Raw genomic sequence first — 72,089 nt, forward strand, 5'->3', positions numbered from 1 at the left:
TGTTTAAAGCATAAATATTAAATCCCAGTTTTAAAATGAAAGAAACATACAACTTCCAAACTCAGACATGAGTTTGGGAAAAACAGAACCACTGATAAAAACATCACATTCTTTCAAGGGCATGGGCTAAATCCCATGGGCTGTAAAGTGGAATTATTAAAGGCTCCATTGTTCTGATTTCTGGCCACTTGTGATAACAGCCTGAACCACATTCCATAACGTATGCAAGCCGAAACATTTTAGACTGTGTCAAAAAAACAGTTTATGATGAGATGACATAACGTCTTAATTGTTGCAGATAAGCAACAATTGGAAGTGGCGTTGCATTGTGAGGATGGACGGCTTGTTATCAAATCAAATGTGTTTTGAATATAGCTTAAACCAATTAGGATTATATTGGGGTGTGATCGGATTGCTTAAGACAGAAAGACAGAAAGATAGAAAGAGACAGAAAGACAGAAAGACAGAAAGAAAGAGAAAGAGACAGGAAAGAGACAAAGAGAACAAGACAGAAAGAGAGAGAGAGAGAGAGAAAGTAAAGGAAGAGAATTAGAAAAGAGTTCTGTATTCCTATTTCATTTTCATACTTTGACTTCAGCCTTTGACTTTTAAAGTTGTGTTTAGGCTATTGTCTCAGAAGATAATTCCTGTGATTCTTTGAAGAAAATCAAATTGTCTACAAACTACCTTTTAAATGAAATTCAAGTTGTAACCAATGAACTTCAAATAAAAGGTAGTTTGTAGATGGAAGTTGTATGTTTCTTTCATTTTAAAACTGGGATTTAATATTTATGCTTTAAACAGCCTTCTTACCTATAATAAGTGTATTTAAAATACCTGACTTCTACAGTGCTGAAGGATGTTATAGGTTACAGAGGGACATAGATAAGTTGCAGAGCTGGGCTGAGAGGTGGCAGATGGAGTTTAATGTGGAAAAGTGTGAGGTGGTTCACTTTGGAAGGAGTAACAGGAATGCAGAGTACTGGGCTAATGGCAAGATTCTTGGTAGTGTAGATGAACAGAGAGATCTTGGCATCCAGGTACATAAATCCCTGAAAGTTGCCACCCAGGTTAATAGGGCTGTTAACAAGGCATATGGTGTGCTAGCCTTTATCAGTAGGGGGATTGAGTTTCGGAGCCACAAGGTCATGCTGCAGCTGTACATATCTCTGGTGCGGCCGCTCCTGGAGTACTGCGTGCAGTTCTGGTCACCACATTATAGGAAGGATGTGGAAGCATTGGAAAGGATACAGAGGAGATTTACAAGAATGTTGCCTGGTATGGAGGGAAGATCTTATGAGGAAAGGCTGAAGGACTTGAGGCTGTTTTCGTTAGAGAGGAGAAGGCTGAGAGGTGACTTAATAGAGACACATAAGATAGTCAGAGGGTTAGATAGGGTGGACAGTGAGAGTCTTTTTCCTCGGATGGTGATGACCAACACGAGGGGTCACAGCTTTAAATTGAGGGGTGGTAGATATAGGACAGATGTCAGAGGCAGTTTCTTTACTCAGAGAGTAGTAGGGGTGTGGAACGCCCTGCCTGCAACAGTAGTAGACTCGCCAACTTTAAGGGCATTTAAGTGGCCACTGGATAGACATATGGATGAAAATGGAATAGTGTAGGTCAGATAGGCTTCAGATGGTTTCACAGGTCGGCGCAACATCGAGGGCCGAAGGGCCCGTACTGCGCAGTAATGTTCTATGTTCTATGTTCTACAAAACACATGACCAGAGATTAATGTACACACCAGAGATTAATGTACAATAAACGCATGACCAGAGATTAATGCACACAAATCACATGACCAGAGATTAATGTACACAAAACACATGACCACAGGTTAGTGTACAAAAAACACAGGACCAGAGATTAATGTACAATAAAACACATGGCCAGAGGTTAAGGTACAAAAAACACATGACCAGAGGTTAATGTACAATAAACACATGGCCAGAGCTTAATATACAATAAACACAATACCAGAGATTAATGTAGCATAAACGCATGACCAGAGATTAATGCCGAATAAATGCATGACGAGAGATTAATATACACAAAACACTTGACCAGAGATTAAGGTACAATAAACACATGACCAAAGATTAATATACAAAAACACATGACCAGAGATTAATGTAGAATAAACACATGACCAGAGATTAATGTACAATAAACACATGACCAGAGATCAATGAGCAATTAACACATGACCAGAGATTAATGTACAATAAACACATGACCAGAGCTTAATGTAGAATAAACACATGACCAGAGATCAATTTACAATAAACACATGACCAGAGATGAATGTACAATAAACACATGACCAGAGATTAATGTACAATAAACACATGCCCAGAGATCAATGTAGAATAAACACATGACCAGAGATTAATGTCCAATAAAACACATGACCAGAGATTAATGTCCAATAAAACACATGGCCAGAGATCCATGTACAAAACACATGACCAGAGATTAATGTCCAATAAAACACATAACCAGAAAATAACGTACAACAAAACACATAACCAAATATTAACATACAATAAAACACATGACCAGTGTCATGGCAGTGTTCCTTTATGAATTGTTTTTGTCTTGTCACATCACTTCAGTAATATCATTGTGTGGGTGGAGCTGGGCTGTGGCTCTGGTTTTTACTTTTGCTTTGAGTTTGGACTGGTTTGAACTAAACAGGTTAAAATAAGTCTTCTCTATCCTCATTATAAAAGGTGTTTCCAGACGGCTTGATAACTTAAAATAGATAGGTGCTTTCTGGAAGGACTTCAAACCTGCCATTTGAAAACGGGTTCAGAGTATCACTAACAAGACTTATACCAGGAAGAATATTGTGTGCTGGGCCATGCTTTTGAAAAGGCGTTTCTAGCTACTTGGATTTTGTTATTGATTTGGAACAGTTAGGGGGGGAGAATTCATTAAGGGTTACACATAGATTACTGTAGCTATGTGGGATCTTTATGTTTGTAGTTGATAAAATTCTTACTATGTGTGTTTATACAAATGTTAACTAAATTCGTAGAATAAAGCTTGTTTTTTAAATTAAAAACAACCAATACCTCTGTTGAATAACACCCGAAAGACAGGCACTTGTGCTCATTGTAACCAAAATCAATAAAAAGCTATAGGTCGGGTGAACTCCATGAAATACTTTGGAGTTTTCTAAACCCTGGCCCATAACATGGGAGCCTAATGTACAATAAACACATGACCAGATATTGATGAACAATAAACACATGCCAGAAAACTATGTATAATAAACACATGCCCAGAGAACGATGTATAATAAACACATGACCAGAGATGAATGTACAATAAACACATGACCAGACCTTAATGTACAAAAAATACATTACCAGAGATTAATGTAGAATAAACGCATGACCAGAGATTAATGTACAATAAACACATGACCAGAGATGAATGTACAATAAACACATGACCAGACCTTAATATAAAAAAATACATTGCCAGAGATTAATGTAGAATAAACGCATGACCAGAGATTAATGTACACAGAACACATGACCAGAGATTAATGTACAATAAACACATGATCAGAGATAAATGTACAATAAACACATGACCAGACCTTAATATACAAAAAATACATTACCAGAGAGTAATGTAGAATAAACGCATGACCAGAGATTAATGTACACAGAACACATGACCAGAGATTAATGTACAATAAACACATGGCCAGAGATTTATGTACAATAAACACATGACCAGAGATTAATGTACAAAAACCACATGACCAGAGTTTAATGTAGAATAGACGCATAACCAGAGATTAATGTACAAAAAACACATGACCAGAGGTCAATGTACAATCAGCACAGGACCAGCGATTAATGTACAAAAAACACACAACCACAGATTACTGTACAAACACACATGGCCAGAGATTAATGTACAATAAACACATGACCAGAGATTAATGTACAAAAAATACATGACCAGAGGTGAATGTAGAATAAACGCATGACCAGCGATTAATGTACACAAAACACATGACCAGAGATTAATGTAAAAAAACACATGACTAGAGATTAAAGTACAATAAACACATGACCTGAGATTATTGAATATTAATCTATGGTCATGTGTACATAAACAGATGACCACAGATTAATGTACGATAAACACATGACCAGAGATCAATGTACAATAAACACCTGACCAGAGATTAATGTACAATAAACACATGACCAGTGATTAATGTCCAATAAAACACATGACCAGAGATTAATGTCCAGTAAAACACATGTCCAGAGATCAATGTACAAAACATATAACCAGAGAATAATGTCCAATAAAACACATAACCAGAGAATATCGTACAAGAAAACACATAACCAGAGATTAACATACAATAAACACATGGCCAGTGTCGTGGCAGTGTTCCTTTATGAATTGTTTTTGTCTTATCACATGACTTCAGTAATATCATTGTGTGGGTGGATCTGGGCTGTGGCTCTGGGTTTTACTTTTGCTTTGAGTTTGGACTGGTTTGAACTAAACAGGTTAAAATAAGTGTTTCTCTATCCTCATTATAAAAGGTGTTTCCAGACGGCTTGATAACTTAAAATAGATAAGTGCTTTCTGGAAGGATTTCAAACCTGCCATTTGAAAACGGGTTCAGAGTATCACTAACAAGTCTTATACCAGTAAGAATATTGGGTGCTGGGCCATGCTTTTGAAAAAGCGTTTCTAGCTACTTGGGTTTTGTTATTGATTTGGAACAGTTAGGGGGGGGGAATTCATTAAGGGTTATACATAGATTACTGTAGCCATGTGGGGTTTTTATGTTTGTAGTTGATAAAATTCTTACTATGTGTGTTTATACAAATATTAACTAAATTCGTACTATAAAGCTTGTTTTTTTAATTAAAAGCGCCTAAGACCTCGGTTGAATCACACCTGAAAGACAGGCCCTTGTGCTCATTATAACCAAAACCAAGAAAAGTTGTCGGTCAAGTGAATTTTTTTTAAATGGAACGGTTCATGAATTTGCGTGTCATTCTTACGCAGGGGCCATGCTAATCTTCTCTGTATCATTCCAATTTCTAGTATATGTGCAGCTGATGCAAGCACCGGGTCAGGTGAACTTCATGATAGACTTTGGAGTTTCCTAAACCTAGCCCATAACACAGTGGGGGCTCGTTCGGGATTAAAGTCCATATTTCATGATTGGGTTGGCTTAGTGCACTTAAAGACAGCGAGGAGTGAGCATATTTGTGATTGCTTTTCAGGTGTTGTATTCAAGTTTAAATAGGGAGTGTATTGTGGACAACGGCTCTTTTGGGGTCTCAGGAGTTTCTGGGGGGTGGAGAAGCTCACACGCAATACCTTACAAACAGAGACTAAACAAAGGTTTTAAAGCTTGGCAAAAACATTGCAGTTAACATTGCCTGGTAAAATACGAAAAGAAGAGGTAATTGCAGCGGTAGCTGAGCATTTAAAATTGCCTAACGCACAGTCAGCATCATTGGAAATGGCAAGAATTCGATTACAGATGAAGCAGCTTGAACGTGAAAAGAATTAAAGCCGCTTGAATACGAAATGAGGGAAAAAGAAAAGGAGAGCGAAGAAAGGGAAACAGAAAGAGAAAGGGAGGAACAGATCAGGGAAAAAGAAAAGGAGAGAAAAGAAAGGAACAAAGAAAGAATAGCCCTAGCAGAACAAAAAGAAAAGGAGAGTGAGGAAAGAGGAAAAGAACGAATAGCTCTAGCAGAACAAAAGCGAGAGAAAAGAAAAAGAGAGAGAGGAAAAAGAAAAAGAGAAAGACTCTGAACTTGAAATGTGAAAGTCAGTTAAAATTGGCAGAGGTAAAGAGAAACGTACAGTCTGAGAACGGTGCTGAGGACAGTGAGAAAGAGCATCATTGTTGAAGGCTTGGCGGGGATCTATTTAAAAATGTCCAAGCATTGCCAAGGTTTGATGAGAAGGATGTAGAAGCCTTTTTCATTTCATTTGAGAAGGTACCTAAACAAATGAAATGGCCACAGGACATGTGGGTTTTACTGATCCAAATTTGGTAGGTAGAGCTAGTGATGTGTTTGCATCACTATCAGAGGAGGTTTCTGGGAAGTACAAGGAGGTCAAAAAACCCATCTTAGGTGCATATGAACTCGTGCCTGAAGCCTACAAACAAAGGTTTAGAAATTTAAGGAAATAACCTGTTCAAACAAACATAGAGTTTGAAAGGATCAAACAGAGTAATTTTGATAGGTTGATACGGGCTTTGAAAATAAACCAAATGTATGAAGCTCTTAAAGAAATTATAATTTTGGAGAATTTCGATTCCTGATGTAGTGAGAACTCATGTGGAAGAGCAGAGGGTTAAAACAGCGAGATTAGCAGCAAAAATGGCAGATGGTTATGAATTAGTTCATAAATGAAAGTTTGGTTTCTGACATCAGTTACAGCCTGTGAGGGATAAAAACTGGGGGAAAGAGAAATACTCAGATGGTAAAGGTGAAGGGGATCTAATGGGAGAGAATAAAGATAGTGTACCTCAGATTTAAAAATAAATCCAGGAGGGTGGAAGATAAATGAAAATTTTCAGATGTTTTTACTGTAATAAATAAGTCCATGTAAAGTCATAGTTTTGAGGGTTGAGGAAAAGCACTGGAAAGGCTGGTAAAACAGGATAAGCCAATGGGGTTTGTTAAAGTGGTAAGATCCAGCAGGGGGCAGCAGAGCAGAGCTTCTAATTGGCTGTTCTGGCGAGATTTGCATACGTGCAGAGCGGTCAGCGTAAGTTGAAGGTGTACCTGCACAAGTGACCCGAGGAGTTCGACGGAAGGCAAGCATCCAGCAGGGGGCAACAGAGCAGAGCTTCTGATTGGCTGTTCCGGGGAGATTTGCATACGTGCAGAGCCGTCAGCGTAAGTTGAAGGTGGTTTGTGAAGGGGCTGTTCTCGAGTGACAGCTTTACCCGAAACACTACTTACGTAGTGTCTCCCACCCATCCTCCTCCTCTAACCAAAAAAAAAAGTTCTGTCCGTCAGATTGCTAAACTAATACGTTTTTTAAAAAGTTTTCAGTAGTTGGGAAGTTAGTTCAGTGGGAATGGAGGCTAGGGTAGTTGAATGTTCCTCCTCCAGAATGTGGGAGGAAAGGGTCACCTCTAGTGTCCCTGCTGACTACATCTGCGGGAAGTGCACCCAACTCCAGCTCCTCGAGAACCGCTTTAGGGACCTGGAGCTGGAGCTGGATGAACTTCGGATCACTCGGGAGGCAGAGGTGGTTATTGAGAGGAGTTATAGGGAGGTAGTCACACCTCAGGTAAAAGAAGAAGGTAGATGGGTTACCGTCAGGGGAGGGAGAGGGAACCGGCAGGCAGTGCAGGGATCCCCTGTGGTTGTTCCCCTCTATAACAAGTATACCGTTTTGGATACTGTTGCGGGGGACGACTTACCAGGGGTAAGCAATGGGGCACAGGTCTCTGGCACAGAGTCTGTCCCTGTTGCTCAGAAGGGAAGGGAGAAGAGGAACAGAGCACTTGTCATTGGGGACTCCATAGTTAGAGGAACAGACAGGAGGTTCTGTGGGAACGAAAGAGGCTCACGGTTGGTGTGTTGCCTCCCAGGTGCCAGGGTTCGTGATGTCTCTGATCGTGTTTTTGGGATCCTTAAGGGGGAGGGGGAGCAGCCCCAAGTCGTGGTCCACATAGGTACCAACGACATAGGTAGGAAGAGGGATGGGGATGTGAGACAGAAATTCAGGGAGCTAGGGTGGAAGCTGAGAGCTAGAACAAACAGAGTTGTTATCTCTGGGTTGTTACCCGTGCCACGTGCTAGCGAAGTGAGAAATAAGGAGAGAGAGGAGTTGAACACGTGGCTACAGGGATGGTGCAGGAGGGAGGGTTTTGGTTTCCTGGATAATTGGGGCTCATTCTGGGGTAGGTGGGACCTCTACAAACAGGATGGTCTTCACCTGAACCAGAGGGGTACCAATATCCTGGGGGGGAGATTTGCTAGTGCTCTTCGAGGGGGGGTTTAAACTAATTCAGCAGGGGGATGGGAACCTAAATTGTAGTCCTAGTGTACAGGATGTTGAGAGTAGTGAGGTCAGGGATAGGGTTAAAAGTTCGAAAGAGGGCACCGGCAAGCAAGACGCTGGTTTGAAGTGTGTCTACTTCAACGCCAGGAGCATCCGGAATAAGGTGGGTGAGCTTGCAGCATGGGTTGGTACCTGGGATCTCGATGTTGTGGCGATTTCAGAGACATGGGTAGAGCAGGGACAGGAATGGTTGTTGCAGGTTCCAGGATTTAGATGTTTCTGTAAGAACAGAGAAGATGGTAAAAGAGGGGGGGGGGGGGTGGCATTGTTAATCAAGGAAAGTATTACGGCGGTAGAAAGGACGTTTGAGGACTCGTCTACTGAGGCAGTATGGGCCGAGGTTAGGAACAGGAGAGGAGAGGTCACCCTGTTGGGAGTTGTCTATAGACCTCCGAATAGTTCCAGAGGTGTAGAGGAAAGGATTGCAAAGATGATTCTCGACAGGAGCGAGAGTAACAGGGTAGTTGTTATGGGGGACTTTAACTTTCCAAATATTGACTGGAAATACTATAGTTTGAGTACTATAGATGGGTCAGTTTTTGTGCAGTGTGTGCAGGAGGGTTTTCTGACACAGTATGTAGACCGGTCAACAAGGGGCGAGGCCACATTGGATTTGGTACTGGGTAATGAACCTGGCCAGGTGTTAGATTTAGATGTAGGTGAACACTTTGGTGATAATGATCACAACTCGGTTATGTTTACTTTAGCAATGGGCAGGGATAGGTATATACCGCAAGGCAAGAATTATAGCTGGGGGAAAGGCAATTATGATGCTATTCGGCAAGATTTAGGATGTATAGGATGGGGAAGGAAACTGCAGGGGATGGGTACAATCGAAATGTGGAGCTTTTTCAAGGAACAGCTACTGCGTGTCCTTGATAAGTATGTACCTGTCAGGCAGGGAGGAAGTTGTCGAGCAAGGGAACCGTGGTTTACTAAGGAAGTTGAAGCACTTGTCAAGAGGAAGAAGAAGGCTTATGTTAGGATGAGACATGAAGGCTCAGTTAGGGCACTTGAGAGTTACAAGTTAGCCAGGAAGGACCTAAAGGGAGAGTTAAGAAGAGTGAGGAGAGGACACGAAAAGTTGTTGGCGGATAGGATCAAGGAAAACCCTAAGGCTTTCTATAGGTATATCAGGAACAAAAGAATGACTAGAGTAAGATTAGGGCCAATCAAGGATAGTAGTGGAAAGTTGTGTGTGGAATCAGAGGAGATAGGGGAAGCGTTAAATGGATATTTTTCATCAGTGTTTACACTGGAGAAAGACAATGTTGTCGAGGAGAATACTCAGGTTCAGTCGACCAGGCTAGATGGAATTGAGGTTCAAAAGGAGGAGGTGTTATCAATTTTGGAAAATGTCAAAATAGATAAGTCCCCTGGGCCAGATGGGATTTATCCTAGGATTCTCTGGGAAGCCAGGGAGGAGATTGCAGAGCCTTTGTCCTTGATCTTTATGTTGTCTTTGTCGACAGGAATAGTGCCGGAAGACTGGAGGATAGCAAATGTTGTCCCCTTGTTCAAGAAGGGGAGTAGAGACAACCCTGGTAATTATAGACCTGTGAGCCTCACTTCGGTTGTGGGTAAAATGTTGGAAAAGGTTATAAGAGATAGGGTTTATAATCATCTTGAAAAGAACAAGTTGATTAGAGATAGTCAACACGGTTTTGTGAAGGGTAGGTCATGCCTCACAAACCTTATTGAGTTTTTTGAGAAGGTGACCAAACAGGTGGATGAGGGTAAAGTGGTTGATGTGGTGTATATGGATTTCAGCAAGGCGTTTGATGAGGTTCCCCACGGTAGGCTATTGCAGAAAATAAGGAAGTATGGGATTGAAGGTGATTTAGCGGTTTGGATCAGTAATTGGCTAGCTGAAAGAAGACAGAGGGTGGTGGTTGATGGCAAATGTTCATCCTGGAGTTCAGTTACTAGTGGTGTACCGCAAGGATCTGTTTTGGGGCCACTGCTGTTTGTCATTTTTATAAATGACCTGGAAGAGGGTGTAGAAGGATAGGTTAGTAAATTTGCAGATGACGCGAAGGTCGGTGGAGTTGTGGATAGTGTTGAAGGATGTTATAGGATACAGAGGGACATAGATAAGCTGCAGAGCTGGGCTGAGAGGTGGCAGATGGAGTTTAATGCGGAAAAGTGTGAGGTGGTTCACTTTGGAAGGAGTAACAGGAATGCAGAGTACTGGGCTAATGGCAAGATTCTTGGTAGTGTAGATGAACAGAGAGATCTTGGCATCCAGGTACATAAATCCCTGAAAGTTGCCACCCAGGTTAATAGGGCTGTTAACAAGGCATATGGTGTGCTAGCCTTTATCAGTAGGGGGATTGAGTTTCGGAGCCACAAGGTCATGCTGCAGCTGTACATATCTCTGGTGCGGCTGCTCCTGGAGTACTGCGTGCAGTTCTGGTCACCACATTATAGGAAGGATGTGGAAGCTTTGGAAAGGGTTCAGAGGAGATTTACTAGGATGTTTCCTGGTATGGAGGGAAGGTCTTACGAGGAAAGGCTCAGGGACTTGAGGTTGTTTTCGTTAGAGAGGAGAAGGCTGAGAGGTGACTTAATAGAGACATATAAGATAGTCAGAGGGTTAGATAGGGTGGACAGTGAGAATCTTTTTCCTCGGATGGTGATGACCAACACGAGGGGACATAGCTTTAAATTGAGGGGTGGTAGATATAGGACAGATGTCAGAGGCAGTTTCTTTACTCAGAGAGTAGTAGGGGTATGGAACGCCCTGCCTGCAACAGTAGTAGACTCGCCAACTTTAAGGGCATTTAAGTGGTCACTGGATAGACACATGGATGAAAATGGAATAGTGTAAGTCAGATAGGCTTCAGATGGTTTCACAGGTTGGCACAACATCGAGGGCCGAAAGGCCCGTACTGCGCTGTAATGTTCTATGTTCTAAAGGCTAATTGAAGTGTAGGAGGTGCAAAAAAATGTACAACCTGATTAAGAGGTGATTGATAAGAAGGTGCCAGGTCTCTTTAAAGAATTTACTTGTGTGGGTAAAGTTTACTCATGTGTACCAGGAAAAGAAGTCAGAATTTTAAGAGATACGGGAGCTAGTCAATCTTTGATGGTCAGAGATGAGGAGTTATTTAGTTTGGGAGGAACATTGAAGAAAATATGATAATATGTGGAATTCAGGGTGAGAAGAGGAATGTTCCATTATATAAGGTGAGGTTGGAAAGTCGAGTGAAGAGTAGTTAAGTGGTAGTAGGAATAATCGAGAAACTATTTTGTCCAGTAATACAGTTTATTTTGGGTAATAATATAGCTTGATCACAGGTGGGAGTGGCGCCTACTGTGGTTGATAAGCCAGTGGAAAATCAAACAACTGAATTGTTGAAGGATGAATATCCTGGGATTTTCCCTGATTGTGTAGTGACAAGATCGCAAAGTCACAGGTTAAGACAAGAGGAGAAATCACAGAGTGAAGATAAAGTTGAAGTTCAATTATCAGAAACAATTTTTGATCAGATGGCGAATATTTTTAGTTCAGGAAAGCTGGGCGGAGTTACAACAGAAAGATATAGAAATAAAACGGATCTATCATAAAGCATACACGGAAGAGGAATCTGAGTGTATACCAGATGATGTCTTAATGAGAAAATGGAGACCTTTACATATGTAGGTGGATGAAAAGTGGGCAGACGTTCATCAAGTGATATTGCCGGTAGGGTATAGAAAGGAGATGTTGTGAGTAGCACGTGAGGTACAAGTGAAAATGAAATGAAAATGAAAAGGAGGTTATTTGGGAGTAAGGAAAACTGAAGCTAAAATACAAAACATTTTTATTGGCCTGGACTACATAAAGATGTAATTAAATTTTGTCGATCGTGTCATACATGTTAAGTGATAAGGAAATCTCAAGCGGTGATCAAACCAGTGCCGTTAATACCCATTCCAGCATTTGAGGAACCTTTTACAAGGGTCTTAATTGATTGCACAGGACCACTTCCTAAACAAAAAGTGGGAATCAGTATCTTTTGTCTATAATGGATGTGTCTACTAGGTTTCCACATTCCAGTACGCAATATTGCAGCTAAAATGATTGTGGAGGAGTTACTTAAATTGGGTCAATGATAAAGTTTTACCTCAAGGCTATTCAAGGGAGGTATGGATAGGTTAGGAGTAAAACTATTTCAATCAACTGCCATACAGAATCGCATGGAGCGTTAGAATGGTGGCATCAGACATTAAAGACAATGTTGAGGGCTTATTGTCAGATTATCCAGGGGATTGGGATAAAGGAATTCCATTCTTACTGTTTGCAATTAGGGATGCACGTAATGAGTCAACCAAATTCAATCCTTTTGAACTAACTTTTGATCATGAGATAAGAGGGCCACTTAAATTGATTACGGAGAAATTGGTGCGTGAGCAATCTGAAATTACACGATTGGATTACGTGTCAATTTTTAGGGAATGATTAAATAGAGCAGGTGAATTGGCTAGACAACATTTAAAAGTTGCACACCAGGTGATTAAACAGGTAGCGGACAAGAACGTAGTTTTGCCAGTGGAGATAAAGTTTTAGCATTGTTACCAGTGGCAGGTGAGCCTTTAAAAGCAAGGTTTTGTGGACCTTATCAGGTTGAAAGGGAATTGAGTAAGGTGAATTATTTGGTAAGAATGTCAGATGGAAGGAAAACTCACCAAGTGTGACATGTGAATATCTTAAAAGGTACTTTGAAATGGAAGGAGAGCAAAAGGAGGAGGTTTTAGTAATTCTAACTCAAAGTGAAGAACTGAATCCAGATGACTCTGAATTTGACATTCCTCAAATTAAATTACACAATGAGGATATTCTTTAAAAATAGGGTGAATTATTGAGTTATCCGCCAGAGGAAAAACAAACTGACCTGAAAGAGTTATTGATATCACATGGGCAAGTTTGTGGAATTAAGTTAGGAAGTACTAAAATGGTTATACATGATGTAGATGTGGGAAATGCTGTTCCAATTAAACAACATCCATATATACTTAACCCTTTAAAATTGGCATAGGTTCAAAAAGAAATGCTTAAAAATGGCATAATTGAAGTGGGTTGCAGCCAATGGAGATCACCCATAGTGATGGTACCAAAACCAGACAGAATCCAATGATTGTGTGTGGACTATAAAAAGGTTAATGCAGTGACAGGAGCAGACTCTTATCCTATCCCATGGTTGGAGGACTGCATTAAGAAAGTAGAACAATCAGCTTTTGTCTCCAAACTGGATTTACTTAAAGGTTACCGGCAGGTACCTTTATCTGAAAGAGCGAAGGAGATTTCAGCATTTGTGACTCCAAATGTATATACTGTCATGGTAGTGTCCCTTTAAGACATGGCACCAGTGATGTAATTGTGTGGGTGGAGCTGGGCTGTGGCTTTGGGCTTTTACTTTCGTTTTTTGAGTTGGGAGCTGGGCTGTGGCTCTGAGTTTTACTTTCACTTTTGAGTTTGAACTGGTTTTCTTCTGCACAGGTTGAAAGAAGGTTTTTTTTTCTCTATCTATATTTTAAAAGCTGTTTCCAGGTTGCTTGATAACTTGAAAAGCAATAACTGTTTCCTGGGAGAAATTCAAACCTGCTGTTTTGGAAAGGACACAAGAACATCTAAGCCAGGAGTGCTGTGTGCTGGGCCACACCTTTGATAAGGATTTCTGGTTTATGGCATCTTGTTATTAGTTCAGGGGGAATTTATTAAGGGTTATACATAGAGTACTGTAGCTGTGTGGGGTATTTATGTTGGTAGTTGATAAAAATGCTTCCTGTGTGTGTTTATAAAAATGTTAACTAAATTCGTAGAATAAACTTTGTTTTTGATTCAAAGTGCTTAAGGCCTCTGTTCAATAACACTTGAAAGGCAGGCCCTTATGCTCTCCGTAACCAAAATCAATAAACAGTTGTAGGTCAGGTGAACTCCATCATATACTTTGGAGTTTTCGAAACCCTGGCCCTTAACAATACAAATTCAAAGTGACGCCATTTGGCATGAAAAACGTCCCAGCAGCATTTCAACAGTTAACTAACAACGCCATTTCAGGATTATCCGATTGTACGGTATACATAGACGATCTTTAGTCAGGCATGAAAGAACATTTGAGGCATTTGATGGAGTTATTCGATCGACTTCAGGAAGCGGGTTTGGTGGTGAAGCTAGCCAAAAGTGAGTTTGGAAAGTCTCTAGTTACATTCCTTTGGCTATACAATTGGACAAATGGTCCCACGAGATGTGAAAACAAAAGTTATTGGGGCGTTTCAAAAACCCTCAATACGAAGGGAAATAATGCAATTTCTTGGCATGAGTGGTTTTTACCATTAATTTGTGCCACATTTTAGCAGCGTGGTGGCTCCACTGATGGACTTGCTGAAGAGGCGTAGCAAATATCAGTGGACGACAGGCATTTGACGCCTGAAGGCTGTGTTAACCACTGCTCCTGTGTTGGCCATTGCAAATTACACAAAACTATTCAAAGTGGCTGTCGATGCGAGTAATGTGGGTGTAGGTGCTGTGCTCTTACAAGAAGATGACGAAGGAATAGAGCGGCCTCTTGGATACTTTCCAAGAAATTGAATAATCACCAGCGGAAGTATTCAACAATTGAAAAGGAGCTTGGTGCTGGCTTGTCAACATTTTCACATTTATGGCATGTATGGGGGGGGGGATGTTATTGAAACTTACAGGATACTGTGAGGCCTGGATAGAGTGGACGTGGAGAGGATGTTTCCACTTGTAGGAAAAACTAAAAGCAGAGGGCACAATCTCAGACTAAAGGCACGATCCTTTAAAACAGAGATGAGGAGGAATTTTTTTCAGCCAGAGGGTGGGTGAATCTGTGGAACTCTTTGCCGCAGAAGGCTGTGGAGGCCAAATCACTGAGTGTCTTTAAGACAGAGATAGATAGGTTCCTGATTAATAAGGGGATCAGGGGTTATGGGGAGCAGGCAGGAGAATGGGGATGAGAAAAATATCAGCCATGATTGAATCGCAAAGCAGACTCGATGGGCCGAATGGCCTAATTCTGTTCCTATGTCTTATGGCCTTATGGTAAGCGGAAGAAGTGATATAGGGTTTTATTGTGATATAGGGTTTTATTGTGATATAGGGTTTTAGTGGAAAGGGACCCAGAATATATGTACCAATGGGACCTTATACGTTCCTGAGGGGCAGCATATCCAAATAACCTACAACTCCGAAGTGTCTAGGCCCTCAAATAGTTGTGATCCCAGGGAATTACAGGTGTTAACAAAAGTTGGGGGGCCTCAGGAAAGATGACATTGCATTTTAAAATGACAGATCAAAAAACGTTAGATGCCCTGGACGACCCTAACCACACTGTAAAATATAAAGTTAGAGCAGAACGTACCAGGGTCCCAGGTTCGATTCCCCGCTGGGTCACTGTCTGTGCGGAGTCTGCACGTTATCCCCCTGTCTGCGTGGGATTCCTCCGGGTGGTGCAGGTTAGGTGGATTGACCATGCTAAATTGCCCTTAGTGTCCAAAAAGGTTAGGAGGGGTTATTGGGTTCTGGGGATAGGGTGGAAGTGAGGGCTTAATGCGGGTTGGTGCAGATATCGATGGGCCGAATGGCCTCCTTCTGCACTGTATGTTCTATGTTCAGAGATTTATTGTATGGACCCATGCCTTGAGTTTACCCGTACTGAAGACCAAAGGATAATATGTGAAGAGAAACATTTACGCCGAGATGAATGGAGAAAAAACTTAATGCCACAGGAAGCTAAAAATCGAGTTGAGGTATTGTAAAAGCAAGAACCCCACCGGCTAAAGGTAGGAACCAGGCCAAAACCTACCATCGCCACTATACCATGGTATAGCCATGGGCTCAAAGGTGACTCCCAAGCCTCGATGTGATGGGCAGATCAGCAACCATGCCAACGGGCTTGGACGAGTCCTGACCCCCACTGATGAATTGGTGGCAATAGTGCCTGGGTATGAGCATGCAAAAGTTATAATCAAATTCACCAGATTGTATATTCCAGCGTATTGTTATGGCCAGGGATTATTCATGGCCATAGTCCGGCATATTCTGGAGGGGACAGGACTGAAAATGCGCAAGCGACAAAAGAGGGGCTGAGTGTAACTAGCAATTGGAGGATATGGGGCAGTAGTGTTGACAGTAAGCTCCCTTGACATTGCAGAAATAAGAGAAGAGATTGAGGTTCTGAAAGGGCAAATGAGAAGGGTAGTAAAGGACATATACCCAGATGCTGAAACAGCAACAGCTCTTAACCAATATGCCAATTGGCTAGTGTGAAAAGAACTTAAACAGTTACAACCATATCAGGGAACGATTCACGATTTAATTGATAGACAGGGCACAGGACCCGAAGATGGATCTTATTGGCAGAGAGGGACTCAGAACCCCTGAAATCTGGGTATGGGTTAGTGACATGACAGGCTTCAGAAGATCAAGTCGCCCTGAAACGATCGGCGGTAGGGTTCGTCCGGAGGTGGCAGAGTTTATCGACTCCTATAGGGAACATTAAGCTGTCAGCAGACACACAAAGCGGGGGAGGGGGGGGGGGGGGGGGGTGAAGTATCTTGCACTGTCTTCAATGACATTGATGATGAGAGAATTCTAGAGGAACTGAATGTGGATGAGTTTGAAGAAATATTTAAAACAAAAGCCCAAGGGCCAGCCATGGATATTGTTTCTAGTAGACAAAAGGTAATCCAAAAAGGGTCGAACAAAGTGACATTGCTGGATTCCAACAGAGCCAAGAACCTTGCCATCACATTGCGAAAAGCAGGGAAAACGACTGATGAAATATGCAGGGCCATCCAAATGTTTGACCTAAAAACATTACCCGTGGACTTTGTTGAGTGCCTGATGAGGTTTTTGCCAACAGAAAATGAAGTTAAGGTTCTGCGACAGTATGAAAGAGAGAGGAAGCCACTGGAGAATCTAACAGATGAAGACAGATTCATGGTGCAGTTCAGTAAGGTTGAAAGATTGATGCAGAGAATGACCATTATGGCATTCTTTGGAAACTTTACAGAGAGTGTTCAGATGTTGACACCACAACTCCATGCTATAATAGCAGCATCTGTATCAATAAAATCATCTCAAAAATTGAGGTATCTTAAGGATTTGATCCAGTTTTATTTAAATTACGGTTGCCGGTTGTTGGTGAGACATTGCTGAAACTCAGTAGAAAAGCAAGTTAAAAACTTGTCAGGTGCAAATAAGAATTGTTTTATTCAAAGTTCATTGGTTACAACTTGGAAATGATTTAAAAGGTAGTTTGTAGACAATTTGATTTTCTTCAAAAATTCACAGGAATTATCTTCTGAGACAATAGCCTGAACACAACTTTAAAAGTCAAAGGCTGAAAATGAAATAGGAATACAGAACTCTTTTCTAATTCTCTTCCTTTACTTTTTCTCTCTCTTTTGTCTCTTTCCTGTCTCTTTCTTTCTCCACCTGTCTTTTCTCCGCCCCGTTTCTCTCCTCACTGCCCCCGTTTCTCTCCTCTCCTCACTTCTAGTCTTCTGTCTCTAGTCTCTGTCTCTAGTCTTCTTGCCTCTAGTCTTCTTGCCTCTAGTCTTCTTGCCTCTAGTCTTAAAATGGTGGCCAAATTATCCATGGATATACTCTTTGATATCTGTCTTAAGCGATCTGATCACACCTCACTATAATCCTCATTGGTTTAAACTATATTCAAAACACATTTGATTTGATAACAAGCCGTCCATCATGACAATGTAACGCCACTTCTAATTGTTGCTTATTGGTATGTTTCCCATGGGATATTGTGCTTTATCAAAACCAGCAAAAACTGGTCTAATGCTGACCTACCTATTGCCACCATGGAGACCTCATGTTATCTCATCATGCTAGGCTAGGCATAATTCAGAACATACAACTCAAACTGTCTTTTATAAGATTGTTTCACTGAGAATGTTGGAATCAAATATATACATATATATTATATTTGAGTCGATGTTTTAACTGTCCATTTATTAAAAACAAGGCAATATAGTTCAAGATATTTTTTTTAGCTTGTATAATTTATGGGATATGATTCAACCTAATCTCGAGCGGCGTGAGAACCGTACAATCCTTCATCCTTATCCCTCGTTGCTATGGATTCCGCCCTTGCCCTTGGAAAAATGTGATGTTTTTATCAGTGGTTCTGTTTTTCCCAAACACATGTCTGAGTTTGGAAGTTGTATATTTCTTTCATTTTAAAACTGGGATTTAATATTTCTGTCTTAAACAGTCTTCTTACCTATATTAAGTGTATTTAAAATACCTGACTTCTACAGGGAGTTAGGGAGGGAGGGAGGCAGGGGGGATGGTTGAGGCGGGATTAGTAAGTGGAGGAGGGTGACTGGGGAACTGTGTATGTAAGCCATCTTTGGCTGGGTGTGGTTGTTGGTTGGGGGGGGGGGTGGGGGGGGGGGGAGTGCTTTGTTGAGTTTTCTCTTGAAATTGTTGTTAAAAATATACAAATGCTTTACAAAGAACAAAGAAAAGTACAGCACAGGAACAGGCCCTTCAGCCCTCCAAGCCTGTGCTGACCATGCTGCCCGTCTAAACTAAAATCTTCTACACTTCCTGGATCCGTATCCCTCTATTCCCATCCGATTCATGTATTTGTCAAGATGCCCCTTAAATGTCACTATCGTCCCTGCTTCCACCACCTCCTCCGGCAGCGAGTTCCAGGCACCCACTACCCTCTGTGTAAAAAACTTGCCTCATACATCTCCTCTAAACCTTGCCCCTCGCACCTTAAACCGATGCCCTCTAGTAATTGACCCCTCTACCCCGGGAAAAAGCCTCTGACTATCCACTCTGTCTATACCCCTCATAATTTTGTAGACCTCTATCAGGTCGCCCCTCAACCTCCGTCGTTCCAGTGAGAACAAACCGAGTTTATTCAACCTCTCCTCATAGCTAATACCCTCCATACCAGACAACATCCTGGTAAATCCCTTCTGCTCCCTCTCTAAAGCCTCCACATCCTTCTGGTAATGTGGTGACCAGAATTGAACACTATACTCCAAGTGTATATGGGGGCTGGTTTAGCTCACTGAGCTAAATCGCTAGCTTTTAAAGCAGGCCAGCAGCACGGTTCGATTCCCGTACCAGCCTCCCCGGACAGGCGCCGGAATGTGGCGACTAGGGGCTTTTCACAGTAACTTCATTGAAGCCTACTCGTGACAATAAGCAATTTTCATTATTAATTTCAAGTGTGGCCTAACTAAGGTTCTATACAGCTGCAACATGACTTGCCAATTCTTATACTCAATGCCCCGGCCAATGAAGGCAAGCATGCCGTATGCTTTCTTGACTACCTTCTCCACCTGTGTTGCCCCTTTCAGTGACCTGTGGACCTGTATACCCAGATCTCTCTGACTTTCAATACTCTTGAGGGTTCTACCATTCACTGTATATTCCCTACCTGCATTAGACCATCCAAAATGTGTTACCTCACATTTGTCCGGATTAAACTCCAACTGCCATCTCTCCGCCCAAGTCACCAAATGATCTAAATCCTGCTGTATCCTCTGATAGTCATCGCTATCCGCAATTCCACCAAACTTTGTGTTGTCTGAAAACTTACTAATCAGACCAGTTACATTTTCCTCCAAATCATTTATGTATACTACAAACAACAAAGGTCCCAGCACTGATCCCTGTGGAACACCACTAGTCACAGCCCTCCAATTAGAAAAGCACCCTTCCATTGCTACTCTCTGCCTTCTATGACCTAGCCAGTTCTGTATCCATCTTGCCAGCTCACCCCTGATCCCGTGTGACTTCACCATTTGTACCAGTCTACCATGAGGGACCTTGTCAAAGGCCTTACTGAAGTCAATATAGGCAACATCCACTGCCCTACCTGTATCAATCATCTTTGTGACCTCTTCGAAAAACTCTATCAAGTTAGTGAGACATGACCTCCCCTTGACAAAACCATGCTGCCTCTCGCTAATACGTCCATTTGCTTCCAAATGTGAGTAGATCCTGTCTCGAAGAATTCTCTCTAGTAATTTCCCTACCACTGACGTAAGGCTCACCGGCCTGTAGTTCCCTGGATTATCCTTGCTACCTTCTTAAACAAAGGAACAATATTGGCTATTCTCCAGTCCTCCGGGACATCACCTGAAGACGGTGAGGATCCAAAGATTTCTGTCAAGGCCTCAGCAATTTCCTCTCTAGCCTCCTTCAGTATTCTGGGGTAGATCCCATCAGGCCCTGGGGGCTTATCTACCTTAATATTTTTCAAGACGCCCAAAACCTTGTCCTTTTGGATCTGAATGTAACCCAGGCTATCTACACACCCTTCTCCAGACTCAACATCCACCAATTCCTTCTCTTTGGTGAATACTGATGCAAAGTGTAGTACCTCGCCCACTGCCTCTGGCCTATCCTTCAGTGGGCCCACCCTTTCCCTGGCTACCCTCTTGCTTTTTATGTACGTGTAGAAAGCCTTCGGATTTTCCTTAACCCTATTTGCCAATGATTTTCCGTGACCCCTTCTAGCCTTCCTGACCCTTTGCTTAAGTTCCTTCCTACTTTCCTTATATTCCACACAGGCTTCGTCTGTCCCCAGCCTTCTAGCCCTGACAAATGCCTCCTTTTTCATTTTGACAAGGCCTACAATATCTCTCGTTATCCAAGGCTCCCAAAATTTGCCGTATTTATCCTTCTTCCTCACAGGAACATGCCGATCCTGAATTCCTTTCAACTGACATTTGAAAGCCTCCCACATGTCAGATGTTGATTTACCCTCAAACATCCGCCCCCAATCTAGGTTCTTCAGTTCCCGCCTAATATTTTTATAATTAGCCTTCCCCCAATTTAGCACATTCACCCTGGGACCACTCTTATCCTTGTCCACCAACACTTTAAAACTTACTGAATTGTGGTCACTGTTCCCGAAATTCTCCCCTACTGAAACTTCTACCACGAGGCTAGGCTCATTCCCCAATACCAGATCCAGTGCAGCCCCTTCCCTAGTTGGACTATCTACATATTGTTTTAAGAAGCCCTCCTGGATGCTCCTTACAAACTCTGCCCCGTCTAAACCCCTAGCACTAAGTGAGTCCCAGTCAATATTGGGGAAGTTGAAGTATCCCATCACAACAACCCTGTTGTTTTTACTCGTTTCCAAAATCTCTCTACCTATCTGCTCCTCTGTCTCCCGCTGGCTGTTGGGAGGCCTGTAGTAAACCCCCAACATTGTGACTGCACCCTTCTTATTCCTGATCTCTACCCATATAGCCTCACTGCCCTCTGAGGTGTCCTCCTGCAGTACAGCTGTGATATTCTCCTGAACCAGTAGCGCAACTCCGCCACCCTTTTTACATCCCCCCCTATCCCGCCTGAAACATCTAAATCCTGGAACGTTTAGCTGCCAATCCTATCCTCAACCAGGTCTCTGCAATGGCAACAACATCATAGTTCCAAGTACTAATCCAAGCTCTAATTTCATCTGCATTACCCGTAATACTTCTTGTATTAAAACATATGCACTTCAGGCCACCAGACCCGCTGTTTTCAGCAACACCTCCCTGTCTGCTCTGCCTCAGAGCCATACTGGCCCTATTCCCTAGTTCTCCCTCAATGCTTTCACCTTCTGACCTATTGCTCCAGTACCCACCCCCCTGCCATACTAGTTTAAACCCTCCCGTGTTTTTTTTTAAAATTCACAGGAAGTACACAGGTTGCAAACATGCAACATGTATGTCACACGCCTGTTACAGAACATCCAGACCGGTCTACTCCAGCTTGATGCAGACCGAGTACCTAATTGGGTGAGCAACGATCAATTTGTGGCTTTGTGCAAGGACGGCCCATGACCTCGAGCACACTGACGATGACCAACAGGTTCACTGATGGGTCCAGAAGGAACTTCCTGTACTTGCGGGCAGAAGGGAAGGACTCAAGAAAGAAGCCAAGCAGATTGATCACTTCTGGAGCAAGGAGCGGAAGCAGATGAGGACTCACGCCAAAAGGGAATCCCAATCTTCACCTGGAGATACAAATCTTATCCCGTGCCATTGTAATTCTGCAAGCACTGGAACTATCATTTTTATCATTGCAGCCTGCTGTCTTAAGCGACAGATTAAGGAATGGCATCGGGAAAGGAACCCATTGATAGACAAGAATTGCATCAACTAATGCCTCTAAGTTCGAAGAAGTTACCCAAAAATGTCTATTTAATGGCCTGTTCTTGGGCTAGCCAAGGCCCAAAAGGGGGGAACATATCAGAGGATTCAGAACAGCTTGGAGCAAAGGACCAGTAGATCAATGTAGATGGGAAAAGAGAGATACATGATACAATGGGCAAAGTTGACAGCATTAACTTGCTTGGTATACATAGATAGATCCATATAATACATGGGAGTGTACTGTTGCTACCTTTATTTACAAACCACAAGCTGTGAGTATGTTACTTGTATTAACCAAATGACCACACAACCAGTATGTTAGTTTAATATTCAGTCTATTATTAAACAAAAGACTTATCTCTCTGCGCAATGATACACACGGCTATGCATTAAACTACACCTATCAACTAAGATGACCTTTACTTAACTTCTGGGTGACCGGCTCTGTGCGGGTAGATAAGGCCTTTAACTGAGTCTCCACTTGTGTCAGCTGGAAATCGTCAGGTTTGTCTCGGCTGCAACTCGTCTCTCTCAGGTAGCGATCGCAGTTCTTGAACTTGGCTGGTCATTATGCTGCGATTGGTGTGGGCACAGACCGATCCCAAAAGAGATTGATCCCTAGTGCACAGTGCCTCTTATCCTTCTCTTTCGCCCCCTTTTGGGCAGGGTTAACTCAGGATCCAATGGATCGATAAGGTCTCGATCACTCTAAACGATACTGGCCAATTAGGGGCAGGTACCTTGGTGGCTGGGCGGGTCCTAGTCACCATTGTTCCAAATATGTGGGCCTTTCCAAATAAGGAGAGGTGGCGCTGGGGAGTCTGCTACTGTTGCTATTCCTTGATTTGAGTCTATTGGGGAAATTGGTGATTGACCTTTAACAGGTGCAAGTTTTAGTTTGGTCTGGTTTTCCTTTGCTCAATACACAGTGTACTGTCTGTGTCTCAACTTGACCACAATTCCCTTTATCCTTTGCAGGCGGCCATTTTAGATGGTCACAGTACTCCCTGAATAGAGGCACCTGCAGCAGGCACTAACAGTATTGTTGAAGTATAACAGTAATATAGCATACAAACCTTTGCCAGCAGTGAAATGTTTGCGAGGCTAAATAGGACGTAGCCAGATAACTTGGCCACATTCTTCAGGAAGGCAGATTTGCGCAGATACAACCTGTTCGGCAGTCCCCAGACAGCCGTTATGATGGCAGACAATGGTTCCGGCCAGGAACAAAGTTAAGATGGGGGGGGAGCGCAGCATGGTGGCGCAGTGGTTAGCACTGCTGCCTCACGACGCCGAGGTCCCAGGTTCGATTCCAACTCTGGATCACTGTCCATGTGGAGTTTGCACATTCTCCCTGTATTTGCGTGGGTTTCGCCCCCACAATCCAAAGATCTGCAGGTTGGTGGATTGGCCACGCTAAATTGTCCCTTAATTGGAAACAAATGAATTGGGTACTCTCAATTTATTTTAAAAAAAGATGGGGGGGGGGATTCTATATATAAAGAAACACGGACTGGAGATAAGGGGGTCTGGGAAACATCAGAAGACCGTGCATGAGTTCCCAACTGTCCATGAGCTGTCTCATGCTACCCGAGAGTAAATTACATTGGCCAACATAAATAATCTATAGCAGTAATGATTGGCCCACGCCCAGCTGGGGTGGGCTACTAACATTTGAAAATTGTATAACTGCTAAACCAAAAGCGATGTAAAGTAGAGCTGGTCTGGAACTGTCCAAGATTACTCTCTCACGCACGTTGGTAAATAACGACTGTCTTGAGCCAGATTTGCTGTCTCTGCAGGTCTTTGTAATAGCTGAGCTATAATTAAGACGAGAACATGGAAGCTAGCTTCATACTCAGTCTCTGAAATTGCTCGTTCAATAGCCTTCTTCACTTCTGCCTGGGGTGGGATTTCGACCGCCGTGATGGTGGCAGAAGTGAACTCCTGTGGAAGGTGCAGTGATGTGTATAATGTTCGGAAGTGTAAAGGATTAACAAGATGATGTTCATGTATCTGAACACTAGATGGCACCACAGAGTGGTCCTATAGATATACTGTGATTCCTGGGATTCTGGGAGAAGGTGTCAGTGGTAGATAAAGAAAGGTTGTTTATTGTATTAGAGAGATATTAGACAGCCTAGGTACATATTATAGATTTAATACTGTTCTTTTCTTAGCTATTATTGTGCTATTAATTTAAAGTAGTGTAAATAAATTAGCTCTGTTTGAAATACTCAGCTTGATGTTCTTTGTCAGCACTACGACTTCTAGCCACCTTGAGCGGCTCCACAGAGAACATCACAGAAGGAAGTATGGTCGTCACTTCACAATCAGTTATTTGAGATCCGGGAAGCAATAGTTCACCAGGGTCACCCCGTCTGAGGAGGAGTTGTTGAGGAGGCAAACCCCTCCACCCATCGCCTTGCCCGATGAGGCCGTATGGTCCATCTAGATTCTAGACAATTGAGAAGCTCTCAGGTTGAATAAAATATGTTACCAGAGAATATACAATAGAATATTACCAGAGAATAATATACAATAAAATACATTGGCTGAATTTTCCACCTCCTGACTCCAGAATTGCGAACGAGCACAGAGTAGCAGGCAAATTTATGCCCAGCGCCGATTCCAACACCATGCTCCGGTCCCACACTGGCAGCGTTAGTGAGGTTTGTGTACCGCGCCCGTGCAAACTCCACACAGACAGTCACCCAAGGTCGGAATGGAACCCGGCGTCCATTGCGCTGTCAGGCAGCAGTGTTAAAGACTGTGCCCCTGTGCCGCCCAGAAGTCAATGGGGAGAAACTGTTCCTGCTCGTAAAATGTACAGGTTCAGTAGGCGGTTAGGAATGCAACTGCAATGTTAGCAGGGGCTGGTTTAGCACAGGGCTAAATCGCTGGCTTTTAAAGCAGACCAAGGCAGGCCAGCAGCACGGTTCAATTCCCGTACCAGCCTCCCCGAACAGGCGCCGGAATGTGGCGGCTAGGGGCTTTTCACAGTAATTTCATTTGAAGCCTACTTGTGACAATAAGCGATTTGCATTTATGTCGAGAGGGCCAGAATACAAGAGCAGGGATGTAATTCTGAGGCTGTATAAGGCTCTGGTCAGACCCCATTTGGAGTATTGTGAGCAGTTTTGGGCCTCGTATCTAAGGAAGGATGTGCTGGCCTTGGAAAGGGTCCAGAGGAGGTTCATAAGAATGAGTCCTGGACTGAAGAGTTTGTCGTACGAGGAACAGTTGAGGGCTCTGGGTCTGTACTCGTTGGAGTTTAGAAGGATGAGGGGGGATCTTATTGAAACGTACAGGATACTGCGAGGTCTGGATAGAGTAGACGTGGAGAGGATGTTTCCACTTGCCGGAAAAAATAGAAACAGAGGGCACCATCTCAGACTGAAGGGATGATCCTTTAAAACAGAGATGAGGAGGAATTTATTCAGCCAAAGGGTGGGTGAATCTGTGGAACTCTTTGCCGCAGAAGGCTGTGGAAGCCAACGCCAGGAGCAAAGACCAACTAAAATAGGTGGGAAGACAGGCAGTGAAGAGGTGATACAGATTTTACAGACAGATTCAGATAGGCCGTGGAATTTGGCCAAAGTTTGGCAGATGGAGTTTAATGTGGATAAGTGTGAGGTCATTCATTTTGGACGAAAAAATAGTCAGGAAAATTATTATCTAAATGGAAAGTAGATTCAAAATGTGTCTGGGCAGCGGAATCCGGGTGTCTTTATTCAGAACTCGCAGAACATCTGTATACAGGTACAAAATGTAATAAGAAAGACAAATGATTTGTCAGCATTTATTGAAAAAGGACTGGAGTATAAAAGTAGAGAAGTGTTGTTGCAATTGTATAGATGTTAGGTCACATCTGGAGTATTGTGTCCAGTTTTGGTCTCCTTATTTGAGGATGGATGTGGCGGTTTTGGAGGAAGTTCAGAGGAGGTTCACCAGATTGATACCGGGGATGAAGAGCTTACGTGTGAGGAGAGAGTAAACAATTTGGGCTTATACTCACTGGAGTTTAGAAAGATGAGAGGGGGTCAACCCCAGGAGCAACAATCAACTCCAGGAGCACAGACCAACTCAAGGAGGCAGCGCTGTAGCACAGTGGTTAGCACAGTTTCTTCACAGCTCCAGGGTTCGATTCCTGGCTTGGGACACTGTGCGGAGTTTGCACGTTCTCCCCGTGTGTGCGTGGGTTTCCTCCGGGTGCTCAAGTATCCTCCCACAGTCCAAAGATGTGCGGGTTAGGTGGATTGGCCATGATAAATTGCCCTTAATGACCAAAACAGTTAAGGGGGAATGACTGGGTTATGGGGGTATGGTGAACTTAAAATTGTGTTCTGGTAAATTTGAGGGTGTGTTTTGGTAAATTTGATAGTGTTTTGCAAATTTGAAGGTGTGTTTTGGTAAATTTGAAACTGTGTGTATTTGGTAAATTTGAAGGTGTGTACTGGCAAATTTGAAGGTGTGTTTTGGTAAATTTGAAACTGTGTACTGGCAAATTTGAAGCAGTATCCTGATAAATCTGAAGCTGTGTTTTGGTAAATTTGGTGTTTTGGTAAATTTGAAGCGGTGTTCTGGTAAATTTGATGGGAGTTTTGGTAAATGTGCATTTTGGTAAAATTGAAGATGTGTTTTGGTAAATTTGACGGTGTATTTAGGTAAATTTAAAGATGTTTTGGTAAATTTAAATATGTTTGGTGAATTTTAAGCCATTTTGGTAAACTCGAAGACGTTTTGTTAAATTTGAAGTTGTGCTAAGTTGGGTTTCCCTAGTTGTTGCGAACGATTGCGTTTAGATTTATAGATAGCATTGAAGATAGATTGCCAGCTCCCTGTGAAGATCTTGGTAAGTGGCTCTGAGAAGAGCCGTTTTGTTTTGGTTGTGTTGGTGCGGTTTGATTGTGGAACCGCCGGCGCTCTGCCCTACTTGGAGCTGGTGTACTTGGTGACCGCCTTGGTGCCCTCGGAGACGGCGTGCTTGGCCAGCTCGCCGGGCAGCAGGAGGCGGACGGCGCTCTGGATCTCCCGGGAGGAGATGGTCTGGCGCCGGGAGTAGTGGACCAGGCGGGAGGACTCGCCGGCGATGCGCTCGAAGATGTCGCTGACGAAGGAGTTGATGACACTCATGGCCTTGGAGGAGATGCCGGTGTCCGGGTGCACCTGCTTCAGCACCTTGTAGATGTAGATGCTGTAGCTCTCCTTGCGGCTCCGCCTGTGCTTCCTGTCGCCCTTGCGGGACATTTTCATCGCCGTCTTCTTGGAGCCTTTCTTGGAGAGGGAGCCCTTGGAGCCCACGGCCGTGGCGCTGATGGAGACGGCAGCGGTCGGCATGGCCTGGATCTTCAGTCCCCTTCCTGAGGAGAGATTCAAGTCCCCAGGGCCTGGCGCCACCCTGATATGCACAGCCCTATGCAAATGAAGGATTTCAAATCCTCCATTCCAATTGACTCGTCCTGGTTTCAATTCGCACAAATCACAGGGAAGTATTCATTTCAAAAGTTGCCTTTGAGTGAAGGAGGGGCCAGGGAGGAGTGAAAATATTCCCAAAACCAAAAATATTTTATATCTGGATATTAAATCTGAAGTAATATTTAATTTGCGTCTGTACATATCAAATCTTAAAGTTTGATGTATCAAATCTTAAGTAATGTTTAATTTGTACATATCAAATCTTAATGCTTAATTTATCAAATCTTAAGTAATATTTAATTTGCGTCTGTACATATCAAATCTTAATGTTTAATTTATCAAATCTTAAGTAATATTTAATTTGCGTCTGTACATATCAAATCTTAATGTTTAATGTATCAAATCTCAAGTAATATTTAATTTGCGTCTGTACATATCAAATTTTAATGCATCATATCTTAAGTAATATTTAATTTGCGTCTGTACATATCAAATCTTAATGTTTAATTTGTCAAATCAGAAGTAATATTTAATTTGCATCTGTATATAGCAAATCTTAATGTTTAATTTATCAAATCTTAAGTAATATTTAATTTGCGTCTGTACATATCAAATCTTAATGTTTAATTTATCAAATCTTAAGTAATATTTAATTTGCGTCTGTACATATCAAATCTTAATGTTTAATTTATCAAATCTTAAGTAATATTTAATTTGCGTCTGTACATATCCAATCTTAATGTTTAATGTATCAAATCTCAAGTAATATTTAATTTGCGTCTGTACATATCAAATTTTAATGCATCATATCTTAAGTAATATTTAATTTGCGTCTGTACATATCAAATCTTAATGTTTAATTTGTCAAATCAGAAGTAATATTTAATTTGCATCTGTATATAGCAAATCTTGTTTCATTTATCAAATCTTTAGTATTCAATTTGCGCCTGTACATAAATGTTTAATTTGTCAAATCTGAAGTAATATTTAATTTGAGTCTGTACATATCAAATCTTAATTGATCAAATCTGATGCAATGATTCATTTACGACGCTGTGTCGATATGAAATCGCCGGCGACTTTCCCGCAAAGCCGTCAAACCCCCTCAAAATTCAAATCCCTCAGCCTCCTAAAAGAAATGTTTTAGGACAGGATCGGTCCCAGACGCTGCGAAGTCAGGATGTTGAGCCAGGACGGCATTCTCTCCTTTTCCCTCACTTCTCTGGGACCCGTGTTAAAAAAGCTCCTGGTTGCGGGAATCTCACTAATATTCAAACCCAAAGAAGCAAATCCCCCTTCAAATAATATTTGCTCATATTTATAAATCTGGAAGAGGGAGTAAAAGGCAACATCTTTTCTTTAATCCTAAAGCAAGATTTCGGGAGAGTGAAGTCAAATCAGGTCAGGAATGGTCCCAATATTGGACATTGACGTTTTCCGTTCCAGGAAATTCCCACTCCCGTTAGATTTTCCGATCTCGCCAGGAGGCGGGCGGGACCGGAAAGTTTTCCCCTGTAAAACTGGCTTCTCATTCCCCTCAGATGCTGTTTTCAGTGTTTTTATCTCTATTATTTGTTGTGTTGCTCAGTGATTTATGGATCTGGGGGTTGATGTTCTGATTGTTTCTCTTTCTCGGAGGGAGTCGGTGGCTCTAAAAAGAGCCTTTTTGTTTTGTGTCTGCTTTTTATTTCTCCTCCCTCCCCGCTCTGCCTCTTTGCCGCCCGCTTGTTTCCTCCGTTACCGCCGCCTCTCCTTCCCCTTCGTGCCCGGCGGCCGGATCAGCCCCTGGCGCCGCCGGCTCCTTGACCGCTTTGCGGAGCCGCCCGCCCAGCCTCCGCACGCCGGTGGCTTTGGTGCTTCTCTTGCGGTCGCCGGCTGCCTTCCTCTTGCCGCCTCCTCCCGGCTTCTTCTTCCTGCGGAGCCGGGCCGGTTTCTTCACCTTGGCTCTGGGGGCCGCTCTCCGCGGCTGCCGGCCGCCCCCCCGCCGGGTCCTGTGGGTGGGGGCAGCGGCGGGGGCCGGGCGGCTGGGGCCCTCCGGGTGCTGCCGGTTGATCCTGAAGGAGCCCGAGGCCCCGGTGCCCGCCGTCTGCAGCAGCGAGCCGCCGCTGACCAGGCTCCGCACCGCCTGGTTCACCCGCGAGTTGATCCGCGGCACGTCGTAGCCGGCGGCCGACAGCGCCTTCTTGACGCCGGCCAGCGAGAGGCCACGGCGCTGCCGGGAGGAGGCCACCGCCTCCATGATGTGTGCCGACACGGTGGGCGATCCCCCCGCCGGCTCGGCTTGGCGCACATTGGGCGGCAGCTCTGGGCCCCTCCGCCTCCTGGTCTCCCTGCCCCGGGAGGGGCCTCCGCGCCGACCGCCCAAAACCATTGGCGACGACGGCGGCGCCTTCAGCACCTTCGCTTCGCCGCCCCTCCCGGACAGAGCGCTCCCCGCGCTCCTCGGCGCCGACGCTGCAACTAGCGAGCGGGCGGCAGCGGCGGCGCCTTTTCAAAACCCAAGGCGGACGCAATAGGGACGAATCCTCCCACTGAGAGGCGAGTCCTCCCACTGGGAGCCGCCGCCTGGCCCCCGCCCCTCCCCCGAGACCACTGGGCACGTGATCCCCAACACCCAAGGCGGACGCAATAGGGGCGATTCCTCCCACTGAGAGGCGAGTCCTCCCACTGGGAGCCGCCGCTTGGCCCCCACCCCTCCCCCCAGACCACGGCACGTGCTGCCCTACACAAAGCGGACGCGATAGAGGCGAGTCCTCCCACTGGGAGCCGCCGCCTGGCCTTAACCCACCCGGCACGTGTTCCCCGGCCCACGGCGCATGCTCCCAACTCACGTGTTCCCCAACCCAGTCCTCCACAACAATAAAAGCGGACGCGATAGAGGCGAGTCCTCCCACTGGGAGCCGGCGCTTGGTCCCCCCCCCCCTCCCAGTCCACAGGTCACGTGCTCCCCAACGCTCAAAGCGGACGCGATAGAGGCGAGTCCTCCCACTGGGAGCCGGTACTTGGCCCCACCCATAGAATTGTTGTGCCTCCAGCCCACCTCCATGGAGCCACCCACCATTTCCCAGGCCTCAGGGCAAACTAAACTTTGCCACCTGCCCTTCACCTTCCCGAATCAAATCACGCCAAATATGTCTCAGGGAATCTTGCATTCCCCTCTTGTGTAGTGTCGTCCCTGACTTTCCCACGGTATTTTGCTCACTGTTGTCTTGCAGGATGTTTCCCAGCCACCAGGCAGCACCTCTGACAGTGCAGCATTCATAGAATCATAGATGCACAGAAACAGGCCCATCGGCCCAGCAGGTCTATGCCGCCCAGTTTCTATCACTAAGGTTGTCCCACTTGCCTGCATTTGGCCCATATGCCTACATTACAACAGTGGCTACACTTCACTTCATATCTTCTCTGGCTGCAAAGCACGTTGTGGTCCTGAAGCTGTGAAATACACCATGTAAATGCAAATATTTCTTTTTTATATATATACAGCCAAACCCCATTGCCAAAATACTTAATAATAATCGCTTATTGTCACAAATAGGCTTCAATGAAGTTGCTGTGAAAAATCCCTAGTCGCCACATTCCGGCGCCAGTTCGGGGAGGCCGGTACGGGAATTGAACCCACGCTGCTGGCCTTGTTCTGCATTAGAAGCCAGCTGTTCAGCCCACTGTGCTAAACCAGACTTCTACTTAAGTCAATAGCCAATAAACACAAGATGTGACCGTGGATGCATCTCATTGCAATTTCTGGCAATAGCTGAAATGAAAATTGCTTATTGTCACAAGCAGGCTTCAAATGAAGTTACTGTGAAAAGCCCCGGGTCACCACGTTCCGGCGCCTGTTCGGGGAGGCTGTTACGGGAATCGAACCGTGCTGCTGGCCTGCTTTCAAAGCCAGCGATTTAGCCCTGTGCTAAACAGCCCTTTCCAGGTTCCACCCCCCCTGAAGTGTTGAATGATTTTGAGTCTCGTTCCTCAGGCTAAAGAATGAGGGCAATTTTCATCACTCTGGACAAAATGGTCAAGTGCCTGCGTGCAGTAACCAACCTATTGAGAATTGTTATTTGAGACAAGTTAAAGAAAAATGTGACTGAGCAAATAATTCATGATTCCATTCCCGTATTCACAAATCCCCTCTGCCCTTGTCTATCCTCATTGACTCCTCACAGGAGTCCAGAATGTCTACGATTTAAAATTAAAGGGGAGACATTTCTGATGTGGGTGGGAAACTGATTTGCTCATTTATATATTAAGGCAGTGAGAGTCCGTTTTTAATTTGTAAAGTAATGAGGCTGCCCATTATGTGGTTTCAGTATAAGAGGTCTATCATTTTAAGTGGAGATTTTTTTCTCTCTCTTACTCTCTGTCGTTTGCCTGCTGAATTTTCTTGCTCGTAAATTTCAGGAGGCTCGGTCATTCATAAATTCATTCAATGTTGACAGATTCCTGATTGACGGGGGAATTAAAAATATGGGGTGGCAAGCGGGTATGACGGGTGGAATTTCCAATGGCTTGCCACATTTTCCAGCCCCACACCCCTTCCGTGATGGAGCCATAGCCGCTGGAGCTGAGACCACAACCAGATCCATCGTGATCTTACAGACTCTAGAGGGAGGCCTGCTCGAAGGGCTGAATGGCCACCATTAAGACCCAACTGAGCAGAGACTGGGCTGTTCGTTGAAGGGGGCGGCCTATCTGAAACATCCATTTTGCATCTGAGCGATAAGATGAGAATCTAACTGGGCGGCACGCACGATGACGCAGTGGTTAGCACTGTTGATCATGGCGCTGAGGTCCCGGCTTAGATTTCGGCCCCGGGTCACTGTCTGTGCGGTGTTTGCACATTCTCCCCGTGTCTGCATGGGTTTCACCCCCACAACCCAAAGGATTTGGGGGCAGCACAATAGCACAGTGGTTAGCACATTTGCTTCACAGTTGCAGGGTCCCAGGTTTGATTCCCGGCTTGGGTCACTGTCTGTGTGGAGTCCACGTTCTCCCTGTGTCTGCGTGGCTTTCTTCCGGGTGCTCCGGTTTCCTCCCACAGCAGTCAAAAGATGTGCTGGCTAGGTAGGGAAAATGCTGGAAAATCTCAGCAAGTCTGGCAGCATCTGTATGGAGAGAAAAGAGCTGACGTTTCGAGTCCGATGACTCTTTGTCACATCTAACAGACAAAGCGGGAAATATTTATACTGTGGAGTGAGAATGAAAGATGAGTCATAGCCACTGTGGCTATGTTTATAATTTAGCCGTCCTCGGCCTGGAAGATGTTTAAAATTTTGATATTCTTGGCCATTGTGGCTATGACTCGTCTTTCATTCTCACTCCACAGTATAAATATTTCCCACTTTCTCTGTCTGTTAGCTTTGACAAAGAGTCATCGGACTCGAAACGTTAGCTCTTTTCTCTCCCTCCAGATGCTGCCAGACTTGCTGAGATTTTCCAGCCTTTTCCCTTTCGTTTCAGATTCCAGCATCCGCCGTAATTTGCTTTTATGCTGGTTAGGTGGATTGGCGATGATAAATTGCCCTTAGTGACCAAAAAAGGTCAGGAGGGGTTATTGGGTTACGGGGATAGGGTGGAAGTGAGGGCTTAAGTGGGTTGGTGCAGACTCGATGGACCGAATGGCCTCCTTCTGCACTGTATGTTCGCTGATCTGGGTGGATTGGCCATGATAGATTGCCCTTAGTGCAAAAAACGAAAGGTTAGGTGGGGTTACTGGGATAGGGTGGAGGCGTGGGCTTGGGTGGGGTGCTCTTTCCACCACAGGGCAGACTTGATGGGCAGAATGGTCTCCTTCTGCACTGTAAATTCTATGACGTGCAGATTAAGAACATAAGAACTAGGAGCAGGAGTAGGCCATCTGGCCCCTGGAGCCTGCTCCGCCATTCAGTGAGATCATGGCTGATCTTTTGTGGACTCAGCTCCACTTTCCTGCCGGAACACCATAACCCTTAATCCCTTTATTCTTCAAAAAAACTATCTATCTTTACCTTAAACACATTTAATGAAGGAGTTACTGGGATTGGGTGGATTGGCCACACTATTTAATTGGACAAACAATCGGGTAACTGTAAATTTTCACACCCTCTGCCTCTCCCACACATAACACACACAGCACTGGGGGGTGCCGACATCCCTGAGACGAGGCGGGGCGGTCAAACGTTGCTCAATTGAGCCTTCACGGGGGCGCGGCCAGGCGGTTGAGGGCCCCCGGATTGGCCGATTGGCCTCCATCGTCACCGCGCGTCACAATGCCCGACCCTCTCGGCCAATGGCGACGCGGCCGCTTTCCGATCCCTCATTTGCATACGGCCAGCTGTTAAATAGGCGGCGCCGGCGGTGCGCCGCCACCCTGCAGCACTGAGCATCATGCATGAGTGCAAGGGCGCGGAGTCGAAGAAATGGGTCAGGAAAGCGAGGAGGGCGGCATGTGGCGGCACCCGGAGCGAGCGGAAGCGGCGGCGCAAGGCCAGCTACAGCCTCTACATCCACCGGGTGCTGAAGCAGATCCACCCGCGCAACAACATCTCCTGCCAGGCCACCTCGGTCATGGACTCGTTCGTCGGCGACATCTTCGAGCGCATCGCCTGCGAGGCCTCCCGCCTGGTCCGCTACAGCCGGCGGCACACGCTCTCCTCCCGGGAGATCCAGAGCGCCGTGCGCCTCTTGCTGCCCGGCGAGCTGGCCAAGCACGCCGTGGCCGAGGGCACCAAGGCGGTCACCACGTACGTCGGCTGGAAGTGAGGATCCGGTGGAGAGGGTGGTGGGGGAGCAGCGGCGGGGCTCCTGCTCCTCCTGTCACCCTGGAGAGGAGCGAATGGAGAGACACTCGCACATACGCCCACCCACCCAAGGCCTTTTGCAGGGCACCCCCTGCACCGACATCTAAAGGGCTTAAGAGGGGTTTGCCACTTCATTCCAACGTTGAACTGGGGGAGAGGGCGATGCCACAACCCTCCCTCACCCAAAAGTACCCACAGCTATATATCCACCACTTGCCCCTCAACCCTCCCTCAAAGAAAAAAGGCTTAATGTGCATGTTGTCTCGGAGTTCAAATTTGCAATGACCTATTTCTTCCCTCAAATTATATGACGGAAACTGATGGTAAACAATTGTCTTTGTCTCTTCTTGCTGTTAGCATTTTTATCCATGTTGGGGGGCGGAGGGCGATGCATCATTGCCTCCTGTGGAGGTTTTGCAAGTAATCTATAATTGTCACACAAGTAGGCTCACATTGGCGATGAAGTTACTGTGAAAATCCCCTCTTCAAACTGTTCAAGTACACTGAGGGAGAATTCAGAATGTCCCAATTCATCTAACAAGCACGTCTTTGGACTGGGAGGAAACCGGAGCACCCGGAGGAAACCCACGCAGACACGGGGAGAACGTGCAGATTCCACACACAGACGAATAGATGAATAAGTTACACTTGCTGGTGAGGGGGAGGGGTGGCGGAACAAGGATATTGAACATGTTTCAAGAACCCACCCTCGCCTTCAACCAACACAAAAATAAGCCCAGCCAGAGTGTTATTTCATTCCCATCCATACCTCCCAAGACGTTTTTGATTTGGAAGGACCCGAGGTGAACTTTCAAGGTTAAAAAGAGCTTCATGAGTGGGGAATGGTAACATAAAAGGTTCATTAATGGGTCTTACAATTTTGGAGAAGACCGGCAACTTTTTTTTACTCGCAGCTATTCACAATGAATGAAGACGCACAATCCCACTGTTTGAAACCAAACTTTGCAAGAGTTGAATAAAGATCGTTGGGCAGCACGGTAGCATTGTGGATGGCACAATTGCTTCACAGCTCCAGGGTCCCAGGTTCGATTCCGGCTTGTGTCACTGTCTGTGCGGAGTCTGCACATCCTCCCCGTGTCTGCGTGGTTTTCCTCCGGGTGCTCCGGTTTCCTCCCACAGTCCAAAGATGTGCAGGTTAGGTGGATTGGCCATGATAAATTGCCCTTAGTGTCCAAAATTGCCCTTAGTGTTGGGTGGGGTTACTGGATTATGGGATAGGGTGGAGGTGGTGACCTTGGGTAGGGTGCTCTTTCCAAGACGGTGCAGACTCGATGGGCTGAATGGCCTCCTTCTGCACTGAAAATTCTATTCTATGAAAACCAATGCTATCAAATAACCTTGACTCTTAAAATCCAGAATCAACATGACCTAAATATGAATTAACAAAGGTTGGTTGATCATAAACTATAAATCACACATTATTAAATGGCAGATGCAACTAGGGCAGATCTTATGAATTAGATCCACCGTTCAGAACAAGGGGCCATAGTTTGAGGATAAGGGGTAAATCTTTGAGGACTGAGATGAGAGTTTTCTTTACCCAGAGAGCGGTGAATTTGGAATTCACTGCCACACAGAAAGTAGTTGAGGCCAAAACATTGCGTAATTTCAAGAAGGAATTAAATATATATCGAGCTCTTGGAGCTAAAGGAATATGGGGTGAAGCCAGGATCATCAGGGCATTGAACTTGATCGTAATGAATCGAGGAGCAGGCTTGAAGGGTTGAATAGCCTCTTGCTTCTAATTTCTATGTTTCAGTCAGCACCAGGGTGGCTAGCTGGTGACCTCAGTGGCCAGGGCACCCAGCCATGTTGGCTGGGATGGGGAGCGGCATGTGGTGCAGGGTGGGGGAATCGCCTGCCCTCCAGGTTTGAGGGGGCGGGAGTTGTTGGGTTATGCCTGCGTTGGGCAGGGGTTGGTGGCAGGGGCACGGTGCCTACTCACCCTGGCCGCCCTGAGTAGCTCGTGAAGTTTATTTGCGGCACAGCAGGCCGGTCGGGACGCGTTTGCCCACGGCGCTGACCGCCTCTGCCAGCTATGCCCAGGCACTGTGATAATGATAGGTTGTGTAATCATTCATGCAGCGCTATATTCTATGATGAGAAACATCTGGCTTACGTTAACAGACAGGGTAAAGTAGTGAGCACTGCTCCAATAAGCTACAGGGAATGTATCCATTTTTTTAACACATCTTCATATAGACTTTCAACGATCCCAAAAGACACTTGCCCTCTCTCAGAGGGCAACGTACCTCCCCCAAGGACTCCATACCTCTCCCAAAGGTCTGTCCGGCCGTCCATAAAAGTGCATCCCACCTCTCCAACGATCTTTGCCAACTTTCGGCCTTCTCCTGATTGGTCTGAAGTGCACAAGGCCCCAGGGAAAACGGCGGCTGCAGGGTTCACAGGTGGGACATTGGTCATTTTGGACAGGCCAGAGACGGGACCCTCTCCACTGCGGTAAGAACTCAAGTCTTGGGTTTCCTGGGTCAGGTAACTTTCTCACTTTTGCCTTTTAGCCCCTCTTTTCAATGAAAAAGCTTTGGAACCCAGGATTCTATCACACTTACCCCCCCCCCCCCCCCCCCCCCCCCCCCCCCCCCGGGCAAAAAGGGAGCTTGACCATAGGAATGATTTGTTTACAGCGGTTTCAAAATACAACAAGCTCTTAGCATCATAACAAATGTTTACAGAAATGGATATGACATGCTGTATTGGCAACCCTTCCGCAATTACAAATATCGCATTGACAACATTGCAACCCTTGTAAGGAAAGGAAGTGAATGTAACAATTAGAATTAGCAGAATGACAGCATCATTTAATCCAGAAGCTGTTTCCTCATCGACTATCTTTTAATAACTCGATACAGATCATCAGCAATTATGTCATTTCCCTTGGTGACATGCTCAGTTCTGAGGATCATAGAATCATAGAATTTACAATGCAGAAGGAGGCCATTCGGCCCCTCGAGTCTGCACCGGCCCTTGGGAAGAACACCCTACCTAAGCCCACACCTGCAGCCTATCCCCAAACCCCCACCGCATCCCCACACCTCCACCCCATCCCCGTAACCCCACCTCACCTTTATCGGACACGGGGCAATTTATCATGGCCAATCCATCTAACCCGCACATCTTTGGACTGTGGGAGGAAACCGGAGCACCCCGGAGGAAACACACGCAGACACGGGGAGAAGGTGCAGACTCCGCACAGACAGTGACCCAAGCCGGGAATCGAACCTGGGTCCTTGGAGCTGTGAAGCAACAGTGCTAACCACTGTGCTACCATACTGCCCTCACAAGGATGTAAAGTATACCCCAGTAGCATTAAACCCCAGCAGCATTAAACCCAGCAGCATCAAACCCCAGCAGCACCAAACCCCAGCAGCATCGAACCCCAGCAGCATCGAACCCCAGCAGCATCGAACCCCAGCAGCATTAACCCCAGCAGCATCGAACACCAGCAGCACCGAACCCCAGCAGCACAGAACCCAGCAGCATCAAACCCCAGCAGCACCGAACCCCAGCAGCATCGAGCCCAAGCAGCATCGAACCGCAGCAGCATCAAACCCCAGCAGCACCAAACTCCAGCAGCATCGAACCCCAGCAGCACCGAACCCCAGCAGCATCGAACCCCAGCAGCACCGAACCCCAGCAGCACCGAACCCCAGCAGCATCGAACCCCAGCAGCACCGAACCCCAGCAGCATCGATCCGCAGCAGCATCGAACCCCAGCAGCATCGAACCCCAGCAGCACCAAACTCCAGCAGCATCGAACCCCAGCAGCACCGAACCCCCAGCAGCATCGAACCCCAGCAGCATCGAACCCCAGCAGCATCGAACCCCAGTAGCACCAAACCCCAGCAGCACCAAACCCCAGCAGCATCAAACCCCAGCAGCACCGAACCCCAGCAGCATCGAACCCCAGCAGCATCGAGCCCCAGCAGCACCGAACCCCAGCAGCATCAAACCCCAGCAGCATCGAACCCCAGCAGCATCGAACCCCAGCAGCACCGAACCCCAGCAGCACCGAACCCCAGCAGCATCGAACCCCAGCAGCACTAAACCCCAGCAGCATCAAACTCCAGCAGCATCGAACCCCAGCAGCACCGAACCCCAGCAGCATCGAACCCCAGCAGCATTAGCCCCAGCAGCATCGATCCCCAGCAGCATCGATCCCCAGCAGCATCGATTCCCAGCAGCATCGATCCCCAGCAACACCGAACCCCAGCAGCATCGAACCCCAGCAGCATTATCCCCAGCATCATCGAACCCCAGCAGCACCGAACCCCAGCAGCATCGAACCCCAGCAGCACCAAACCCCAGCAGCATCAAACTCCAGCAGCATCGAACCCCAGCAGCACCGAACCCCAGCAGCATCGAACCCCAGCAGCATCGAACCCCAGCAGCATCAAACCCCAGCAGCACTAAACCCCAGCAGCATCAAACTCCAGCAGCATCGAACCCCAGCAGCACCGAACCCCAGCAGCATCGAACCCCAGCAGCATTAGCCCCAGCAGCATCGATCCCCAGCAGCATCGATCCCCAGCAGCATCGATTCCCAGCAGCATCGATCCCCAGCAACACCGAACCCCAGCAGCATCGAACCCCAGCAGCATTATCCCCAGCATCATCGAACCCCAGCAGCACCGAACCCCAGCAGCATCGAACCCCAGCAGCACCAAACCCCAGCAGCATCAAACTCCAGCAGCATGGAACCCCAGCAGCACCGAACCCCAGCAGCATCGAACCCCAGCAGCATCGAACCCCAGCAGCATCGAACCCCAGCAGCATCGAACCCCAGCAGCATCGATCCCCAGCAGCATCGAACCCCAGCAGCATCGAACCCCAGCAGCATCGAACCCCAGCAGCATCGAACCCCAGCAGCATCGAACCCCAGCAGCACCGAACCCCAGCAGCACCGAACCCCAGCAGCATCGAACCCCAGCAGCACCGAACCCCAGCAGCATCGAACCGCAGCAGCATCGAACCCCAGCAGCATCGAACCCCAGCAGCACCACACTCCAGCAGCATCGAACCCCAGCAGCACCGAACCCCCAGCAGCATCGAACCCCAGCAGCATCGAACCCCAGCAGCATCGAACCCCAGTAGCACCAAACCCCAGCAGCACCAAACCCCAGCAGCATCAAACCCCAGCAGCACCGAACCCCAGCAGCATCGAACCCCAGCAGCATCGAGCCCCAGCAGCACCGAACCCCAGCAGCATCAAACCCCAGCAGCATCGAACCCCAGCAGCATCGAACCCCAGCAGCACCGAACCCCAGCAGCACCGAACCCCAGCAGCATCGAACCCCAGCAGCACTAAACCCCAGCAGCATCAAACTCCAGCAGCATCGAACCCCAGCAGCACCGAACCCCAGCAGCATCGAACCCCAGCAGCATTAGCCCCAGCAGCATCGATCCCCAGCAGCATCGATCCCCAGCAGCATCGATCCCCAGCAACACCGAACCCCAGCAGCATCGAACCCCAGCAGCATTATCCCCAGCATCATCGAACCCCAGCAGCACCGAACCCCAGCAGCATCGAACCCCAGCAGCACCAAACCCCAGCAGCATCAAACTCCAGCAGCATCGAACCCCAGCAGCACCGAACCCCAGCAGCATCGAACCCCAGCAGCATCGAACCCCAGCAGCATCGAACCCCAGCAGCATCGAACCCCAGCAGCATCGATCCCCAGCAGCATCGAACCCCAGCAGCATCGAACCCCAGCAGCATCGAACCCCAGCAGCATCGAACCCCAGCAGCATCGAACCCCAGCAGCATCGAACCCCAGCAGCATCGAATCCCAGCAGCATCGAACCCCAGCAGCATTAGCCCCAGCAGCATCGAACCCCAGCAGCATCGAACCCCAGCAGCATCGAACCCCAGCAGCATTAACCCCAGCAGCATTAGCCCCAGCAGCATCGAACCCCAGCAGCATCGAACCCCAGCAGCATCGAACCGCAGCAGCATCGAACCCCAGCAGCATCGAACCCCAGCAGCACCAAACTCCAGCAGCATCGAACCCCAGCAGCATCGAACCCCAGCAGCATCAAACTCCATTGTAGGAATATACATTAATGAAACAGACTGGAATGCGATGGAATGATCAGTAAGTTTGCAGATGATACAGAAATTGGTAGCTATGATATGGAGATGCCGGCATTGGACTGGGGTGAGCACAGTAAGAAGTCTTACAACATCAGGTTAAAGTCCAACATGTTTGTTTCAAACACTAGCTTTCGGAGCACTGCTCCTTCCTCACCTGAGGCAGTGCTCCAAAAGCTCGTGTTTGAAACAAACATGTTGGACTTTAACCTGGTGTTGTAAGACTTCTTACGGAAATTGGTGGTGGAGTAGAAAGCAGGGAGGAAAGCCTTAGATTAGGGCAGCACGGTAGCATAGTGGTTAGCACTGTTGCTTCACAGCTCCAGGGTCCCAGGTTCGATTCCTCCTTGGGTCACTGTAGAAGTCAGGTATTTTAAATACACTTAATATAGGTAAGAAGACTGTTTAAGACAGAAATATCAATTCCCAGTTTTAAAATGAAAGAACCATACAATTTCCAAACTCAGTCATGAGTTTGCAAAACACAGAAGTCTGATAAAAACATTAAATTTTTCCCAAGGACAAGGGTTGAATCCATGGCAACGAGGAATAAGAATGAACGAATTGCCTGATTCTCACGCCATTTCAGATTAGAGTAAATTACATCCCACGATTATACTAGCTGAAACATTTTAGACTGTGTTGCCTTGTTTTTAATAAATGGACAGTTAAAACATCGAATCAAATATAATAAATATATTTGATTCCAACATTCTACAGTTTGAATTATATTTTCGGAATTATGCCTCGCATAGTATGATGAGATAACATGAGGTCTCCATGGTGGCAATAGGTAGGTCAGCATTAGACCAGTTTTTGCTGGTTTTGATAAAGCACAATATCCCATGGGAAACATACCAATAAGCAACAATTAGAAGTGGCGTTACATTGTCATGATGGACGGCTTTTTATCAAATCAAATGTGTTTTGAATATAGCTTAAACCAATTAGGATTATATTGGGGTGTGATCAGATCGCTTAAGACAGATATCAAATAGTATATCCATGGATAATTTGGCCACCATTTTTTAGACTAGAGACTAGAGACTAGAGGCAGAGACTAGAGACGAGAGACTAGAAGTGAGGAGAGGAGAGAAACGGGGCGGAGAAAAGACAGGTGGAGAAAGAAAGAGACAGGAAAGAGACAAAAGAGAGAGAGAAAGTAAAGGAAGAGAATTAGAAAAGAGTTCTGTACTCCTATTTCATTTTCAGCCTTTGACTTTTAAAGTTGTGTTCAGGCTATTGTCTCAGAAGATAATTCCTGTGAATTTTTGAAGAAAATCAAATTGTCTACAAACTACCTTTTAAATCATTTCCAAGTTGTAACCAATGAACTTTGAATAAAACAATTCTTATTTGCACCTGACAAGTTTTAAACTTGCTTTTCTACTGAGTTTCAGCAATGTCTCACCAACAACCGGCAACTGTAATTTAAATAAAACTGGATCAAATCCTTAAGATACTTCAGTCACTGTCTGTAGGGAGTCTGCACATCCTCCCCGTGTGTGCGTTGGTTTCCTCCGGGTGCTCCAGTTTCCTCCCACAGTCCAAAGACGTGCAGGTTAGATGGATTGGCCCTGCTACATAGCCCTTAGTGTCCAAAAAGATTAAGTGGGGTTACGGGGATAGGGTGGAGGTGTGGGCTTGGGTAGGGTGCTCTTTCCAAGGGCCGGTGCAGACTCGATGGGCCGAATGGCCTGCTTCAGCACTGTGCATTCTATGATGACAGGGCGATATAGACGGGCTGCCCAGATAGGCAGGACAGTGGCAAACGGAATTTAACCCTGAAACCCATTCTGTGAGGACTAACAAGGCACGGGAATATGGATTGAAGCTTGGATGCCATCAAGTACAGGAGATCGGGGGGATCATGGCGTGCATGTGCATTGGTCTCTGAAGGTAACAGAATAGGCAGGTAAGGTGATTAGAAGGGATTCCTGCCTTTATTAGCCGAGGTATAGAATATAAGAGCAGGGAGGTTATGATGCTGTATAAAACACTGGTTAGGCCACAGCTAGAGTACTGTGTTCAGTCCTCGTCGCCACACTATAGGAAGGATGTGATTCCACTGGAGAGGGTGTGGAGGAGATTCCCCAGGATGCTGCCCTGGGCTGGAGAGTTCCAGCTGTGAAGAGAGGCTGGTTAGGCCGGGGTTGTTTTCCTCTGAGCAGAGAAGGCTGAGGGGGGAACCTGATCGAGGTGGACAACATTATGTGGGGCGTAGACGGGGTGGATAGGGAGGAACTTTACCCCTTAGTCGAGGAGTCAATAACCAGGGGGAATAGATTAAAGGTTAGGGGCAGGAGATTTGAAGGAAATTTGAGGAGAAATCTTTTCACCCAGAGGGTGTTGGGAATCTGGAACTCGCTGCCTGAGAGGGTGGTAGAGGTGGGAATCCTCACTACATTTAAGAAGCATTTAGATGAGCGATTGAAAAGCTGCAGCGAACAAGGCTGGAAAATGGGTTCAGAATGGATGCTTGATGGCCGGCACAGACACGATGGGCCAAAGGGCCTCTTCCTGGCTGTAAAACACTCTGACAGAGGAGGCTTCACATGGATCAGGGGTAACATGATTCAACAGAGAACATTCGAAGCCCCCATTGACCCGAGGTGCAGATGGTACTGCCCCCCCCACCCCGTTTCCCCCCTCCCAGTGCCGACTGAGCGATCCGCAATCTTCTTCATCTTCCGTGCTCTACCGTTACGTCTATGTGTCTTCCCAGGATGCAACTGCGGGGTGTTCATTAGATTGTACCACAGATGCCTGCCCACCGATGGCGCACACCGAGGTGACGGAAGCCATCTGCTTCTCGCCCCTTGAGGCCTTTGATGCTCTTGTTGGATGTCCTCTGGGCGCCTGGAGTCGGAAATCCCTGGCTCACGTACCGCTATCACTGGCATTGCCGTGCCACCCTGTTCTTACCGTTGCCCTTGAGATGTACTGGTGTCAGGAGGAAGGTGGGGTGGGGGTGGATTCCAGAACGCGTCAACCACGTGCGCGAGTTTGAGGCGCTCACCCTCCGGATCACCTCACACCACAAACCATAGCCTCCCCCAACTCTTCCTCCCGCTTGGCTTTGATCCCCTCCATGGACACCCCATCCTCGCTCAGAATCCTCCCATAGATCACTGACACCACACCCTTCCCTATTCCCCCTTCCCGTCAATACCTCTTCCAACCATGAGGGGGCCGGCGCTATCGGGAAGCTCTGAACCTCCTTCCTGGCAAAGTCCCGGAACTGCAGGAACCTAACCCCTTCCCCTCGCCCCAGCCCATATTTCTTCCCCAACTCTTCCAAAACCTCCTAAAATATCTCCCCTGGAACAGGTCTTTTAATACCCTGACCCCACTCTCCTCCCATCTCCAAAACCTCCCATCCAGCCTCCCCGGCTCAAACGGTTCCCCCTAATCGGCATCTCCCCTGACCCAGTCCCTAGCTTCAGGTTCTGCCACAACTGACCTCCAAATCTTCAGTGTTGCCACCACCACCGGACTCCCAGAGTATTTCCCCGGGGCCATCGAGAGAGTGGCGCTGTTACCAACAGCCCCGACCCCCTGCACAGATTCTCCTCCACTGGGTATCCCGCCCTCCAACCCAACTCCTCACCTTTTCAGCATTCATCGCCCAGGTGTAATCTAAAAAGTTTATATAACTCAGATTACTCAGCGCCGTGGGCAGCGTTGCCTGGACTGGCATGCAGTGCCACTGCATGACCTCCTCAGGGCGGCCAGGGTGAGTAGGCACCACTAACCCCGCCAGTAACCCGCCCCCCTCCTCACCTGGGGACGGCTGAATCTCCACCCTGCCCCACGTGCCAGTACCCATGCCAGCCGCCATCTACCCACCCCCTGGGCTGCATGAGACGGGCTGTCTAACACTGTTGTTTTCCCCTCCCCAGGAAAAGGCCGCAGCCGGTTCGATTCCCGGCTTGGGTCACTGTCTGTGTGGAGTCTGCACGTCCTCCCCCTGTGTGCGTGGGTTTCCTCCGGGTGCTCCGGTTTCCTCCCACAGTCCAAAGATGTGCGGGTTAGGTGGATTGGCCATGCTAAATTGCACATAGTGTCCTAATAAAAGTAAGGTTAAGGGGGGGGTTGTTGGGTTACGGGTATAGGGTGGATACGTGGGTTTGAGTAGGGTGATCATGGCTCGGCACAACATTGAGGGCCGAAGGGCCTGTTCTGTGCTGTACTGTTCTATGTTCTATGTTCTATAACCGCCGGGAGAGGGAGAAGACAGGTGAGGGACCACCAGATCTGTGGGCCCCTCATCATGGCTGAGCAGAGGGCCCTGGACATGGCCGGTGACCCAGAGGAAAGGGAGGTCATCCAGGTGGAGTGCGGTCACAGGCGAGGGAGTGAGACCCCGCTGAATTGCGGTTCCCCACGACGTGTGTGTCGACATCCCCCCACTCACCTCCCACACCACCCTCACCCTCCACCCCGGCCTCCCCCCCCCCCCCCCCCCCCCCCCCCCCCCCCCAACGCCTATCCCCCCTTCTCCCCGCCGGCCCGCTGTCGAATCATGCATGTTGTCTTGTGTCTTGCAGGACCTGCCAGAGATGGGGGGCATCCATCAGGCTTCCCCGCCCCCAGCCGGTGCCAGAGCCGTTGCCCCCCAGACAGCCGAGCACCGACGGGTAGAGCAGCCCGAACACCAACCCTCTGCCCGAGACTTAGGACAACCCGGAGCTCGGGTAGGAGGAGGAGGACACGGGTGTTTCCAACACCCTCCAACATCTCCGAGACTATCACCTCGGTCGGGCACATTAGTGAAGAGGCTCCTGGGACACTAACTGGTGCGCACCACCCAGTCGGTCCAGGGGGAGATAGGAGAAGCCGAGGGGCCGGATGGCCGGAGGGCAGGCCGGCTCTAGGAACCAGCTGCTGCCCAGACGGGTCCCGGGCTCCTGGAATATCCAGTCCCAGCCACAGTGGAGAGACCCAGGGACTACGGGACGGGATGAGGGCGAGCAGGGGCTGGTGGAGGAGTCCATCCGCAAACAGGAGCAGGGGGTGGTGCCGGCCATGCCTGCCACCCAGGTCGAAGCCACACGGGTGGCGTCTGCGGTGCAGGCAATGGGGGCAATGCCCTTAGTGTCAAAAAATGTTAAGTGGGGATTACTGGGTTATGGGGATAGGGTAAATACAATCAACATCTTGGGGGTTACCATTGATCAGAAACTAAACTGGAGTAGCCACATTAATACTGTGGCTACCAGGGCAGGTCAAAGGCTAGGAATCCTGCGGAGAGTAACTCATCTCTTGACCACCCCCCTCCAGAAGGAAGGAACGGCCGATATATTTCCCAGTCAGGATGGGGAGTGACTTGGAGGGGAACCTCCAGGTGGGGGGGGTGATCCCAGGTATCTGCTGCTCTTGTCCTTCTAGATGGTGGTGGCCGTGGGTTTGGAAGGTGCTGCCTGAGGAACCTCGGTCAGTTCCTGCAGTGAATCTTGTCGATGGTCCACACGGCTGACACTGTCCATCGGAGGTGGAGGGAGTAAATGTTTGTGGAAGGGACGCCAATCAAGCGGGGCTGCTTTGTCCTGGATGGTGTGGAGCCTCTTGAGTGTTGGAGCTGAGCTCATCCAGGCAAGTGGAGAGTTTTCCATCAGATTCCTGACTTGTGCCTTGTAGATGGTGGACAGGCTTTGAGGAAATCAGGAGGTGAGTTACTCGCTGTAGGATTCCTAACCTTTGACCTGTTCTTGTGGCCACAGTATTGATATGACTGGTCCAGTTCAGTTTCTGGTCAATGGTTACATACAGTGAGGAGAAGGGAGGCGGGAGGGGGGAGGATGGTGGGGGACATCAAGCCAAACAGCGACACATATGCAAAATTGCATGAAAATAGGGAAGCGGGATTGTCTCCATCGTGATCTTGTTTCCCGATTTTCAACTTCCTCGCCAGTGACATGACGAGGTTGAAGTCCACAAAGGCCGAGAGAATCTCATTGTGATACATTTAAATGCATATCAATAGCGAGACCCCCCCGAGATATATTCCCCCAAACCCCCACCTCCCCACTAAATATTCAAACCTCAAGAGATCAAGAAGAGGGAAACCATTCAACAGCCTAGGATAAAAATGTCATAAAATTCCAGCCTATGTTTCTGGAGAACAGAGCAACATTGTCCAATCAGCCATTCAATCGCAATGCACCACTGGAACAGAAAGATGTCCATTCGAATCCGCAATGCCTTTCACACACTCGACGCATCTCAGAGCAAAGCACAGCCAATGAAATACTTCTTGGTGCAGTGTGGGATTCTTAAGGAGCTTGACAGGGTCAATGCTGAGAGGATGTTTCCCCCTCATGGGAGAGTCTAGGACCTGAGGGCAGAGTGTCAGAATGAAGGGGAGCCAATTTCAGACTGAGATGAGGAGGAATTCCTTCTCGGAGGATTGTGAGTCTTTGGAACTCCTTTCCACAGAGAGCTGTGGGGATAGAGTCCTTGTGTATATCTGAGGCTGTGATCGATAGATTGCTGATCAGGAAGGGAATCAAGGGTAATGGTGAAAGGTCCGGAAAGTGGACGAGGAATGTCAGATCAGCCATGATCCTATTGAATTGCAGAGCAAGCTCAAGGGGCCGAATTGCCTACCCCAGTTCCAAATTGGTTTTATGGTCTTTTCGAGTGTATTTTATTTTGCTTTTCTCCTTCATGTGATTTGGGGGCCGTTAGCAAAGCCAGCATTTGTTGTCCATTCTTAATTGCCCTTGAGCTGAACATTTCAGTGGGTAGTCAAAGATTTCACCACATTTTGCTGCAGGTCTGGATTCACATGTAGGCCAGGCCGGACCGAGGAAGAGCCGGATCTAACGGAAAAAATTCCAATTCCGGTTTTCGGTGCATTTAGCGGGGTGTTTGTCCCGGTTTCTTTGGCCGCGGGGGTATTTTCTCCGCTGCAGCCGCACTTGAGTCATTTCCCGCTGGGGAGTTTAGCAGAAAACCCATCGCATGTCGGGGCACCATTTTGTCTGGCTGCCCTGATCATTCCCTGTCCCCTCCTCCCTGTTCTCGACCCCCCCCCCCTCCCCCCCCCCCCCCCATCTCCCAACCTCGGGGAGACCCCCCGGGGAACACTCAATCAGCCCCCTCCACTTGGTGAGGCCCCTCTGGCCCGATCCCTGGCAGTGCCAACCTGCTACCCTGGCATCGTGACAATGCCAGCCTGGCACCCTAACAGTGCCACCCTGCTACCCCAGCACCCTGACAATGCCCCTGCCAGCCTGGCAGTACCAAGGGTGCCACCCTGCCCTGTCCACAGACATCCGGGGGGGAGGTCTCTAATGGCTTTGGGGACCCCCCCGCAGATGCCATAATGACTGGGCCACGCTTCTGTGGGCCAGTGCTAAACGGTGCATTGGCGAGGTCTCGCGGGCACGGCCGTAAGGTCCCGGGTACCCGGAGAATCCCGCAAACACATATTTAAATAAGCCTCATTGAAATATGTACTTCTGGATCACGGCCAGTGAGAGCGAGATCGCGAGGCGGCTTGAGCGTCGAACACGATGAGGCCACTGAAACGCGCCCCACATTGAGTTTTTCAGATAATTGGTGATAGTTTCTGTGCCACCATTAATGAGGCTCAATTTACATTCCAGATTTATTAACTGAATTGAAATTCCACCAGCGGCCGTGGGTGGGATTTGAACCTGCGTCTCCAGAGCCTGAGTGTTTCTCGGGCAGTGACGTTGGCACAGTGCCACCGTCACCCCTTCCTGACAGGAAGTATGGGCATTCCAACCGCGCTGACAACGTGACCAGTTCTTGCGCAATTCTCACGTCTCAACCTCTGCCTCCCTTTCAGCTGTGTGGATTAACGGAGAGGAACTCAAACTTCTTTATTTTTGTGAAGGCGAAAGAAGCAGGCTAGCCGCCAACTCCAGCCGAAGCTGACGGTGGACAAATATGCCTCGTCATGTCGGCGTCCGCTTGGCACTCATCTTCTCCTTGTCCATTGCGGGTGAGTGAATTTTCTTTTTTGTTTGAGACATTACGCAGGAGCGGCGAAATGCACCTTTGCTGCATTTTCCAAGGAAGGGAGTTTCCACTTTCAGAGCTTCTGGCCAGTTTAAAACTCATTTCACGGCTTGTGGGCGTCGCTGGCTGGGCCGGCGTTTCATCCCGAACTGCCCCTCCAGAAGGTGGTGGGGAACCGCCTGCTCTGCGGGGTAGGTACATCCACTGTGCTGTTGGGGCAGCAGTTACAGGATTCCGACCCACAGTGCAGGAACGGAGATCCAGTACCAAGGCATGCACGGGGAAGGCAACTGGGGAAATTCTATCCCAACCCAACCCCCCCCCCCCCCCCCGCACCCCCTCGACATTCCACGTTGATGGTCGAAATCGGGAAAAAATCATGGGGCGGGATTTTATGGCCTCACAGCCGCGTGATTTCTGACAGCGGGAGGTGGGGCTCCATTCGCTGGTGGCCAGATTCCCCTCTGCCGCCGCTTGTTAATGGGATTCCCCATTGGAGCCACCCCACGCCATTGGGAAGCTTGTATTGGCCGTGCTGAATTGCCCTTCGTGTCCAAAAAAAAGGTTTGGGGGAGTTATTGGGTTATGGGGGTGGGGGCCGAGGTGTGGGCTTGGGTAGGGCGCTCTCTCCAAGGGCCGTGCAGACTCGATGGGCGGAGTGGCCTCCTTCTGCGTTGCAAATTCTATGAAACATTGTACGACCTATGATCCTGTGTGACCTTGAAACTGAAACACTTGGAAGAAATTCTAATCTGATCCTTTCCCCTCCCCTTCCCCCCCTAACCCTCCAAAAACACTTGTAACTTGCAGGAGGAATCTGTCCTTGGGTCACGCTGCATGAAGACACATATTCAGGATCACCCATCGATGATTCCGATACCGTTGATTATCCCAAATTAACACTGGATGGCTCGGGTTCGGGATTTGCCATTGATGATCCTGAGTTGTACTCCGGCACGGAAGTCAATCCTGCGGAAAAGCCTGCGGGCTCCAACGTGGAGGCTCCCAAGAAGATGCCGATGTCCGCTATATGTCCTGTGGTGTTACTTCTTTCTGCAAAGCTCTTGGTTCTTCTGGGCATTGTGCTTTACTTCATAAGGAAGTGACGACTGAAACCACTGTGGTGAATGTAATATATATATGTATATATGATAATTCACACTGTCTTTGTAAGCGCAGTAGCGCTATCCTACCACTAGGGGAGTAGCTCTGGGAGTACTCAGGAACTTGTACTGGGCTCCACCCTTGGCTCCGCCCACGACTCCTCCTCCTAGTGCAGCTGTATAAATACCCTTGTCCAGAGTCAGCCTGAGTTCACTAAGAGTTCATCAATGGGTAACAGGCTGGCTCTGAAGTAAGTCGATTAAAGCCTAGATTCACATCGGAAACACGTGTCTGGTGAATTGATGGTTCCATCAACCATTGGCTGATTTTTCAAATTATATCTGAGAAACACAAATCACACAATGTTAGAGTGACACAGTACAGGTTTCGGACCATTCCACCCATCCTGCTTTCTCTAGCCCTTCGAAAGAACTCTCCCCGCCATCCTACTCGCTCTCCACAGCTCTGATATCTCCTTTGGAAGTATGTGTCCAATTCCACTGTGAGAATCGGCTCTCAATCTGCGTTCACCACCCTCTGCAGGCAGCGCATTCCTTTCAGCATTTCAGTTATCCCCATCGTGGAGACGGGGAAATGGAAGGGCTCTTCCTCCAGCATTCAAGTGACATCCGATCGGATACCAGGAAGTCCGTTCGCTTTCCCAAACGTCGTGAAGAGCGGGGTGTCAGAAGGTAGGAGGGTGGCGGATGGACCAATCTAGCAACCAATAGCTGCAGCAGGTGGGGTGGTGTGGAGGGGGGGAGGGGGGTCAAATTGGTTGAGAGCGACAGGTCATGTGACGAAAACATAGAAGGAGCACGAGGAGGCCATTCGGCCCCTCGAGCCTGCTCCGCCATCCAATATGATCACGGCTGACCCTCTATCTCACCACTACCCTTCAACGCAGTCCCCATACCCCTTGACACCTTTGGAGTTTAGAAATCTATCCATTTCATTCTTCAATATATTCGGCCTCCCCCGGGTATTGTGGTCAAGAATTCCCCAGGTTCCCCACCCTTGAGTGAAGAAATTTCTCCCCATCTCAGTCCTCAATGGCCACCTTTTGACCCCTTGCCCCCCCCCCCCCACCCCCACCCCCCCCCACCCCCCAGCCAGAGGAAACACCATTCCAGCCTCCAGTCTGTCCGCCCTGTCAGAATGTTATATGTTTCAATGTGATCCCCTCCCATTCTTCTAAAAGCCAGTGGATATAGGTCCAGTGGACTAAATCTCTCCTCACACGACAACCCTTCCATCCCAGTCGGGTGAATCTTCGCTCCACTCCTTCGGCGGCAAGTCTGTTCTTTTTGACGCCAGTTGGGTCTGGAATCAACACGATAGTAACATTCCGCATTTAAAGAGTGGCTAAAATGTTCCACGGTGTTTTTCACCTACCAAATAAAACATAATAATAATGACAATAATAGCAATCATTAGTAATGTTGCTCGTGGGCAGCACGGTGACGCAGTGGTTAGCATTGCTGCCTACGGCGCTGAGGACCCGGGTTCGAATCCCGGCCCTGGGTCACTGTCTGTGTGGAGTTTGCACATTCTCCCCGTGTCTGCGTGGGTTTCACCCCCACAACCCAAAGACGTGCAGGTTAGGTGGATTGGCCATGCTAAATTGCCTCTTAATTGGAAAAAATAATTGGCTACCCTAAATTTAAAAAAAAAAGTAATGTTGCTCGTTGTGTACTCTCTTTAATTGGCTCGGTTTATGGCGGTTAATGTGGTCGCCTTCCAGAATTCTAATTACGTTTGCTCAAGAGTCGCCAGGTATCTTTCGATACCGCCACACGGTTCAAAACCGAATACTGATCAAAGACTCGATACGCCAGTTAGTAAGTTCGAAATTATTTACACACACAGTCAAATATACTCATGCACTAAACTCTACCAACTAAACTATCACTACTACTAAAGCCTATACTTAGCTTCAGGCGCCCACTCAGTCAGAGGAACAATGGCCGTTGTCCGGTTCTGAGGCTGCTGGGGTCGAGCTGGTACGGAATAGTAGCTAGGAGCGTCTGTCTGTAGCGTGCGTTGACTTTGAACTTGTTCTGGTGCAGCTGCTAGGCAGGTCTCTCCTCGCTGAGAGCCAAGGCCAAGAGAGCGATTCTCTCTTGGGGGCTTCTTCTTATACCCAAAAGGGGCTTCGTGCGCTTTTGGGTGGGCCTTGAACTTGGCCCCAATTAATTGGACCGCATCTTGATCATCGGTATCGATCTCGACCAATAAAGGGGTGGGTGCCCTGATTGCTGGGCGGGCCCTAGGTGCCCGTTGGCCTGGCTTTGTCGTCTCCTCTGGTGCCGGGGTGTCTGCTTTGGTATCGTTTACCTAAATGTTTCCCTTTTGTCCCCGGGGATGGCTCATTAGTTTGGTAATGGCTTTGCAGTATCTGTCTTGTCTGGGAGCTCCAGCTCCAATCAACAGACAAACCTTGCACCTGCTTGCTTTCTCAGCATTGCCCATTTTCCCTGCATTCTTTGCAAAGTGTCCATTCTATAATCGGGACGTGGCCACCCCAGGTGGCTACAGTATTGTCACAAGTCGGCTTACATTAAAGCTGCAGCGAAGTTACTGTGAAAGGCCCCTAGTCGCCACATTCCGGCGCCTGTTTGGGTCACGGAGGGAGAATTCAGAATGTCCAATTCACCTAACAGCACCTCTTTCGGGACTTGTGGGAGGAAACCGGAGCACCCGGAGGAAACCCACGCAGACACGGGGAGAACGTGCAGACTCCGCGCAGACAGTGACTGGGAATCGAACCCAGGTCCCTGGCGTTGTGAAGCAACAGTGCTAACCACAGTTAATATGCCACCTAGTCTGCGAAGGAGATATGAGGATGGTTAATCAGAAGGTTGGTCAAAGAGGTGGTTTTGAGGAATGCATTAAGGAGGGGGGGGGGGTGTGGTGGAGGCGGGAGGGGGGGGGGAGTGAAGGGGCGATGGTCAGGAACAGGGAAGTATAGAGGCAAAGAACTAAAGGATGGATTCCAAAGATTCCAAAGCTTAAGGCCCAGGCAGATTTAAAATGTGTAAAGTGTGCTGTACTGCATGGAGGTGAGTCCATGACCATGAGTAATGAAGAATAGAACATAGAACATAGAACAGTACAGCACAGAACAGGCCCTTCAGCCCTCGATGTTGTGCCGAGCCATGATCACCCTACTCAAACCCACGTATCCACCCTATACCCGTAACCCAACAACCCCCCCTTAACCTTACTTTGTAGGACACTACGGGCAATTTAGCATGGCCAATCCACCTAACCCGCACATCTTTGGACTGTGGGAGGAAACTGGAGCACCCGGAGGAAACCCACGCAGACACGGGGAGAACGTGCAGACTCCGCACAGACAGTGACCCAGCCGGGAATAGAACCTGGGACCCTGGAGCTGTGAAGCATTTATGCTAACCACCATGCTACCGTGCTGCCCAATAGATGAAGGATCAAACCACACTCTGCTTTTTTTGAAGATTATATGTGCACAGGCAGGATAAACGAAGACTTAACCGTTTAATTAATGGGCATGCAGGGTCGGCGTGAGGCCCACGGCAGTGAGGACAAATGGACGGGTGACGCGGAGTGAGTGTTGGCCTCCATGGCCAATGGCGGGTGGTGGGGAGGGGTGGGAGGGAGGGGAGGGAGGGAGGGAGGGTCCCTTTCTACCTCTTAACCAAAGGAGTCTGTCTGACCCACTCTACGTCAGTCTAACAAGGGCTCCCCTGCAATCCCACCTCCCACCCTCCGAGCGAATTGTCCATCCTCGCACTTGTTTCCATAAGGGGATACATGACTGCCCAACAACTTAGATATAGAATCCATGGATTCCCTGCCATGTAGAAAGAGTCCATTCAGCCCATCGAGTCTGCACTGACCCTCTGAAAGAGCACTCGATCCAGGCCCGCTCCCCCCCCCCCCCTCCCGCCCAGCAACCCTACCCCCATAACCCCCCATAACCTGCACACCTTTGGACTGTGGGAGGAAACCGGCGCACCCGGAGGAAACCCACGCAGACACGGAGAGAACGTGCAGACTCCACACGGTCACCGAAGGCCGGATTAGAACCCGGGTCCCTGACGCTGTGAGGCAGCAGAGCTAACCGTTGCTTTGAACTTGTCTTCTAGACTCGGGGAAAAAATTGAACAGGAAGGTTGCCCAACTATCTCTCTTCCCTGAAGTTAAGTGCAGTTATCTGCATCCAGCCAGGAATGCTCACCTCAATCTAATTGAAACGAGACAGAGGGAGAGAGACTAAAGATATTGATTCTATTCTCCACCACACCAAAGTTCCTTCAGAAAGAATTTCCAGACAACTACGGTGGCCAGCGATCCGTCTTCATATGCAGGAACACCAGATTGACAGTGTCAAGACCCTTTGAACTTTATCCTTTTTCGTAAAGCGTTCCCATTGGTAAATGGTGTTTAGCCATGGTATGCCAACCTCTGCAGAGTTGTTTCTGCCATGTGTTTGCATGTGAGTGTGTGGGTGTTGGGATTTAAACGGGTATATATATTTACACCTCTGGATTGCAAACTGTTATGATCACCATTATTTTAAAAGTATGTTTTGTTTCTTAATGAATCAATTGGTCAGAGTTTAGTGAAAGGATCCTGGTTAAAGTCTCTTTTAGTCTGAGTCTAATGAAAGCGAAATTGACCACTTTGGTGAGCAAATAAAGCATTTATACCTCTGGTACGATTGGTGAAATAGTGGGACTCCTGTTCTGGTTGTAACACCTTATTACGGGCCAGGGTTTAGAGGACCCTAAAGTGTATCATGGAGTTCACCTGACCCACAACTTTTAACAGATTTTGGTTATGGGGAGCACAAGGGCCTACTTTACAGGTGTGACGCAACAGAGTTCTAAAAGCATTTTTAAACAAAACACAATGTTTATTCTATTAATCCAGTTAACATTTTTAAACACACACAGTAAACATCTTAGCAACTATCAACTCACGTACTCCCCCCAAAGAATTCAGTACCCTATAAGTAATCCTTAATCTTTCCTTACAACATCCATAAGACAAAAGACCCTTTTTGCTGCAAGACAACAGGTTTAAATTCTCTACTGAGAGCAGTTCTCATCGTTAAATTAGCAAGTGATCTGAAGGCATTCTTTTCATACAGAGACAGATCAGAATCACACCGTGTTTCTCTAGATGCAGCTCCCAATCTGCAAAACAAAACTAAACACATCCTGTAGCTGCTAGCTGACAGTGAAAGTAAAACAGACAGCCCAGCTTCACCCACACTCTGACATCACTGCAGCTATTTTGACAAACACCCATTTCTTAAAGGTACTCTCACATGACAATCTGCAAAGACGATTATGAAAAGAATGTACGGCAGGAGGAAGAATATTAAATACGATAGCAACCCGATACTGTCAAATGTGCAGCAACTTCTTTGAGACAAGAACAGAAGATGCTGGAAGCAGCAAAGGCATCGGAATCTGAAGACATCTCTGGTAGTTTTCAATTTGAGTTGGTGAACTTTTGAAAATTCTTTCATGGGATGTGGGGTGTCACTAACTCGACCAGCATTCCTTGCCCATCCTGAATTGCCCCTTGGGAAGATGGTGGCGAGCCACCTTCTTGAACCGCTGCTCAGGTACCAGACAGACAGACACGTCTCTGGGATGGCTGAAGATTGTTCACTTCACCTCTTCACAGTTCCGTCTGAGCCCAGCACTCTCTCCGGGATCTTACATGATCACATCCTCCGTCAAACCTCTCTTTAAATATATTTTTCCTCGTCCATCTTTTCTCAATTGTCCTGATCCTTCTTTGAAATTTACCCTCCCCAGAATATAAGAACTTTTGATGCCCTCCTCATGGCCTCTGCTTTCGGGTAATATAAAATTAAATAACTTTGTCTTATTTATTATGACCTTTGTTAAGTTGTAAATTCCTTCTCACCACCCTATGGTGTTCAAAGCTAATATTTCAAATCCCCTCTTATCTCCTAATGCAAATTTCATCCCATGTCCTGTTTGCGAGTGGCATTTTAGTCACCTCCACTTTAAATTCCTGCTTTCACACCTAGCCCATTTGATTCTTTCAACCTTGCAGCCTAACTGGCTTCATGTTAATTCAATTAATCTCGCACACACCCAGACACACACACACACTGCATTTCCACAGGGCAACACAGCATCCTCAAAAGTATCAGGATAATAACGTTTTCCTCACAGTGTCTCAAAGGAGGATAGAGAAGTGGAGAGGTGGCGAGGTTTAGGGAGGGAATACCAGGGTATAGAATCTGGGTAACTGAAGACACGGACACCAATGGTGGACCAATTGCAATCGAGGATGGTCAAGAGGCCGCAATTAGAGGGTCGCAGGCTTTTGGGGCCTGCAAGAGATCAGAGAGATAGGGTGAAGCGAGGTCATGAACGGATTTGAAATCAAGGCAAGCACAGTGGTTAGCATTGTTGCCTCACTACGCCAGGGGCTGGTTTAGCTCACTCGGATAAATCGCTGGCTTTTAAAGCAGACCAAGCAGGCCAGCAGCACGGTTCGATTCCCGTACCAGCCTCCCCGAACAGGCGCCGGAATGTGGCAACTAGGGGCTTTTCACAGTAACTTCATTGAAGCCTACTCGTGACAATAAGCCCTTTTCATTTCATTTCATTTTTCAGGTTCAATTCTAGCCTTGGGTGATGGTGTGGGCTTTACATGTTCTCTTCATGTCTGCATGAGGTGAGTTTATTTCTCGATATGCTTTCACTGGCCAGTAGAGGGTGATATTGTTCTTCCTAATGAAATGGATCAGGCACCCTGACATTGTCAACAGTGATGGACAAAGGATACTGCTATCTGGTACACTCGTTATTGCGATTTCTCTGCCCACTAACAACTTAAGGCATGTAAAACAGCGGTGAGAATGACAGATGAAGCCAGGCTGTGCAGACGCTTCAGGAGCCAACCACAATAATTACTGCAGAATAGCTTATCAGGGTCCTCGATTCAGAATTGCTCCCAGAATCTGCCGTGTAGAAAGAGGCCATTCGGCCCGTCGGGTCCACATCGGCCCCCCAAAAGAGCGCCCCACCTCGGCCCACAACCCCCGCCCTACGCCCGTAACCCCACTTCACCTTTGGACACGCAGAGGAAATTTAGAACGGCCAAACCATCTAACCTGCACAGGGAGGCAAAACCCTCCCTTTAACATGTTTATTTAGTACTCCCCCCCCCCCCCCCCCCCCCCCTCCCCTCCAAAGTCTATTTTCTGTGCAAAGCACGGAAACTCAAACCACAGATGCAGGAGGAGGCCATTCGGCCCTTCGAGCCTGCTCCGCCATTCAATCTGATCATGGCTGATCCTCTATTTCAACACCATGCTCCCTCGCTCTCCGCCTACCCCTTGACACATTTAGAGTCTAAAATCTACCTCATGCCTCCTTAAATGCATCCGTTGATTGAGCTTCCGCAGCTTTCTGTGGTGGAGAATGCCACAGGTTCATCGCCCTCAGGGTGAAGAAATCTCTCCTCATCTCGGTCCTAAATAGCCGACCTCAGATCGTGACCCCTCACCCCCCGGGTGGGACCCTCCGAGCCTCTGCGCCGAAACCACACTCGGCACTGGGGGGGGGGGGGGGGGGGGGGGGGTGGAGAATGGGCGTCAAACATGAAATCGGGTCCGATGCCGCTCCCGCGATTCTCCGGTTCCTGGGGAATCGCCGCCAATCGCGCGGACGCGGTCGACGCGGCGCCGATCGGGGGCCATTGAAAGAGGCCCCCGCGGCGATTCTCCAAGTGCAGCTGGCCGAGTTACCGCCAAACCAGAGTGTTTCCCTCATGGTTCCACCTAACGGGCAGTCCGCCCTGGTGGGGGTGGGGGTGGTGGGAGGAGGGGGGGGGCGGAGTGATCATTCACTGGGGAGGGGGGGGGGGCCTCCAGGGCAGCAAGGCTACCAATCGGCGGCCACCGATCTGCGGGGGCACACGATCTGAGGGTGCCTATGTTTTCGGGGCCGGTCCGCGGTATTGGTCGGCCATGTCGCGAAGGGGAGGCCGATACACACCGTGGGCATGCGCGGACCCCCGACCGGGAGTGCAGGACCCCCTGTTGACAGCCGGAGCTGTGAGGAGCACTCCGGGGTCCTGCTAGCCCCCTGCCAATCGGAGAATCACCCTGGACTTTCTCCAGGTAAGTCCACAGTGAGTCTCGCCCGTTTTTCCGTGAGCGTGAGGTCATAGCCCCATTAGTGGAGAATCCCACCCCCTGTCTTAGACCCCCCCCCCCCACCTCCAGCCAGATGAAAGACCATCCAGTCTGTCCTCCCTGTCAGCATTTTATATTTTCCTCTTTTTAAAATAAATTTAGAGTACCCAATTCTGTTTTTTTCCCAATTCGGGGCAATTTAGCGTGACTGATCCACCTAGCCTGCACATCTTTGGACTGTGGGAGGAAACCGGAGCACCCGGAGGAAACCCACGCACACACGGGGAGAACGTGCAGACTCCACACAGACAGTGACCCAGCGGGGAATCGAACCTGGGACCCTGAAGCTGTGAAGCAACAGTGCTAACCACTGTGCTACCATGCCACCCCACTGTGCTACCGTACCGTGGGGTTACTGCAGTCAGATCTTCATTGAGTGGCGTGCACACGATGGGCCGAATGGCTTAACTCTGCTCTGTAAACGTCCATCAACCCAAGGGGGTGAAAGGTTACAGAGGGATCGGCAGGAATGTGGGGTAGAGGTGACTATCAGATCACCGTGATGCTATTGAATAGTGGAGCAGGCTGGATGGGCCAAATGGCCTACTTCTCCTTGTGCGTTGGTGAGTTACGGGTCAGCCGTAACTCAGATGGCAGCCGTCTTGCCTCGCAGTCGGAAATTTCCAGTTTCAAGTTCCCACCCCAGGGCCCGCATGTTAAAATCGAGGTGGTTTTGCTCTGAGGGAGTAGTGGAATGCTAAAGGTTCTGCATGGCTTCGCCAGGTGAGGTGTTCATCCAAGGTTCCGGATGGATGTGAAAGATCGCCCACCGACCCACTTAAGCCCTCACTTCCACCCTATCCCCGTAACCCAATAACCCCTCCTCACCTTTTTTGGTCACTAAGGTCAATTTATCATGGCCAATCCACCTAACCTGCACATCTTTGGATCCTGAAACATCGGCGCCCAAAACTGTTCCTCTCGTGGGAGCGGCCACAACATTTGATCAATAGGGGAGTGAACACCCTTTTAAGATGGAGATGAGAACATTGTTCAGACAGGAGTTTGCAAGTCAATCCATGAGAGATCAGTGGAGACAGGGTCGCTGAATATTTTAAAGGTATAAATAGAAATAGATCCTTGACAAGCAAGGGAGTCAAAAGTTATTATGGAGGTGCCCAGCACTGCTGCCTCACAGCTCCAGGGACCCGGGCAGGACATGGTGTGAATATCAGATTATTAATATATTTAATATTGAAACAACAGGAACTGGACACAGTGAATATCTGATTAGTAATATATTTAATATTGAAACAACAGGAAATGGATACAGTGAATATCAGATTATTAATATATTTAATATTGAAACAACAGGAACTGGACACAGTGAATATCAGATTATTAATATATTTAATATTGAAACACCCGGAACTGGACGCAGAGTGAATATCAGATTATTAATATATTTAATATTGAAACAACAGGAACTGGACACAGTGAATATCAGATTGTTAATATATTTAATATTGAAACAACAGGAACTGGAGACAGAGTGAATATCAGATTATTAATATATTTAATATTGAAACAACAGGAACTGGACACAGTGAATATCAGATTATTAATATATTTAATATTGAAACAACCGGAACTGGAAACAGAGTGAATATCAGATTGTTAATATATTTAATATTGAAACACCCGGAACTGGACGCAGAGTGAATATCAGATTATTAATATATTTAATATTGAAACAACAGGAACTGGATACAGTGAATATCAGATTATTAATATATTTAATATTGAAATAACAGGAACTGGGCACAGAGTGAATATCAGATTATTAATATATTTAATATTGAAACAACCGGAACTGGACACAGAGTGACTAACAGATTATTAATATATTTAATATTGAAACAACAGGAACTGGACACAGAGTGAATATCAGATTATTAATATATTTAATATTGAAACAACAGGAACTGGATACAGTGAATATCAGATTATTAATATATTTAATATTGAAATAACAGGAACTGGGCGCAGAGTGAATATCAGATTATTAATATATTTAACATTGAAACAACAGGAACTGGACACAGTGAATATCAGATTATTAATATATTTAATACTGAAACAACAGGAACTGGACACAGTGAATATCAGATTATTAATATATTTAATATTGAAACAACAGGATCTGGATATAGAGTGAATATCAGATTATTAATATATTTAATATTGAAACAACAGGAACTGGATACAGTGAATATCAGATAATTAATATATTTAATATTGAAACAACAGGATTTGGAGACAGAGAGACTATCAGATTATTAATATGCCTGTGCCTTTGTGAGATCTATTTTCCACTTGCCAGCTCTGTGTTCACTGATGGGAGTGTCTGTCATTGGTAATCTGTCTTTGTCGATTGTGATTTTCCAGGTCACTTTTCAGTGTTCGTTCCTGTCCCATTGAGCTGGGTTAATACACACCCACCCACCACACACACACTGTCACAGACTGTCTGCCTACTTGTCTCTCCGCCCAGCCTCTATCCCTGCCTGAGAAGGGGGGGGGGGGGGGGGGGGGGGGGGGGGGGGAAGTGTTGTGAGCAGCAGGCTGGTCTTGTGGTCCAATGTGTGCTGGGGTTTGTTGTGTTGGGCTGAGTGAGTGAAGCAGCAAGCGGCGATGAGCCGGCCTGAGCTGCCCCAGCCCCGGGCAGAGCAGCGCTGCCTGCCCCGAGCTTTCCTGCTCAGCCTGCGCACCCTCTTCGACATCCTGGACCAGGAGGGCCGGGGCTCGGTGGAGCTGCGGGAGATCGAGAGCCGCTGGCCGGGGGAAGGCAGCCGGGAGCCGGCGCTGCCGCCCGCGATGCTGCCCTGCCTGCGGCGTGCGGCAGCGCCGGGCGGGCAGCTCACCTTCCCCCGCCTGCTGGCCGGCATCCGCACCGCCCTCCAGCAGCAGGACAGCGTGACACCGGCAGAGGGGCCTCCCCAGCGGCCGGAGCTCCTGCTGGACAGCTCCCAGCGTCCAGACACAGGAGGGAGAGGGAGAGACAACCTGGCTCCAGGCAACAACACATGGGCAGGAGGTGAGTGATATCAGATTGTTAATATCTTTAATATTGAAACAACAGACACTGGATACAGTGAATATCAGATTGTTAATATCTTTAATATTGAAACAACAGACACTGGATACAGTGAATATCAGATTGTTAATATCTTTAATATTGAAACAACAGACACTGGATACAGTGAATATCAGATTGTTAATATCTTTAATATTGAAACAACAGACACTGGATACAGTGAATATCAGATTGTTAATATATTTAATATTGAAACAACAGGAACTGGATACAGTGAATATCAGATTGTTAACATATTTAATATTGAAACAACAGGCACTGGAGACAGAGTGAATATCAGATTGTTAATATATTTAATATTGAAACAACAGGAACTGGACACAGTGAATATCAGATTATTAATATATTTAATATTGAAACAACAGGCACTGGAGACAGAGTGAATATCAGATTATTAATATATTTAATACTGAAACAAAGGAACTGGACACAGTGAATATCAGATTATTAATATATTTAATATTGAAACAACAGGAACTGGACACAGTGAATATCATATTATTAATATATTTAATATTGAAACAACAGGAACTGGATACAGTGAATATCAGATTGTTAACATATTTAATATTGAAACAACAGGAACTGGACACAGTGAATATCAGATTGTTAACATATTTAATATTGAAACAACAGGCACTGGAGACAGAGTGAATATCAGATTATTAATATATTTAATATTGAAACAACAGGAACTGGACACAGTGAATATCAGATTATTAATATATTTAATATTGAAGCAACAGGAACTGGACACAGTGAATATCAGATTATTAATATATTTAATATTGAAGCAACAGGAACTGGATACAGTGAATATCAGATTATTAATATATTTAATATTGAAGCAACAGGATCTGGATACAGTGAATATCAGATTATTAATATATTTAATATTGAAACGACAGGAACTGGACACAGTGTGAATATCAGATTGTTAATATATTTAATATAGAAAGAGGACACAGGACACAGATTTATGTTATTTTAAAAATTGAAATACTTTTAAAATTCATAGCCCTAGGAAAGATGGGAGTAATTTGATGCAGGGACGGTAACATATTATTAATAATTACAATGTGATTGTCTGACAATAGACAGTGGGAGCTCACCCGGAATAATTAGCGACTGTCTGGATTAAAAACTGAATGAAAGTGTGGGAACTGTGGGCTCATTTTTTTTTCATAAAATCCCTGTGTATAAGTGTTTTGTTCTCTTGCTTCTGTCTCTCACTTTCTCGTTCTCTGTTTCCTCTCTCTTTTCCGCTCTCATTTGCGCTTTACCTCTTTCTGTATTGGTCTCTTTCCTTCCCTCTCTCTCCCTCTCTCTCTCCCACTCACAAGGACACAATCAGACTGGCTTCTTTTCTCCAATATGAATGCTTGGCACCGCCCCCCCCCCCCCCCCCCCTCCCCCCCGAGGTAACAGCCCCTGTTGTTGACTAGCTAAATGCCAATCTGGTTCAGGAGTGGCCCAGAAGCATTGACATACATTGTTCATCCGTGCAGAGATACAGTATTAGGAAGCACACCAATCTCGATGCAACAGCTGATGTATCTATTTTTTGTCTGGCAGGGAGGGGAGGGTGTTACACAACATGCTCACACATTCGGTGCGCTTCATCGACCCAGAGAATATTTTGTTTATTAAATGGTCAACAGTAACAAATTCACGCCCGCAGATTTCCCGACGATGTGGGGGTGCCCGCAATGGGCTTGCTGCCGGGACGATAATTCCAGCGGGGGCGTACCAGAAAACGGGGGCGGTGGGATGGAGTATCCCGCCCAGAATATTACCCCGCCCAGGCTCCTCAAAAGAAATGTCCGGAACATAGTCGTAGAAATGATCTGTCCAGCGTTGGAATAATAATCTTTGTTAGTGTCACAAGTAGGCTTACCAATAGGGGCTGGTTTAGCACAGTGAGTTAAACAGTTGGCGTGTAATGCAGAGCAAGGCCAGCAGCGTGGGTTCAATTCCCGTACCGGCCTCCCCGAACAGGTGCCGGAATGTGGCTTTTCGCAGTAACTTCATTGAAGCCTACTTGTGACAATAAGCGATTATTATTACATTAACACTGCAATGAAGTTACTGTGAAAAGCCCCTAGTCGCCACATTCATGCGCCTGTTCGGGTACGCAGAGGGAGAATTCAGAATGTCCAATTTACCGCACAAGCACATCTTTCGGGACTTGTGGGAAGAAACCGGAGCACCCGGAGGAAACCCACGCAGACACGGGGAGAACGTGCAGACTCCGCACAGATGGTGACCCAAGCCGGGAACCAAACCTGGTACCCTGGCGCTGTGAAGCAACAGTGCTAACCACTGTGCTATCGTGCCGCCCACATGTCTGACCTGTTCCATGTATCAGTGCTATTCTATATCCAGGAGCCGCAGCTCAGGCCCTCAGCAATGCCCAATCTCACCGGAATGAAATCCTGCCATCCACGTATTCCACTGGAGCTCAAGGTGCAGTTGAAAATCCTTGCCTTCCAGCGTGTTTAACCCGCGGTTACGTGCCAGTTACAGGCAGCACTAACACACCAGCAACAAAAGTATCAGTAATCTGCGAAAGCATTTCTTCAACACCATCATCAAGTGGCCCATTTGGAACAATGTCTCGCACCAGGTCCCACAGCATCTTCTTGTTTCAAACCGGATTGCCTTCTGGACTCATACATCTCCCTGAGTCCAGAGTTCCTGGACCCAGGAGAAGGCCGGAATCCAAATGAGTTATTCCCAGCTGGTGGTGTGTGTGCTCAGAGTTCTAAAACAGGGAGTTAGATGTTGAATCCTCAGTGGAATACCTGGGGCTGGATTCTCCGAGCTTCCGTGCCAAAATCACGTTTGGGGCGGGGGCGGAGAATGGCCGTTCACCTGGAAATCAGGACCGGTGCCGCTCCCGCGATCCACTCAGGAATCCCTCGCGCACGATCTATGCGGCGCAGGTAGGGGGCAGAGTTCCCGACACCATGGTTCTAACCATGTATCGGCCGTCGGGTGGCAGCTGCGGGAGTGGGGGGGGGGGGCTCATGCACGGCCAGGCGAGCGATCGGGCGGCAGGTGTTGCTCGTTTTTTGATCCCAACAGCGTCGCTAATATTGTTGCTGATGTTAATGATGTTGGTGAACCACAAGCCTTCCCTTATATCAAACAAATGACCACACAGCCAGTTAGTTAGTTCAAAAGATGGTTTATTTACATACACAAGAGTTACCTCGACATGCAAACACAATATCTACTACGAGTTAAACTACACCTATCAGCTACAATAGCCTATACTTAACTTCAGGGCGACCGGCACTGTGCAAATGGATAAGGCCTTTATCTGGATTTCACTTGGCTGGTTTGAAGAAAGTGGCTCTGTCTCTGCTGGGCTCATCCGTCAGGTAGCGATCGTTGGTCTTGAACTTGGCTGGCTTTTTCTGCTACAATTGGGTTGGCACAGGCCGGATCCAGAAGAGACAGAACACATGTCTGTGCTCTCTTTAATCCCTCTGGGATTTTGCGCTCTTTGGGGCGGTCCTTAACCTTGGAGCCAATAGTTCGACAGGGCTCTGATCACTGTCTTCGATTTCGGCCAATAAAGGGGCGGGTGCCTTGATAGCTGGGCGGGTTCTTAGCGGTCATTGACCTTGACCTTGGCAGTTGGGCTTTCTGAGTAAAGGGAGTGGCGCCGATCAGTCTGTAGCTGTACCGGTTGCTTGATTGGAGCTCTATTGTCCTGGGAAAATGGGCCATTAAAATGCAAATGAGCGGGGGTTTCAATCAGGCCTGGTTGCCTGTGTTTCAAATATACATCGGCTCTGTATCTGTCTGAGTCCTGGGTTGGCCATAATTCCCATGGTCCTTTGCAGGTGGCAATCTTAGATAGCTACACAGGGATCCGCGGGTGCGCACGATCTTGGGGGCCTACATTTCTGATGACGGTTTGCGGTGTGAGTTCACGATGTCGCACAGCGCGTCCACTGGAATCCACTGCCGTGCGCATGCGCGGACTCCCGACCGGAAGTGTGTGGTCTCGTATCCGCAGCCAGAGCTGCAAGAAGCACTCCGGGGGGGCCCTGCCGGCCCCCTGCAGATAGGAGAACCGTTCAGGACTTTCTTAAGGAAAGTCTAGAGCGAAACGCTGGCGTGGGGGACATAGCCCCATTATTGGAGAATCCAACCCCAGAAGCGTAACAGCAAAACCTCAGAGGGGCAATTTTAACCCTAGCCCAGACATCAGTGAACCAATACGAATGGGTGGAACACTTGTTGAACACAGCGCCTGATTTTAACCGTAGCAGAGAATGATTTCAAAGGGCGGCAACTGGATGGGGAGTCCCGGGAAAACAACCCTGCAGGGCTACGGAGATAGGGAAGGGGCGTGGGGCTGACTGGATTGCTCTGCACAGGGGCAGCATGGGCTTTGATGGGCCGAACGGTCTCCCCTGTGCCAGCATGGCACTATGTCCTGATTTTCGACTGGGCTTCGGAAAACCCGCAGCACGTCTTTGTGCTTTCCAGAGTGCACCCTCAACCCGTGGGAGACTTTTCCTGGGATTTTCCATCTTTCTGCCCAACGGTTTGGCTTCGCACGTGCGTTTCGAGGGCCCCGAAGGAGTGCGTCAGGCCTGCGACTGGCGCAAATTGGTTCTCCAACATTGTTTAAAAGCCCCTTAAGTCTCACCTCGCACCCCCCCCCCACTCCACCGCCCCTTACCCACCCTCGTGCCACCCATGCCCCCTCCATGCTCCCACCTAATCTCCATTGACACTTACCCTGTATGCACCATCTTCAGACCTCGGGAGACATGGGAACTATTCTGAAATCATTGTTAAAAAAAATAAACCGCTAAACATATCATAAAATCTTGAATTCAAACACGCTGGGCCGATTTTCCAGCTCTTTACTCGAGACTCCAGGTTCATGGGGACGTATGAGCCCAGAAGGCAATCTGGTTTGAAGCAAGAAGACGTTGTGGGACCTGGTGGGCCACCTGATGATGGTGTTGAAGAAATGCCATGAAAAACTCCACGGCCGTCGGTAGGACCGGAAGATCCCACTGGGCTGAGCTGCCTCCGCCGCTGGAAAACATGCCACAGGGAAAATCATACCCAATACCTTTGATACTGCAAAAAAACAAAACATCTCCAGTGAAAAATAAATGTTATTTTTCAGTTTCTGATACATTTGTAAAGAACAAAGGAATAACATCAAAGGCATATTGACTTGTGTGCCTTGCACCCAACCTGATAAGCTGGAACGCACAGGAAAATAGTTTTCCCAGGGGGAAAAAGCTAAGTTCAGTGACTTCCTCCCCCCCCCCCCCCCCCCGCCCCGCCTGCATTGTGATGAATCGCCAATCACATGATTATCGGACGTGATATAGAACCAGCGCCCACCTGATCCCCCCCGATTCATGTCTGGGGTGTTAAGATATTCTTTTATGTCCTCATTCATGAGGGGCTGTTTAGCACACTGGGCTAAATCGCTGTCTTCGAACCCAAACACCACAAACCAAATCCAATTGGTACTAGTGGAAAACCAAACCCGGCGGTTATCTCTGAAGGCCGAGTGATTGGGCCGCAAATTTCATTTAAAATTCTCGGGATGTGGCTGGTGAATCGTCAGCACTGTCAGGAGGTGGGTTTGCCAGCGTTCCGACGGGATAGAAATATAGGCCGGAATTCTCCGATGTGCAGAATCGAACCCGGGTCCCTGGCGCCGTGAGGCAGCAGTGCTAACCGCTGTGCCAGCGTGCTGCCTCTGAAATCTGCTATCCTTACCCGATTCTGGACTACGTATGATTCCAGTCCCACAACAACGTGGATTACTCTAAATTGCCCTCTGAAATAGCTGAGTGAGACATCCAGTTCAAGGACAATTAGGTATGGTTAATATTGACCCAGCCAGCATCACTCATATCCCCAAGTAATTGAGGTCATGAGTTAATTGATTGTTTGACGTTCAATATTTAAGAATCACGAGGCTGCTTCTGATTCAATCTTCACTGATTTAACCGTGACCTGAAATAACTGTGCAGCTTTGCAAATAGAGACCATTTTATCAACCAGACAAGGCGGTTTCCTGTGTACGATCCCGAACGAACGCTGTTTAAGTGCTATTGGTGGAAATAGCTTTACAGAGATAGTTTGCCTTGATCTGGTGGCCCCTCATGACTAGAGAACCTCCTAGAGTGCTTCCATAAAATCCATAGAACCTTCACAGTGCAGAAAGAGGCCATTCGGCCCATCGGGCCTGCAGTGACCCTCCGAAAGAGCCCTCCACCTAACCTGCCCACCTTTGGACACTAAGGGGAAATGGATCATGGCCAGTCCTCCTAACCTGTCCATCTTTGGACTGTGGGAGGAAACCAGAGCACCCGGAGGAAACCCACGCAGACACGGGGAGAACGTGAAAACTCCACATAGACAGTCTTCCAAGGGTGGAATTGGATTGGATTGGATTGGATTTGTTTATTGTCACGTGTACCGAGGTACAGTGAAAAGTATTTTTCTGCGAGCAGCTCAACAGATCATTCAGTACATGGAAGAAGAGAATTAGACAAAATTCAAGAAAATACATGAGAATACATAATAGGGCAACACAAGGTACACAATGTAACTACATAAGCACTGGCATCGGATGAAGCATACAGTGTGTAGTGTTAATGAGGTCAGTCAATAAGAGGGTCATTTAGGAGTCTGGTGACAGTGGGGAAGAAGCTGTTTTTGAGTCTGTTCGTGCGGGTTCTCAGACTTCTGTATCTCCTGCCCAATGGAAGAAGTTGGAAAAGTGAGTAAGCCGGGTGGGAGGGATCCTTGATTATGGTGCCCGCTTTCCCCCGGCAGCGGGAGGTGTAGATGGAATCAATGGATGGGAGGCAGGTTTGTGTGATGGACTGGGCGGTATTCACGACTCTCTGAAGTTCCTTGCGGTCCTGGGCCGAGCAGTTGCCATACCAGGCTGTGATGCAGCCCGATAGGATGCTTTCTATAGTGCATCTGTAAAAGTTGGTAAGGGTTAATGTGGACATGCCGAATTTCCTTAGTTTCCTGAGGAAGTATAGGTGCTGTTGTGCTTTCTTGGTGATAGCGTCGACGTGAGTGGGCCAGGATAGATTTTTGGTGATGTGCACCCCTAGGAATTTGAAACTGCTAACCATCTCCACCTCGGCCCCATTGATGCTGACAGGGGTGTGTACAGCACTTTGCTTCCTGAAGTCGATGACCAGCTCTTTAGTTTTGCTGGCATTGAGGGAGAGATTGTTGTTGTTACACCACTCCACTAGGTTCTCTATCTCCCTCCTGTATTCAGGCTCGTCGTTATTCGAGATCCGGCCCACTATGGTCGTATCGTCAGCAAACTTGTAGATGGAGTTGGAACCAAGTTTTGCCACGCAGTCGTGTGTGTACAGAATTGAACCCAGGTTCCTGGAGCTGCGAGGCAGCGGTGCAAACCACTGTGCCACCCTGCCGCCTGAGACACATGAAAGAAGCAGCTGCTAAAATCCAATGAAGTTTACAGCTCGTTTAACCACATGGACTATCTCTGCGAGGCTGGTCTGCCGATTAAAAACTCAAAAACTTAAAAACTTAAAACTTAAAACTCAAGTGTGGGTGGGCGATAGAGCGGGAGGCATGTTTGATATTTGTGTAGCAGTGATCCAGGATGTTTGGGCCTCTGGTGGAACAGGTGACATGTTGGTGGTAACCTGGTAGTTTACTCTTGAGCTTGGCCTGATTGAAGTCCCCAACTACAACGAACAAGGCCTCGGGGTGTTTCGTTTCAAGGCTATTTGTGGTAGTAACCCTAATTGCTGCTTGAGCGGAGCATGTTGCTGGTCCATCTCAGGTGGGCATTTAAGAATCGGCCACTTTACTGTGGGGACTGGAGTAGGCCAGACCGGGTAAGGATGGCAGATTTCCTTCCCTGAAGGAGATTAGTGAGCGACAATCAGCAGTGGGTTCATGCACCTAGCAAGTCTACACCTCCGATTCGAAATGTACGCTGGCATCCAGCGCAGTACTGAGGGAGTGCTGCAATGCCAGAGATGCCACCTTTGGATGTGATGTTAAAGGGAAGCACTGTCTGCCTGCTCAGCTTGGAGAATCCTTCTAGATGGTGGTGGCCGTGGGTTTGGAAGGTGCTGCCTGAGGAGCCTCGGTCAGTTCCTGCAGTGAATCTTGTCGATGGTACACACGGCTGACACTGTCCATCGGAGGTGGAGGGAGGGAATGTTTGTGGGAGGGACGCCAATCCAGCGGGGCTGCTTTGTCCTGGATGGTGTCGAGCTTCTTGAGTGTTGTTGGAGCTGAGCTCATCCAGGCAAATGGAGAGTTTTCCATCGCACTCCTGACTCGTGCCTTGTAGATGGTGGACAGGCTTTGGGGGGGTCAGGAGGTGAGTTACTCTCCGCAGGATTCCAACCCTCTGACCTGCCCTTGCAGCCACAGTATTGATATGGCTGGTACAGTTCTGGTCAATGGTAACCCCCAGGATGTTGATAGCGTCAAGAGGGACATTACTAGAGGGTTATAAATCTGTGGAATTCATCAGCTGAAGGACTGTATATTGCCCAGCCATTGAGTGCATTCAAGACAGAGGTCAGTGCCCTGTTGGACACGAAGAGAACCAAAACATGTGGAATTGTGCTGGAAGGTCGGGTTACTTTTGAAGCTTGGTGGGGCAGCACAGTAGCACAGTGGTTAGCACTGTGGCTTCACAGCGCCAGGGTCCCAGGTTCGATTCCCGGCTTGGGTCACTGTCTGTGCGGAGTCTGCACGTTCCCCCCCGTGTCTGCGTGGGTTTCCTCCAGTTTCCTCCCACAAATCCCGAAAGACGTGCTGTTAGGTGAATTGGACATTCTGAATTCTCCCTCTGTGACCCGAGCAGGTGCCGGAATGTGGCGACGAGGGGATTTTCTCAGTAACTTCACTACAGTGTTAATGTAAGCCTACTTGTGACACTAATAAATATTATTATTAGATTATCTTACTGACTGGATAGAGCCGAGAGGTCTCCTGCTTCAACGTCTGATGCCCTTACATTCCTGAACAGTTGCGAGGGAGTGAGCAAGGGGGGAAATTCAGATGAGGATTCCTGAATGGAGGCTTTGCAATCATTGGTGGAGAGCACCGTTATCTGGTTGCTCATTCGTCCTGTACTTCTTTGAATTCATTCATGCAACGTGGGTGCCACTGAGGAGACGGTGGTGTAGTGGTATTGTCACTCGTCTACTAATCCAGAGACCTAGGGCCAATCTCCGGGGTCCTGGGTTCAAATCCCACCCCCAGTTGGTGGAATTTGAACCCAATAAAGGCTGGGATTTGAAACAATGGCCAGTGGTCGCAGGAAGCTCGCTCATGAACACCCCTTACTCAGCCTGCCCTCAGCATGACACTCACCAATGTGGCTGACTTAACAACCCCCCCTTTGGAATGGGCCAGCAGTTCAATTGGGAGGGGCAACAAGAGCTGACCTTGTCACCTTCCATGATTGCATTGGGTAAAAAGAACTCCAATGGAGAGGGTCAGGGAGGATTGGGGGACAGACGAAGGTGCCCCCTTGTTATGGGGGTAACGTGTGAGAAACACCCGATTGAGTTTGCAGGCCAGGCCATCACTGAATATCTCTCAGCATCATGTGCTTTCGATATTCAGGATTACACAGGATGACAGGGCGAGAGATTTGCGAGTGTAATCATGTGATTATTTGACGAGGTCACATTGAGAGAGCAAGCAGGGCTTTATAATTGGCGCAGAGATGGCCCGATGTGCTTGCTCTGTGGTACAGCCATCCAAATAAAGAAAGCTTTATGCCTCCCTGGGTCTCGGGATATCCCAAACTGTTCTGCAGCCAGTGAAACGTTTCTGGAGGGCGGTCTCTGCTGTGATGGTGGGACGCCCGTTTATGCACAGCAAGCTCCCACAAACAGCGATGGTAATGCGTGCGAGCGGTGCACCTTGGGATAATGGCCAGGCGGTCCTTTCATTTCCAGTGATGCTGGGTGAGGGACAAATCTTGCCCGGTTCTCTGGAGAGATCATCTTCTCCAGGAACAAGTGGCTGCGGCAGCTCTCTCAACCTGACAGAGTCTCGGCTTTATTGTCCCATCTCATAGACAGTGGGCGAAATTTTACATAGAATTTACAGTGCAGAAGGAGGCCATTTGGCCCATCGAGTCTGCACCGGCTCTTGGAAAGAGCACCCTACCCCCTACCCAAGGTCAACACCTCCACCCTATCCCTATAACCCAGTAACCCCACCCAACACTAAGGGCAATTTTGGACACACTAAGGGCAATTTATCATAGCCAATCCACCTAAACCACACATCTTTGGACTGTGGGAGGAAACCGGAGCACCCGGAAGAAACCCACGCAGACACGGGGAGGATGTGCAGACTCCACACAGACAGTGACCCAAGCTGGAATCGAACCTGGGACCCTGGAGCTGTGAAGCGATTGTGCTATCCACAATGCTACCGTGAAATGCTCCGGTTGTGGAGATTCTCACTTCCCGCTGCTAGCGGACCCCTGCTCCCTGTGAGTTTCCCAGCAGCGTGTGGTGGCGCCAATTGAGCAGCAAAAGGTAGAAAGAATCCCCCCCGCCAGCGAATGGTGTTTCCAGGAGACACGCGGCTGGGGGACACGAGAATCCAGCCCTCTCTGAACAGCACTGCACTCTCTGCCGAGGTAGTATATCAGATCCTTCGAGCGGGGATTCGAACCTATGACCTTCTGACTTGGAAGTGAGAGAGAGCGCCGGGCTGAACCGTGCCTATGTGGGCTAATAAGTCTTGCTCTTCTGCTATCTCTGCTCAGCTGCTTAACTGCTCCCCCCACGTCTCTTCTCAGCTACCTCTTTGCTCCAAGAAGTCATTAACTATTACCCTTTGCTGCTGAAATCCACCGGGCCTTCTGGCCAAATGTGTAGTCCTTTTTCTCTCTTTATTCTCTAATGGGGAGGCGGTGGCCTAGCGGTATTGCCACTGGACTAGTAATCCAGAGACCCAACATAATGCCGATTGATTGGTTAATTTTCGATATGAAATTGATAGATTCTTGCTGTCCACTGCTTTTGAGAGACCTGGGAATAAACAGGAGCGACA

At 47.6% G+C, this 72,089-nt stretch overlaps 4 protein-coding genes and 1 non-coding gene across 5 annotated transcripts in view; 2 read left to right on the forward strand and 3 right to left on the reverse strand.

The window, feature by feature from the left end:
- Positions 1-5,013: 5,013 nt before the first annotated feature.
- LOC119976889 lies at positions 5,014-5,121 on the reverse strand. Its single transcript, XR_005463048.1, has one exon. It is a non-coding gene; the product is annotated as a U6 spliceosomal RNA (small nuclear RNA).
- A 20,868-nt stretch (positions 5,122-25,989) lies between these two features.
- LOC119975955 (histone H2B type 1-A-like) lies at positions 25,990-28,012 on the reverse strand. Its single transcript, XM_038815937.1, has one exon. The coding sequence runs from the start codon at positions 27,577-27,579 to the stop codon at positions 27,172-27,174; it is 408 nt and encodes a 135-aa protein (XP_038671865.1). The 5' UTR covers positions 27,580-28,012; the 3' UTR covers positions 25,990-27,171.
- A 947-nt stretch (positions 28,013-28,959) lies between these two features.
- Positions 28,960-30,140, reverse strand: LOC119975961 (histone H1.01-like). Its single transcript, XM_038815944.1, has one exon. It carries the CDS (start codon positions 30,026-30,028, stop codon positions 29,342-29,344), a length of 687 nt encoding a protein of 228 aa, XP_038671872.1. The 5' UTR covers positions 30,029-30,140; the 3' UTR covers positions 28,960-29,341.
- Positions 30,141-33,990: 3,850 nt separating this feature from the next.
- Positions 33,991-34,764, forward strand: LOC119975960 (late histone H2B.L4-like). Its single transcript, XM_038815942.1, has one exon. It carries the CDS (start codon positions 34,024-34,026, stop codon positions 34,396-34,398), a length of 375 nt encoding a protein of 124 aa, XP_038671870.1. The 5' UTR covers positions 33,991-34,023; the 3' UTR covers positions 34,399-34,764.
- Positions 34,765-60,443: 25,679 nt separating this feature from the next.
- Positions 60,444-72,089, forward strand: part of LOC119975953 (suppressor APC domain-containing protein 2-like) — a 34,246-nt gene continuing 22,600 nt past the window's right edge. The window contains exon 1 of the mRNA XM_038815934.1: positions 60,444-60,935. Coding sequence (XP_038671862.1) covers positions 60,533-60,935 — 403 coding nt within the window. The 5' untranslated portion in view covers positions 60,444-60,532. The remainder of the gene's footprint in view (positions 60,936-72,089) is intronic.

This window comes from Scyliorhinus canicula, chromosome 13 (genome assembly GCF_902713615.1).
Source record: "Scyliorhinus canicula chromosome 13, sScyCan1.1, whole genome shotgun sequence".
NCBI lineage: Eukaryota > Metazoa > Chordata > Chondrichthyes > Carcharhiniformes > Scyliorhinidae > Scyliorhinus > Scyliorhinus canicula.

Coding starts and splice junctions, on each gene's coding strand:
- LOC119975960 (XM_038815942.1), top strand. CDS start 34,024: ATGCATGAGTGCAAGGGCGCGGAGTCGAAGAAATGGGTCAGGAAAGCG.
- LOC119975961 (XM_038815944.1), bottom strand. CDS start 30,028: ATGGTTTTGGGCGGTCGGCGCGGAGGCCCCTCCCGGGGCAGGGAGACC.
- LOC119975955 (XM_038815937.1), bottom strand. CDS start 27,579: ATGCCGACCGCTGCCGTCTCCATCAGCGCCACGGCCGTGGGCTCCAAG.